This window comes from Lissotriton helveticus, chromosome 6 (assembly GCF_964261635.1).
Source record: "Lissotriton helveticus chromosome 6, aLisHel1.1, whole genome shotgun sequence".
In the NCBI taxonomy this organism is placed as follows: Eukaryota; Metazoa; Chordata; class Amphibia; order Caudata; family Salamandridae; genus Lissotriton; species Lissotriton helveticus.
In genome coordinates, this window is record NC_136067.1 from 1,011,070,459 (window position 1) to 1,011,142,547 (window position 72,089).

The window sequence follows — 72,089 nt, forward strand, 5'->3', positions numbered from 1 at the left end:
ATTAATTGAAACAGCAAAGAAATGTAAGTAACATAGAGCCATATCATCAACATAGGCAATAAAAGTTTTGCAGCTTTTATTGGCAGAAATGTGTCGCTAAAGCTGCTTTTGCGGCAGAAAACTGCCGCTAAAACCACTTTTGCACCAGTTTTCTGCCAATAAAAAGAGCAATAATTTTATTGGCTGTGTTCATAATATTCCCCTTAGTGTGCTTCAACTACACAGAGAAAGCATTATGAACAAATAGTGATAGAGTGATCAGTCAAAGACACTAAGAGTAATAGAGACGGAGTGAGTGAACAAGAGTGAGGAACTATGAGAAGAGAGGGACTGAGAAAAAGAGTGGAAGGAGTTGAGTAAGTAGGTAATAGAGAAAGGAATGAGGGAAGTAGCAAAGGCAGGAAACTGAGGGTTAAAGAAATAAAATAAGTAATCGCAAAATTTCCAAATCCTTCAGTGCAATCGCAAAATAAGGAATAGCAAATTTTGCTATTCCTTATTTTGCATCAAACTTGTTTGATACATACCATTTGTCTAATTAGCATTCGCAAAGGCCGAAATTCGCAGAATTTTGATCTTTGCGAATGCTAATTAGCTTGATACATATGGCCCCAAGTGAGGCCTGTCTTGCAACATGGTGCATCTTTTGCATCACTGCTGCATCAGTTTCTTGTGGTACGTTTTTTTTACACCATGACATATCTGCCTAAAAGCATCAATTTGTAATTTTGTCGCCTCATAGCAAATCTTTTGCACCGCCGCTGCATCATAAAAGTGACGCACAGTGGCGCAAAAGAGGCATACACCTATCATAAATCTGTCCCTAGCATTTTAAATGATTAATCCAGGATGACGATAAGGTGTGGCCTATCCAGAGGTTTGTTTAAGGTGAGGCCTACTCAGGATTGCAGATTAAAGTTACGCTTGATGAAGAATACAGAAGAGATAATACATGTAAAGGCCTACCAATGAAGTAAGTGATTTGCACTTTATTTCGCCAGTCATCATAAATGTATCCCTAAGCTTCTTATCTTGTTACAGATGAACCACCATATGTACCATCAAACTATTTTGCATTTCCTAAATAGCGAATTTTAAGGAATAAATAGCAATTCTTTACCATTCCTAATTTGCAATGAGCAATTTGCTAATTGCAAATTACCCATTCATTTCCATGGGCTAGGAGGCTCATAGGAATGAAGGTGCAATTTGCGATTAGCAATTAGCTCATCACAAAATAGGAATTTTTCCAAGGGTGCAGGGGTGTCTCAAGAACACCCTGCTGCACCCCCTGAAAAAGAAATTTGGGGGCATATGGCGCACATACATGCCCTAAGGGCATGTATGGGCGTCATATGGCACCTTTTGTTTTTTGGAAAAAAAAGCTTTTTGAAAAGAATTCACAAATTACCACCAACTAGAAGTTGGTGGTAGTTTCCAAATCCTTAATGTCATTTTTTTACATATTTTTTGTTTGATACATTGCATTTAAGTAATCGCAAAATTTGCAAATCCTTCAGTGCAATCGCAAAATAAGGAATAGCAAATTTTGCTATTCCTTATTTTGCATCAAACTTGTTTGATACATACCATTTGTCTAATTAGCATTCGCAAAGGCCGAAATTCGCAGAATTTTGATCTTTGCGAATGCTAATTAGCTTGATACATATGGCCCCAAGTGAGGCCTGTCTTGCAACATGGTGCATCTTTTGCATCACTGCTGCATCGGTTTCATGTGGTACGTTTTTTTTACACCATGACATATCTGCCTAAAAGCATCAATTTGTAATTTTGTCGCCTCATAGCAAATCTTTTGCACCGCCGCTGCATCATAAAAGTGACGCACAGTGGCGCAAAAGAGGCATACACCTATCATAAATCTGTCCCTAGCATTTTAAATGATTAATCCAGGATGACGATAAGGTGTGGCCTATCCAGAGGTTTGTTTAAGGTGAGCCCTACTCAGGATTGCAGATTAAAGTTAAGCTTGATGAAGAATACAGAAGAGATAATACATGTAAAGGCCTACCAATGAAGTAAGTGATTTGCACTTTATTTCGCCAGTCATCATAAATGTATCCCTAAGCTTCTTATCTTGTTACAGATGAACCACCATATGTACCATCAAACTATTTTGCATTTCCTAAATAGCGAATTTTAAGGAATAAATAGCAATTCTTTACCATTCCTAATTTGCAATGAGCAATTTGCTAATTGCAAATTACCCATTCATTTCCATGGGCTAGGAGGCTCATAGGAATGAAGGTGCAATTTGCGATTAGCAATTAGCTCATCACAAAATAGGAATTTTTTCAAGGGTGCAGGGGTATCTCAAGAACACCCTGCTGCACCCCTGAAAAAGAAATTTGGGGGCATATGGCGCACATACATGCCCTAAGGGCATGTATGGGCGTCATATGGCACCTTTTGTTTTTTGGAAAAAAATGCTTTTTGAAAAGAATTCGCAAATTACCACCAACTAGAAGTTGGTGGTAGTTTCCAAATCCTTAATGTCATTTTTTACATATTTTTTGTTTGATACATTGCATTTAAGGAATCGCAAAATTTGCAAATCCTTCAGTGCAATCGCAAAATAAGGAATAGCAAATTTTGAATTAAGGACATTTTAAGTCATTTCCACATGTGCAGTGTTTTCAAATTATGATTTGAAAATCGTTTTTGGGGAAAAGTAATGGTTTGCAAATTTATGACAAGGACATAATGGTGTATGCTTCTCTATAAGGCATTTCAGTGTCTCTGATGTCATTTTTTCCATATTACATTATAAGACCTTTCCCCATGGAGCACATTCCTTGTAAATATGCTCCCACCTGTGCATGGTGAATTTAGATTTTGACTGTTTGAGTCACATAGCCATGTTAAAAGTGACCCAAAAAAATTGCAAACGCTTTAAAAAAACACATTCATGTGTCTTAAGGACATTTTAAGTAATTTCCCCATGGACAGTGTTTTGTAAGTGGCGCAAAAGAGGCATACACCTATCATAAATATGTCCCTAGCATTTTAAATGATTAATTCAGGATGACGATAAGATGTGGCCTATCCAGAGGTTTGTTTAAGGTGAGGCCTACTCAGGATTGCAGATTAAAGTTACGCTTGATGAAGAATACAGAGGACATAATACATGTAAAGCTCTACCAATGAAGTAAGTGATGTCCACTTCATTGCACCAGTCATCATAAATCTATCCCTAAGCTTCTTATCTTGTTAGACATCAACCGCCATATGTATCATATAACTATTTTGCATTTCCAAAATAGCGAATTTTAAGGAATAAATAGCGATTCTTTACCATTCCAAATTTTCGATGAGCAAATTGCTAATTGCAAATTACCCATTCATTTCCATGCGCCAGGATGCCCATATGAAAGAAGGTGCAATTTGCAATTAGCAATTAGCTCATCGCAAATTAGGAATTTTTCCAAAGGTGTAGGGGTGTCTCAATAACACCCTGCCGCACCCCTGAAAAAGAAATTTGGGGGCATATGGCGCACATAAATTTTAACAACATTCCTTTACCTCAAAAACGATTTTCAATTCATAATTTGAAAACACTGCCCACAGGGAAATTACTTAAAATGTCCTTAAGACACATGAAAGTGTTTTTTTATTGCCTTTCCAGCATGGTTGGGTCACTTTTAACATGGCTATGTAACACAAACATTTAAAATCTAAATTTGCCATGCACAGGTGGGAGCATATTTACAAGCAATTTGCGCCACAGAGAAAGGTCTTACATTAAAAATGGGAAAAATAACATCAGGGACAGTCAATTGCCTTATAAAGAAGCATACACCATTATGTCCTTGTCATAAATTTAAAAACAATTCCTTTTCCCCAAAAACGATTTTCAAATCATAATTTCAAAACACTGCACATGGGAAAATTACTTAAAATGTCCTTAAGACACATAAAAGCGATTTTTAATTGCCTTTGCAGCATGTTTGTATCACTTTTAACATGGCTATGTAACACAAACATTAAAAATCTAAATTTTCCTTGCACAGGTGGGAGCATATTTACAAGCAATTTGCGCCACATAATTCATAATTTTCTCCTTAAAGCACACTATTCTCTATCTAAATTAAAGAAATATTTTCTCACCTTAGCAAATACTTTGAGTTTGAAAACAGTCTCAGAAACACACCAATTTGTCTTCAGCAGAGCAAAAGGTATGCACTCCAGAGTCTGCAGCTATCAAAAGCACAGAAATGCTGTAATTCTTCACACATATCTCTCATGTCACCCAATCAAAACTCTTCCCTCACTTTTTTTCAAATGAAAACCCTTCCCCCCTCTGCCATTTCATGCCTTTTCTGCATAGCAACCACCTCTTGGAAGACTTCTGGTGTTTGCAAGTTCACACAACAATGTTGCAATTGAACTCTGAACTCTCAGTGCACCTGCATATCCAGTGCATTCTTTCATTTAATGATTTTTTATTGACCATTCAAAATACATCTTTCAAATAACTCATCCGTGCACCCTAACTTTCTGTTTTCAGCAATCAAAATCCACCAATCACTGTTACTGCTTCATGAACTCAGAAACTCCACAGTTTTTTTCATTTTAAACTCTCATTTTTTCAACTGCCATTTCATTGCCACACTTCATCTGACTGCAGGAGAACCTTCTCTCACCATGTTTTCTGTCTGGATTGTTGGACATAGTTATATTCACTGGGCTCAAAGGTACACTGAAAACAGGAATTTACCTAACCTCAATTTACAAGATGTGGAAATTAAGTGGTTTGGCCACAGAGGATTAAAATGTCACCAATTGATACCATTGGTGAAAACCTTTATGCATTTGCCCAAACCTGACCTGTTAATTGTGCACTGTGGAGGTAATGACTTGGGCACTTTGACTGGTGTAGGTCTGGAAATGCTTTTAAAGGACACCTTTGAGCAATTAATGGCACTTTTTCCTCAGACTGCCTTGGTATATTCAAATATATGCCAAAGACAGAAATGGAGGTGGTCAAACCAATTTTGTCCACAAATTGAGAAGTCGAGGAAGCATGTAAACAAATCTGTTTCAGCTTACATGAGAGACCATGGAATGGGCTCCCTGTACAACAATAACTTGCGTTACTACATGCAAGATATCTACAGAGGAGATGGAGTTCACTTCTCAGATGAGGGCAACAGAATTTTCACTCTGAATTTAAGAATGTGCATTGGTACCTACTTATAAGTACCTAAATGTACCATAAACCCAAAAGCTCTTCTCAGAGCTACCCTACATCTGATCACTCACAATTATTATTTTACTCTAACATTTTTCACTAATTTTCAACAAAGTACGCTCCCTGGGGCGCTACCCGGTACGCGAACCGGGAGCTAACCTCGCGAAATTTTTAAAAAAAATGCTTTTTTTTCGCACATATGGGCCTCCTCAGCCACCCTCACAAAACCTAGGGGGTCAAGATAAGTCTACCGTGCCCCCTTCTACCCATTCTGAACATTATTTGCCCTCCATCTTGTATCTTAATTCGACCGAAACACAAAATGGTGGACTCCCGTTACGCTTAAGGTTCGCGAACCGGGCGCTCAACGGTTCGCGTACCGGGTCGCTCCCTGGGAAGCGCACCATCAAAAAAGGTGGGAAAGTAGTTCACAGAAAAGCCACTGGAGACAATTTCACCAAATATAGACTAGCTCATACTACATACCAATCCCTACCATTTTCACAAATTTGATTGGAATTCCATTTAGCCATTTAGCCTGTAGACCTCTCTAAATACCGTGAGGTAAATTACTTCACAAAACACATCTGAAGTGTTGGAATTGACAACCAATTAAAATGTTACTTTCATTTTCTACTTTTTTTACCTGACATTTGATTGGTTATATACCTGAATATATATAAAGGAAGAGAAGAAAACACAGCCATTTTGACTACTACTTCTTGGTGTACATTTCAATAGGATTTTCACTAATTCCTTCAACTTCTATCTAAAGGTAAGTTTTTATTTTTAAAACTGAAGTATATCGTGCACTATAAGTTAATATGGTAAACTTTTTCTGATAGTTATATACTATCCCTCTGTAGTAGTTATAGATTTAGATAGACTTCTCTGTTATAGTTATGGATGGAGTTAGGCTTCTCTTGTATAATTATGAATTTACTTACGTTAAATCACATACACTTTTTTATATTCCTACTTCCACTCTGATACTATACACTGCCCAAAATTAATCCCAACAGTGCCCTATCTCTACTAATATATATTTTTTTAATCTAAATTTCAGGCAAAATGGAAGGCGAACAGAAAGTTGAATTTCAAATTGTCCTGCAAGAGAGCAGCCAAGAAATCAATGATGAAAATGATATTGAATTTTTCGATGAAACTTTAGACAAAGAACTACTGCAATGTGTACAAGCAGTAGATAACCTCCTTGAAAATGAGGACATTTTACACCCTCAGAGACTACAATGTATATTCAATGATAATTATGAAATTTCTGACAATGAAATGTTAGAAAGTTTAATAAATTATGAAACACAATCACAATAAAAAAAAATGCTTAAAAAATAAAGAAAATAAAAAATAATCAACAAAAACAACAATCAATTAACATACAGCATTTGAAAAGTCTATCATTCATTTTTCATTGCAGTACGCTGCCCAGAACGCTTCCCGGTTCGCGGACCGGGCGCTCCCCACGCAAAAAAAAACAAAAAAAATGTTTTGTTTTTTTTGCCCCGCGGGGCCCTTTTAAAACCTCCACATTAAACCTAGGGGGTCAGGGAGGATCTAGTATGCCCCCTTATGGTCATTTTCGCCTTTGTTTTGGCCTCCTCTTGTCTCTCAATCCTACCGAGAGACAAGATGGCGGCCGCTCCGGACTGTTTAGAATGTTGACAGACACCGGAGAGCCAATCAGCTTAGCTACGCGAAGTTCCGGTACGCTTAAGGTCCGCGGACCGGAGCGCTGCCCAGAGCGCGCTTACAGATATATATCTTTTTTTAAACGTTAATTTCTCAAAATCCACTGGAGCACATATATTGAGACCTAGAAAAGGCACATCGGGCTACCAGTCCCTACAATTTTGCCAAGTTTCATGCAAATCCATTCAGCCGTTCGGGCTAAAAGTGAGGCCAACCGCCCTATGGAAAACTCAATGTTAAAAACACGTTTTGGGACCCCCCTTTTTTCTCGGCCCCCCCTTGACGAAACCCCCCCAAATTTCCAAGGGCTGCTCAGAAACAAAATGTTCCATTTTCCAGAAAATTTCAGCCAATTCCGTCCACAAACGCCAAAGTTATTAGACATAGAATTTTCAAAAATCCCATAGGGAAAAAATCCTAACTATATATACCTACTGGCGACCGCCAGTAGGTAATATATATATATATATATATATATATATATATATATATATATATATATATATATATAGCAAGGACACAGCCTCGTGTCCGAAACGCGTCTGAGGCATGCACCGTTCCACGCATATTTGAAAAATAAAAGAAATCTGATCCAGGCTTAAAAACGAGTCTGTGTTCCTGTTTCTGTGCACCAAGGCAGTGGGAAAACTTTGGAGTGGATATATATATATATATATATATATATATATATATATATATATATATATATATATATATATATTCAACACAAAGAGCACCCATGTGAGAGAAGCCACAGGAACGTAATGCAGCAATTTTATTTGGCAACAGCTAGGGCAGACAGAAGTGCAGGTAAATTCAATCTCCAGTTCTTGACTTGGAAAAGCGTGTTTCAGGAACCCAAGTTCCTTTTCTCAATGGCAGCACAGTCCCGCAATCATCATCTTGCTTAACAAACTCTGGTTATATTCCTGGGACTGCCCATGTGGGCGGAGCCAAAACCTTCGGCATACTGGTCCCAGGAGTGTAACACTCAAGTGAGCGCATTCCGGTGCAATGTGTCAGGATTCACAGAGTTGCCACAGTTAGCTCTTCACGACGACAAGTCAGTTCTATGGCAATGCCCCGTTTCACTCGGGCTAATGTCTGGTTTCCCTGTTCCTCTGAGAAGCTTCCGTAATTTTAGAGGAACCTCGGGGAATTACTGAAAAGACTTAACAGTTTGTACATAGTTTACTTCCCCTAAGATGGCCGCGTTAGGTTCCATTAGGACTAATTGAGTGGTGCGCCCTCTAGTGAACGTCAGGAAGTCGTGTGCTTCTAACTGCGCACTTCAACGAAGATTTTGGCACCAGCAGCTGTTCCTTGCCGCCGCTCCGCGTCAGAAATTTATGACGGGAGTTGTCTGGGCTAGGAATAGAAAAGATTTGTGAAACGCAATCAGTGTAGTCTGAGAGACTAATTATTTTGAGGCATTCCTTTGCGCTTAGCGCTCTCAGTGTTCGGAGAGGCGACAGTGTAAGGGAGGAGTCATAGAGCAGCAGCGCCCTCGACCGTCCTTAAGCTGAAGGGTTGAAGAATAAATTCAGCAGAGCCAGAGACTTCAGTATCCTGAGAGAAAACAGTTTCCAGTGAAGTCTTCCACAGAGACAATATGGCTTCTTTTCTGAAGAGATAGCAGTATGGACAAGTAAGGCAGTTACGCTCTATGTAATTCATGAAAACTTGCGCAGGAACTACATGATAGAACAGTTCGTCTGAGGATTTTCCCTGGACATTTCCCACTTGCGCTTTCCCTATTCTTTCCTTCCCTTACCTTCCTTCCTAGTCCCCTTTTGCGCGCTTCTGAGGAAACTATGGGAGAACAGTTCTTCGCTTTGCAACAGAGAATATAAGACCTTCTTACTGAACCCCCAAGACCATATCTGTCTAATGGCTTTACAGGTAAAAGATTAGAACAGAGGGAGATAGAAGGAAAAATCAGTGAGGAATTAAGACTAATGTTTGTGTATTCTTTCACAGCTAAAAGCTTGCCAGAAAACTACCACATATATAGAAGAGAGGCAATGACCTTGGCTAGAACTGGTAGGACAAGTTTACTTTACCTTTTTGGAAAGACAGCATAGCACAAGAAGGATTGTGGTATATTCTCTTTCTTTCCCTACTCTGTGTATTAGGCACCTCCCAGAGAAGACAGCAGGAAGTTAAACGCAGTCCTAGAAGGTCCAGGTGACAGTTGGAGCCCGGGTTTCTCTTCTCTGTCTAATTCCCCTTCCCCACCCTGCTAGTGGTCTTGCTCTCAGTAGCGGGAGTACTGGTGGAGAGGAGATTGGGACTTTCGTCATGACTGCCCCTGCGAAGAGTTGGAGCCTTCTGACAGATTGAAGTGCCCACGTACTTCCTTCGCCCGGGCAGTATGGCTGAGGGAATGAATTTAAAAGATTTAGGAGAGATATTAGTAGGAATTCAGAGAGACTTAGGAGCAGTTCGGGAGGAAAATCAGAGTTTAAAATTAGTGGCTTCCCGTCAAGAAACACGATTATTGGCACAGAAGGTAGATGGTTTTGCCATAGGAAATCCAGTACAGAGCCCCTCAGTTCCTAGTACTAGTGGGTTAAATACAGACGCTAAGGCAGTTGCACAGGTAATTCATTCAGTATCCCCTTTGATTCCTTTGGCAGCCCAGAGCGGTTTTCAGGAGATCCTCAGAAGGCACAATATTTTTTGACTCAGTGTTCCCTCCATTTCATGTGCCGTCCCACCCTGTTCCCTGATGCTTAATCTAGGGTAGCATTTATTTTATCCTATTTAAGTGGGGATGCCGCTAATTGGGCCATGCCATTGGTCAGTGAAGATGACCCTCTGCTTTGTGACTTCACTAAATTTAAGGCAGAGTTTCTTAGGATTTTTGATCGGAGAAGGATTTCACAGGCCACCGATAACGAGTTGTTGGAACTGCGACAGGGGTCTAAAGATCTAATTACTTACCTTACGCAGTTTAACAAATTGATCCTGGAGACCAGCTGGCCAGAGGAAAAAAGAGCAGCTCTGTTTTACCGTGGATTAAGGGACGAAATCAAGGATTCGTTGGCTCAAGTCCCCAATCGACCCACAGAATTGTCCGCTCTGGTGGATTTGGTGTTGGAATTGGATTTTCGCAATTCAGAACGGAAAGAAGAAAAGAAGAGGGATTGGAAGGTGAATTTCCCTCGCTTTGACAGAGCGAAGACTGAGAAAGGTTCGGGGGGAAGTAATGAATCTGAGCCTATGCAGATTGGAACAGTCCGTGGTCCCCTCAGTAAAGAAGAAAAGGAACAAAGGAGGTTGAAAAAGTTATGTTTGTATTGTGGAGCTTCAGGCCATTTTGTCAAGGAATGCATCAAACGGCCCAAGACTCCGTTTAAGGGAAACGAGGTGAACCATCAGTAGGCGGAGTCGCTCTGGTGGTGAAGGAAGACAAGTCGACTCCAGAACCTCACCTGGTTTTAAATACTCTTCAAACTATGACACCTCATGTGATCCTTCATGTGACTTTGCAATTTCGTGAACATCAGATCTCAGGAGTGGCTATCATGTTGGATTCCGGTGCCACTGGAAACTTTTGTGATATACGATATGCTAGTCAGATGGGAATTCGAGCAATCCGGAAAGATCAACCGGAACCTGTACGGGCAGTAGATGGTACCAACTTGACTTCTGGACCTATCACTAGTCATACAGAAGAATTGGAGTTAACTCATGTGGATGGTCATCGTGAGGTGTTACAATTTAATTTGATCGACGCCCCACAATTTCAACTGATCCTTGGATTGCCTTGGTTGGCTCTTCATAACCCAACTATAGACTGGGAAAATCGGACAGTCAGTTTGCAATCAAAATTTTGTTTATCTCACTGTTATGGTCCTAAGCCATTGGTTGAAGAACCCACACAATCTATGCTGTTGACTTTTGGAGGTCAATCTATTGGAGTGGTTACTACGGAAGAAATTCCTTTGGAGTACCGTTTTTAGTGAACAGGAAGCAGACCAGTTGCCACCTCATCGTGCCTATGATTGCACCATAGATTTGCAACCAGGAGCAGTTCTCCCTTGTAGCCGGATTTATGCCCTTACGGAAGCAGAAAACAAGCATCTTAACCCCTTCGGGGCTGATGACGAGCTGGGCTCGTCATGGCGTAGCCTCCTCGCACGCTCATGACGAGCCCAGCTCGTCATGAGCCCCACCCTCGGGGGAAGCGCCAGCGCTCCCCCCGAGTCAGCCCGATTTTTTTAGTTTCTGCGGGGATGGCAGGGGAAGACCTTCCCCTGCCTCCCCCCGCCCTCCCCGCCCGCGTCATCAATGACGTCAGCGCGCGAGGCGCGCTGACGTCACCGGAGGCTCCATTTGTTTACCGACGCGCAGGGAAGCCATTTGCTTCCTGCGCGTCGGATTGCAAACAGGTTAGTTTTGCGGCTGGGGCGGGGGAGATTGCAGTATTACTTCTAAGGAGGGAAAGGAAATGCTTTTCCTTTCCCTCGGTGGCATTTTAGAGGTTTCCTGCTGCACGATCGTGCGATCGTGCAGCAGGAATGTTAGGGATTTTGTTTTTTTTTTGATTGATGATCAATTTCGTAGTTCGGGGTGCGGCCCCTTGGGGAAGGGTCGCTCCCCTTGTTGGGGGAACATTATCTATGAAGTCTTCTCTTGGCTGCAATGTTGTTGAAAGGCCGTTTTTTCTACAAAAATGCTGATGGGGGTCATTTATAAAGTAAAATAATAGTGCTCATTGTAATGAAGGATGCAAGTGCCTCTGTCCTTCATTACTTATACTGATGTGTGTTTCTGAAGTGGCTAAAAAACACACCTGTGCTGCCTAGGCAAAGCTCACTAGTGTTTTTGGCCTGATGAATGTTTTTTTTTGTGTGCTGCTTTTCAAACACATGCTTTGTCTCCAGTGACCATGTGTGTGTTACTATGCCATGTGCGAAGGGGTCCCTTGAGTGAGCTGTCCATCATAGTGGGAAGCTCACAAATGTTTTTGGGCTGTTGATTGTTACCTGAATTTGTGCTGCAACTCTAGCGCCATCTTTGTCTCCATTGACCATGGGTGTGTTACTATGCAACTGCACAAATGTGCGCAGGGGTCCCTTGAGTGAGCTGTCCATCATAGTGGGAAGCTCACAATTTTTTTTGTGTTGATGATTGTTTTCCTGAGTTTGTGCTGCAACTCGAGCGCCATCTTTGTCTCCAGTGTCCATGTGTGCGTTACTATGCAATTGCACAGATGTGCGCAGGGGTCCCTTGTGTGAGCTGTCCATCATAGTGTTTGGGGTATGCACGAAACATGTCGACGATAGGAGTTGATAGGTACATCTGGACACATTACGTTTAGGGCAGCCTATCTTTGCACCCCGTTTATTACCACCTAGAGGCAAGAATAAAGTTTATTGTAAACCTACTGGGCAGGTATTTCACACATCACATAGTCCACTCCTCAAATACACATGCACCACACATAGTCTAATAAAGTGCTCCTACGTAACTTTCGCAAGTCGCAGCACGCCCCAGCCCGTAGAGGACTGGGATGGCCCCAATGATGAAGCATGTCACCGTGGGGCAACCCTGGTGAGTGAGGGGACACCTAAAAGAGGAGCATTTCTCCCCTTTTTTGTACACAATACCATATTTTCACAATCGACCCCAGTGTGTGTTGGTTGTTATCTGAATAAACTAGCAAGGCTCTTAGGTATCTGGAAGCAGAGACCATTTGTTCATCATAGTGGGAAGTTCACAAATGTTTTTGGGCTGATGATTGCTTTCCTGAGTTTGTGCTGCAACTCGAGCCCCATCTTTGTCTCCAGTGTCCATGTGTGCGTTACTATGCAATTGCACAGATGTGCGCAGGGGTCCCTTGTGTGAGCTGTGAATCATAGTGGGAAGGTCACAAATGTTTTTGGGCTGATGAATGTTTTCCTGAATTTGTGCTGCAACTTGAGCGCTTGCTTTGTCTCCAGTGTCCGTGTGTGTTACTATGCCATCGCACCAATGTGTGCACAGGTCCCTTGAGTGAGCTGTCCATCATAGTGGGTACATTTAGGAAAGATGGTGCACTCCGCTAGTTGGTGGGCGTTGCCAAACGGGGATCTTCTGTGTGAGTTCACATGCCTCTTATGTGTATAAATGGTCAGAGACTGTTGAGAGCAGCAGATGGGGAGAAAGAAGCTCCTGGTTATAGGAACTGTTTTAGGATTGCGCTTGTGAAAATCAAGGATGCAAGTGCCTCTGTCCAGCATCGCAGTGAACCACAGTAATTATGTTGTCCCCCTCCCCCTGAGAATCCCTGATGATGTCAGCGCGCACAGCACGCGCCAACATCTTCAGGGATTCCCAGGCGGTCGGGAAGCCATTTGCTTCCTGCGCCTGGAGGTGTTAGATTGGTTTTGAGATATTTGGGGGGGTTTGCAAAGAGGCATCAGGGGAGAGGTAAGTGATTTTCCTCTCTTCTGATGTCTCTTTGCAGGGCATTTCTGGCTCACGGTCGCGCACAGCATTGCGATTGTGCGGTGGAAATGCCCCCACTAGCACCAGGGATTTTATTTTAGATTGTAGGAAGTGACCCATTGTGCAAGGGTCGCTTTCAGGTGGGTCGGATTTTAAATTTAGATTTTCTGGCCTCCCCCCCCGGTGGGCAAATCAACCCGTACTTTTGTCCGTTTTGCCCTTTTTGATGGCCCATCTGTGTGGATGTGATTTTGGGGGTAAATTTGCGTATTGTTTATTCATTTGTTATGTTGTTTGTGAAATGTAGTATTAAATTATTTTTTTTCTTCTTTGTTTTTGATCCAGGCTTTTGCTGTTTGTATTGGTGTAGGTTGTGGTTCGGTTAATGCTGGTTTTGCAGCTTGTGTAGTTGCATGTGCTTGGTAAGTAAATGTTTTTTGTACTATTTTTCCTAGATAAATGTGTTGTTATGAAAAGTGAAGTTATTGCTGTGTGTGTGGCTTTGTGTTTCTTGATTGTTGACTTTTTTTTTTGTATTGCTGCTTGATGTGTACTTTGTCTAATCTATACTTTTTTTTTTCTTTCCAGTGGGATTTCCTTTCTTTTTGCTGTGTTTCAGCAGAGTAGGTGCTGGTGAGTCTTCTTATATTTGGTTAGATTTGAATTGTTTTTGAGTGTATTGATTTTTGTGTGAAGACTATACCTTGTTTACTTCTTCCTTTGCACAGTGTAGGTTGTTGTTCACTTGTGTGTGTAGTCTTCTTGATTTGTAAGGATAATGGCTGCTCGCAGGATTACTGCTAAGCAGGTTGTTAGTTTGCTTTTTGAGTCTTCCTCTGACCATGGTCCAGACACTGACTCCGATTCGGAGCATGAGGTAGGTGCAGAAGATTCAGGCAGTGAGTTTTCTCTTCGCATGGTATCATCGGATGATGATTCTTCTTCTAGTGCTGATGAAGTGCCTGTGGTAGAGAGGGACATTGATGTGCCGGTAGAGAGGCAAGAGCCATGTGAGCGGCAGCCTAGGTCCTCAAGGTTTCCCTTTTTTTCACGTCAGGAACAGGCAAGTGTGGTAAAGGCTGCGCCCAAAAGGTTTCACATTGCTGTGGTGCGCCAAAGGTTATCTGGTGCTGCTAGTCTTCCTGTTGTAGAGCAGCATGAGGCATCTGGTGCTGCTAGTCTTTCTGTTGTTGTTGAGCAGCAAGTGGCATCTGGGGATGCGAGTTCTTCTGTTGATGTTGAGATGCAAGAGGCAGCTGGGGATGTGAGTTCTCCTGTTGGTGAAGAGATGCAAAATGTATCTGGGGATGCTAGTATTCCTGTTGGTGTAGTGAGGCAAGAGGCATCTGGGGATGCTAGTGTTCCCGTTGATGTAGTGCAGCAAGAGGCATCTGGCCTGCAGGCTAGGGTGGCTTCTTCTCCTCATGTTAGTGATGACGTCTGGGTTGCCCCTGGCATGGTGCAGCCGGAATTGCCAGACTTCACTGGTGTTCCAGGGTGTAGAGTGGATACTGACAATTTTTTGCCAATTCAATATTTTCAGTTGTTTTTTGACGATGAGTTTTTGCAGGAGATTGTGGAGCAAACTAATTTGTATGCAGAGCAGTATTTGAGGGACCACAGTGCCAGCCTTAAGCCCCATTCCAGAGCTACCCATTGGTCTCCCACATATGTTGAAGAGATGAAGAAGTTTTTGGGATTAACTTTTTTGATGGGCTTGCTAAGGAAGCCATCAATGTCTTCTTATTGGTCCACTAGTCCCTTGATGGCAACATCTATATTTCCAGCAGTTATGACTCGTGATCGATATATGCTTCTTCTTCGCATGATGCATTTTGTTGATAATGATTTAGCGTTGCCACGCGATCACCCTGATTGTGACCGTCTTTTTAAGATTCGGCCTGTCCTTGATCACTTTGTTGATCGTTTTCCTGAGATGTTTGCACCTGGAAGAGAAATAGCTGTGGACGAGTCTTTGGTATTGTTCAAGGGCCGCTTGGTTTTTAGGCAATACATTCCTAGTAAGAGGGCACGCTATGGCATCAAACTGTATATGCTGTGTGACAGTGAGACTGGATATGTTTATAATTTCAGGGTGTACACCGGTAAGGATTCCAGCATTAACACTTCTGCTTGTCCGTCCACTTTTGGAGTGACTGAGAAAATTGTGTGGGAACTAGGTAGACGATTATTTAACAAAGGCCACCATTTATATGTAGATAACTTCTACACTAGTGTGCGTTTGTTCAAGGAGTTGGCCAAAGTGGGCACTGTTGCATGTGGCACGATGCGCAGTAACCGGAAAGGTTTTCCAATAGAACTTGTTTGCAAAAGGCTTGTGCGGGAACAGTCTACTGCATTGCGATGTGGGAAGCTTCTAGCTGTGAAGTTTTAAGACAGGAGAGATGTTTACATGCTGACTACTATCCATGACGAAAGCACTGAAGCTCTGCCAGTTCGGGGTGAGACTGCTGAAGTGCGTAAACCTGTGTGCATTTTAGACTATAATAGGCACATGGGTGGTGTTGACAGAGTAGATCAGAGGTTGGAACCTTATGCTGCTCTTCGAAAGGCTTACGTTTGGTACAAGAAGTTGGCTATCCATCTTTTCCACTTGGCATCCTTTAATGCTTTTGTTGTTTTCCAGAAATCTTGTCCTGAGTCAAAGATGCCTTTTGTTAACTTTCAGGAGACTATAATAGGCAGCCTTGTACTAGTGGAACAGGCAAGTGTGCCAAGATTTGGAGTGGTGGAGGAAGTGGCTAGACTGAAAGATCGCCACTTTCCAGAATACATTCCTCCCACAACTGCAAAAGACAATCCCACTAAAAGATGTAGAGTCTGTTGGCGAAGAGAAGTGCGGAGGGAGTCTCGTATGCACTGTCCTGACTGTCCTTCAAATCCTGGATTGTGTGTGCCAGCTTGTTTTAAATCGTACCACACACAAAAGAAGTTTTGGGAGTTTCATTGAGCTTGTAAGGGTACTGTCTGGTCTGTTTTCTGTAATATTTTTTTGTTTGCTTTTAGGTTTCCATTAGTGCAAAGCATTTAGGTTTTGAATTTGTGTTAGCAGATTTGTAGGTTTCTACATTTGATTTGCGGTATTTCTTTAAAAAATTCTAATTTCGATGGTGGTGTGTGCAGGATTGCGCTTGGATTGTTGGTGTGCGTGGACTGGCGCTTGGCTGGTGGTATGCGTGGTCTGGTGCTTGGCTGGCATAGTGCATGGATTGGAGTTGTGCTGGGGGGGTGAGTGGATTTTTGCTTGGCTGGCTGAGTGCATGGTTAGGTGCTTGGCTGGTGGTGTGAGTGGATGGCGCTTGGCTGGTGGTGTGCGTGGTCTGGTGCTTGGCTGGCATAGTGCATGGATTGGAGTTGTGCTGGGGGGGTGCGTGGATTTTTGCTTGGCTGGCGGAGTGCATGGTTAGGTGCTTGGCTGGTGGTGTGAGTGGATGGCGCTTGGCTGGTGGTGTGCGTGGTCTGGTGCTTGGCTGGCATAGTGCATGGATTGGAGTTGTGCTGGGGGGGTGCGTGGATTTTTGCTTGGCTGGCGGAGTGTATGGTTAGGTGCTTGGCTGGCGGTGTGAGTGGAGTGGTGCTTGGCTGGCGGTGTGCGCTGAGTGGTGTTTGGCTGGCAGTGTGCATGGTCTGGTGCTTGGATGGTGGTGTGGGTGGACTGGCGCTCGGCAGGCGGTGTGTGAGTAGTTACTTTCTGTTGGTCAATACACACACTGCTAGTTGAGTGACACTCCACACAGTCCATCATTTTGTGTAGTTGCAGTGTCAGAAATGTGGGCGTGTGAAAGTGATGGGCCCTTGAATGGCGCTGTTTGCTGGTGTGAGTGTTGAAATGTGATGGCTCCGCGGCTGGCGGTGTGAATGTTTTGTATGTGTCACGCGTACGAAAGGTGTATGAATGGCCTGTAAAGAGGTTGGTGCCTTGACGTGGCTTTACAGCTCACGAGCTGCGAGTCAGTGGTTCAGTTTATCATACTTTCAACTATACGCAGTGTATTTCATTTTTGATGAAATTACTTGCGTATCCAATTGTATGTACTGAATCATCACTCACCCTCGTGCCAAATCCAACCAGTATGTGTGTGTGCGTGCGGATTAGATGGGTGTGCAGTAATAATTGTTTTTTTTCTCTTTCTGCAGTAGGGTGTACCTTGCCCCTTATTGTGATTGTTGTTATGTGTTGCTTTTCCATAAGGATGGTGTCAATGGTCTGGTTTGTATCAGGTATGAAAGGTGCGTGAATGGCCTGTAAAACGGTTGGTGCCTTGTCGTGGCTTTACAGCTCACGAGTTGCGAGTCACTGGTTCAGTTTTTATGCATTTATTTATTGACAGAGTATTTCATTTTTTTGAAATATCTTGTTAATAAAATTTTATGTACTGAACCATCACTCGCCCTCGTGCCAAATCCAACCTGTATGTCTGTGTCTTTGAGGAATAGATAGCCGTGCTTGAATGTTTGACTTTTGAGTAACTCTGTTAAGGTGTGGTATCCTTTTACTCGGGAGAACAAGGGGAGCGCAGGGTGGTAGGACTTTTTTGCCGGCACGGCGATCCCACGCCAAAATGTTTGGAAAATTGCTATTTTTACCTATTTTTAAGGTTTGCAAGGAGTTCTGGGTAGGAAAACATTGGTGGACCCACACATGCCATACCTCCCTGGACTCTCCCGGGTGTCTAGTTTTCAGAACTGTTTGGGTTTGCTACTTTCCAAAGAATACCACCCACCCCGGCCCAAAAACTCAGGTGCCTCCCCCCCAAAAAATCAAAGTTATATTGCTTCAGGGTATTTTATATTCACCACTGTTAGATTTGGACCTTTTCCTGTTGCAGCCACTATGGCTACCCACGCAAGTGAGGTACCGTTTTTATCGGGAGACCTGGGGGAATGCTGGGTGGGAGGTAATTTGTGTGAGCCCAGTGATGCCACGCTTTCCCAGACTACAACGTGTGAAAAAATTGATTTTTTTCTGCTAAAATTGAGGTTTGCAAGTGATTCTGGGTAAAGGAACGTTGGCGGATCCACGCGTGGGTCCCCCAATGTTTTCCTACCCAGAAACCCCTGCAAACCTGAAATTTTGGTCAAAAAACCCACTTTTCCATACTTTTTTGGGTGGGATCTCGCTGCCGGAACAAATGTCCTACCACCCAGTGTTTCCCTTGTTCTCCCGAGTAAAATGATACCTCACTTGTGTGGGTGGGCCAAAGGCATGTGACTTAGGCTGGGGTGCTTAATTTGTAAAACGTAAATATGAGTAAAAACTACTTTTTTCAAAATTCATTTTTGGCGTATTCTGCTTTGGGGCACCCACACAAGTGAGGTATCCTTTTACTCGGGAGAACAAGGGGAACGCAGGGTGGTATGACTTTTTTGCCGGCCCGGCGATCCCACGCCAAAAAGTTTGGAAAAGTGCAATTTTTACCTAATTTTAAGGTTTGCAGAGAGTTCTGGGTAGGAAAACATTGGGGGACCCATGCATGACATACCTCCCTGGACTCCCCCGGGTGTCTAGTTTTCAGAACTGTTTGGGTTTGCTACTTTGCAAAGAATACCATCGAGCCCCGGGCCACAAACTCAGATGCCCCCCCCCCAAAATCAAGGTAGTTTTGCAATAAGGTAATGTAAATTCACCACCGTACGATTTGAACCGTTTCCTGTTGCAGCCACTATGTCTACCCACGCAAACAAAACCTGGGGGTAGGCAGGCGAGTCACCCCATCCTGAATTCCCCTGGGTGTCTAGTTTTCAAAAATGTATAGGTTTGCTAGGTTTCCCTAGGTGCTGGCAGAGCTACGGCGCAAAAACAAAAGGTAGTCTTTTTGTCCGAATCGTGCTAAATTTCACTGGGAAATTGAGGTGCGACCATGCTGCGTTTTGCGCTGTTTCATGTCGCAGCCACTATGCCTACCCACGCAAGTGAGGTACCATTTTTTTCGGGAGACCTGGGGGCACGCTGGGTGGGTGGAAATTTGTTGATCCACGCAGATTCCAGAACTTTCCACCACAGAAATGTGAGGAAAATGTGTTTTTTTGGTCAAATCTTTATGTTTTCAAGGGATTCTGGGTAACAAAACCTGGGGGTAGGCAGGCGAGTCACCCCATCCTGAATTCCCCTGGGTGTCTAGTTTTCAAAAATGTATAGGTTTGCTAGGTTTCCCTAGGTGCTGGCAGAGCTACGGCGCAAAAACAAAAGGTAGTCTTTTTGTCCGAATCGTGCTAAATTTCACTGGGAAATTGAGGTGCGACCATGCTGCGTTTTGCGCTGTTTCATGTCGCAGCCACTATGCCTACCCACGCAAGTGAGGTACCATTTTTTTCGGGAGACCTGGGGGCACGCTGGGTGGGTGGAAATTTGTTGATCCACGCAGATTCCAGAACTTTCCACCACAGAAATGTGAGGAAAATGTGTTTTTTTGGTCAAATTTTTATGTTTTCAAGGGATTCTGGGTAACAAAACCTGGGGGTAGGCAGGCGAGTCACCCCATCCTGAATTTCCCTGGGTGTCTAGTTTTCAAAAATGTATAGGTTTGCTAGGTTTCCCTAGGTGCTGGCAGAGCTACGGCGCAAAAACAAAAGGTAGTCTTTTTGTCCGAATCGTGCTAAATTTCACTGGGAAATTGAGGTGCGACCATGCTGCGTTTTGCGCTGTTTCATGTCGCAGCCACTATGCCTACCCACGCAAGTGAGGTACCATTTTTTTCGGGAGACCTGGGGGCACGCTGGGTGGGTGGAAATTTGTTGATCCACGCAGATTCCAGAACTTTCCACCACAGAAATGTGAGGAAAATGTGTTTTTTTGGTCAAATTTTTATGTTTTCAAGGGATTCTGGGTAACAAAACCTGGGGGTAGGCAGGCGAGTCACCCCATCCTGAATTTCCCTGGGTGTCTAGTTTTCAAAAATGTATAGGTTTGCTAGGTTTCCCTAGGTGCTGGCAGAGCTACGGCGCAAAAACAAAAGGTAGTCTTTTTGTCCGAATCGTGCTAAATTTCACTGGGAAATTGAGGTGCGACCATGCTGCGTTTTGCGCTGTTTCATGTCGCAGCCACTATGCCTACCCACGCAAGTGAGGTACCATTTTTTTTGGGAGACCTGGGGGCACGCTGGGTGGGTGGAAATTTGTTGATCCACGCAGATTCCAGAACTTTCCACCACAGAAATGTGAGGAAAATGTGTTTTTTTGGTCAAATTTTTATGTTTGCAAGGGATTCTGGGTAACAGAACCTGGGGGTGGGCAGGCGAGTCACCCCATCCTAAATTGCCCTGGGTGTCTAGTTTTCAAAAATGTATAGGTTTGCTAGGTTTCCCTAGGTGCTGGCAGAGCTACGGCGCAAAAACAAAAGGTAGTCTTTTTGTCCAAATCGTGCTAAATTTCACTGGGAAATTGAGGTGCGACCATGCTGCGTTTTGCGCTGTTTCATGTCGCAGCCACTATGCCTACCCACGCAAGTGAGGTACCATTTTTTTCGGGAGACCTGGGGGCACGCTGGGTGGGTGGAAATTTGTTGATCCACGCAGATTCCAGAACTTTCCACCACAGAAATGTGAGGAAAATGTGTTTTTTTGGTCAAATTTTTATGTTTGCAAGGGATTCTGGGTAACAAAACCTGGGGGTGGGCAGGCGAGTCACCCCATCCTGAATTGCCCTGGGTGTCTAGTTTTCAAAAATGTATAGGTTTGCTAGGTTTCCCTAGGTGCTGGCAGAGCTACGGCGCAAAAACAAAAGGTAGTCTTTTTGTCCGAATCGTGCTAAATTTCACTGGGAAATTGAGGTGCGACCATGCTGCGTTTTGCACTGTTTCATGTCGCAGCCACTATGCCTACCCACGCAAGTGAGGTACCATTTTTTTTGGGAGACCTGGGGGCACGCTGGGTGGGTGGAAATTTGTTGATCCACGCAGATTCCAGAACTTTCCACCACAGAAATGTCAGGAAAATGTGTTTTTTGGTCAAATTTTTATGTTTGCAAGGGATTCTGGGTAACAAAACCTGGGGGTGGGCAGGCGAGTCACCCCATCCTGAATTGCCCTGGGTGTCTAGTTTTCAAAAATGTATAGGTTTGCTAGGTTTCCCTAGGTGCTGGCAGAGCTACGGCGCAAAAACAAAAGGTAGTCTTTTTGTCCGAATCGTGCTAAATTTCACTGGGAAATTGAGGTGCGGCCATGCTGCGTTTTGCGCTGTTTCATGTCGCAGCCACTATGCCTACCCACGCAAGTGAGGTACCATTTTTTTTGGGAGACCTGGGGGCACGCTGGGTTGGTGGAAATTTGTTGATCCACGCAGATTCCAGAACTTTCCACCACAGAAATGTGAGGAAAATGTGTTTTTTTGGTCAACTTTTTATGTTTTCAAGGGATTCTGGGTAACAAAACCTGGGGGTGGGCAGGCGAGTCACCCCATCCTGAATTGCCCTGGGTGTCTAGTTTTCAAAAATGTATAGGTTTGCTAGGTTTCCCTAGGTGCTGGCAGAGCTACGGCGCAAAAACAAAAGGTAGTCTTTTTGTCCGAATCGTGCTAAATTTCACTGGGAAATTGAGGTGCGACCATGCTGCGTTTTGCGCTGTTTCATGTCGCAGCCACTATGCCTACCCACGCAAGTGAGGTACCATTTTTTTCAGGAGACCTGGGGGCACGCTGGGTGGGTGGAAATTTGTTGATCCACGCAGATTCCAGAACTTTCCACCACAGAAATGTCAGGAAAATGTGTTTTTTTGGTCAAATTTTTATGTTTGCAAGGGATTCTGGATAACAAAACCTAGGGGTGGGCAGGCGAGTCACCCCATCCTGAATTGCCCTGGGTGTCTAGTTTTCAAAAATGTATAGGTTTGCTAGGTTTCCCTAGGTGCTGGCAGAGCTACGGCGCAAAAACAAAAGGTAGTCTTTTTGTCCAAATCGTGCTAAATTTCACTGGGAAATTGAGGTGCGACCATGCTGCGTTTTGCGCTGTTTCATGTCGCAGCCACTATGCCTACCCACGCAAGTGAGGTACCATTTTTTACGGGAGACCTGGGGCCACGCTGGGTGAGTGGAAATTTGTTGATCCACGCAGATTCCAGAACTTTCCACCACAGAAATGTGAGGAAAATGTGTTTTTTTGGTCAAATTTTTATGTTTTCAAGGGATTCTGGGTAACAAAACCTGGGGGTAGGCAGGCGAGTCACCCCATCCTGAATTCCCCTGGTTGTCTAGTTTTCAAAAATGTATAGGTTTGCTAGGTTTCCCTAGGTGCTGGCAGAGCTACGGCACAAAAACAAAAGGTAGTCTTTTTGTCCGAATCGTGCTAAATTTCACTGGGAAATTGAGGTGCGACCATGCTGCGTTTTGCGCTGTTTCATGTCGCAGCCACTATGCCTACCCACGCAAGTGAGGTACCATTTTTTTTGGGAGACCTGGGGCCACGCTGGGTGAGTGAAAATTTGTTGATCCACGCAGATTCCAGAACTTTCCACCACAGAAATGTGAGGAAAATGTGTTTTTTTATCAAATTTTTATGTTTTCAAGGGATTCTGGGTAACAAACCCTGGGGGTAGGCAGGCGAGTCACCCCATCCTGAATTCCCCTGGGTGTCTAGTTTTCAAAAATGTATAGGTTTCCTAGGTTTCCCTAGGTGCCGGCAGAGCTAGGGTGCAAAAACTACAGGTAGGCACTTTGCCAAAAAAGGGTCAATTTGTAACTGCTAAATTTAGGTGTGACCACGTTGCATTTTGCGCCGTTTCCTGTCGCAGGCACAAGGCCGACCCACACAAGTGAGGTACCGTTTTTATCGGGACACTTGGGGTAATTCAGATTTGTAAATCAACTGTTATTACCAATTGAGCTTTCATGGATTTCTCCCTTTGAATGAAAGACATTGTGTAAAAAAAAAATCTTTATGAAAAATGACCAATAATTCTCATGCTAGTATGAGTATTCCCAACTTTGAAAATGTGCAATTATATACTGTTTCTGAACTCTATAATTTGTACCCAATTCAGAAATACATAGGTGTCTTTCATACAGATTATTCCATGTATACATTTTCCAAGACAAAGTGCACTATACCCAGTAAATGAAAAAATACCATTGCAAGTTGCTGCTCAGTTTTTGGATCTGGGTTCGTCGGGTTCTTGGTGAAACTACAAGTCCTATATATCCCCACAACCAGGAAGGTCTAACGGATGTAACGGTATATTGCTTTCCAAGAGCTGTCAAAATTAGAAAAAGTTATAGGTGAAAACGTTGAGACAAAAGGCTGTTTTTTTCAACAAAATTTCAAATATTCCAATATCTAACTGTTAGTTTCTATAACGAAACCTTCATGGATTTAGACAAATGACCCCTTTCTGAATTCAGAATTTTGTCTACTTTTCGAAAATGTAAAGCTTTCCAGGATCCATTATTGCTTTCAAACTCATTTCTACCATTAACTGGAAGGAGGTGGAAAGCTCTAAAAATAGCAAAAATAGGCTATGTCCCAGAAAAATGCCAAAACTGAGTGAAACATTTCGGTTCTCTGACAAAAGTCTGTCATTCCCTGAAAGCTGAGAAAATGGAGATTTCAGCCCCACAAACCCTTTTGTGATACCATTTTCAGGGAAACACCCAGAGGCTTTCATTTGCAGCCCGTTTTTCCCATTTTTCTGAAAAAAACAAAAAAATCACTATATTTTGGTTAATTTCTGGGCCCCCTCCAAGGGAATCCACAAACCCTGGGCGCCTTTAGAATCCACATGATGTTGGAAGAAAAGGACGCAAATTTGGCGTGGATACCTTATGTGGTCAAAAAGTTACAAGGGCCTAAGCGCGCACTACTCCAAAACGCCAAAAAAAGCCTCAGCACAGGAGGGGAAAAGGCCTAGCAGCGAAGGGGTTAAGGAATACCTGGAAAGATATCTGGCTAATGGATTTATTAGACCTTCTCAGTCACCGGTATCATCGCCACTGTTCTTTATTCCGAAGAAGCAAGAAGGAAGTTTGAGAACTTGCATAGATTATCGCGCTCTAAATCAGATCACCATCAAGAATAGATATCCGTTGCCGCTGATTTCTGTCCTGTTGGATCAAATAAAAGAAGCTCAAATCTTCACTAAACTGGATTTGCGTGGAGCTTATCATTTGGTCCGAATGAAGCAAGGGCATGAATGGAAGACCGCTTTTCGAACCAAGTTTGGTCTCTTCGAATATTGTGTTATGCCATTTGGCCTTTGCAACGCACCCGCAGTGTTCCAGCATTTCATCAATGACATCATGAGTGATTTGATTGATAAGATTGCGATAATCTATCTGGATGACATTTTAATTTATTCCCAGAACACCCAGGAACATTCTCGGCATGTGCGGATGGTCCTGGAGCGATTACAGTCTAACCATCTGTTTGTCAAACTAGAAAAATGTGTGTTTCATGCTTCTAAGGTGGAGTTCCTGGGATTTGTTATCTCCTCTCAGGGGGTTACTATGGATCCAGGAAAAGTGAAAGCTGTAGAGGATTGGCCTGCTCCGAAAACTGTTAAAGAAATTCAAAGATTTTTGGGCTTTGCTAATTTTTATCGGCGATTTATTCAGGGATTCTCTCAGCTGATTGCCCCCATCACAGGTCTTCTGAAGAAAGGAGTCAAATTTGAGTGGACTACCGAGACCAATACAGCCTTTTTAGTTTTGAAGAAAGAATTTGTTTCGGCTCCCATTCTCTTGCATGCGAATCATGCTGAACCTTTTTACGTGGAAGCTATTGCTTCGGACCAAGCGATTGGGGGAGTTCTTTCTCAGTGCCACTCTGCGACGGGACAACTTCATCCGGTAGCTTACCGTTCGAGAAAACTGAGTTACGCTGAGTTGAACTACACCATCACGGAAAAAGAGTTATTAGCAGTGAAAGATGCCTTCGAAGACTGGAGACATTATTTGTTAGGAGCACGGCATACAGTTACAGTCTTTTCGGATCACAAGAATTTACAGTTCTTAAAGACAGCCAAGACTCTAACGCCACCGCAGCTTCGTTGGTCTCTTTATTTCGCAGATTTTGATTTTGTGATTACCTATCGACCAGGTCCTAAAAATGGGAAAGCAGATGCATTGTCCCGATTGCATACTGAAGAAGCTGAACATGCAGTGGAAGCTAGACCAATAATCCCTGAAGCCAAGATTGTATGTGCTCTTTCCTTAGATAATTTTCAGGAAGAGGTTCGTAAGAGCTTATCTGCAGAGGACATTCAGCAGTGGGTCCAGCAGGGAGAAGAGAGACATTGTCGCCAACAGCTACCCTATTTTAAAGAAGCCTTATATCTTCCTACAACCATCTTACAAGAAAAGGCGTTACAGAGTTGCCACGATCATCTGCTGGCTGGTCACAAAGGAATTGCAAAGACCCAGGAGTTGGTACAACGTTATTTCTGGTGGCCTGTGATGTCCGTTCACATCAAAAGATATGTACTATCTTGTGAGTCTCGTGCTCGGAGTAAACCTAGTAGACAGGCTCCACAGGGCTTGTTGCAGCCCCTGCCCACCCCAACATATCCATGGCATACTATTTCCTTGGACCTCATAGTAGATTTGCCGTTAAGTAAGGGGTTTGACACTATATTGGTGATTGTAGATACCTTCACTAAAATGAGTCATTTTATTCCAATGTCAGGCACTCCAACGGCAGCTGAGTTGGCTCACGCCTTTAGTGAAAATATTGTGAAGATTCATGGAGTTCCCAAGATTGTGGTTTCTGATCGCGGCCCTCAATTTGTTTCCCACTTCTGGCGGGCGTATCTGAAAGGGTTGGGAATTGAGAGTAGGTTGTCCACTAGCTTTCACCCCGAATCAGATGGGCAGACGGAAAGAATTAATCAAGAATTAGAACAGTACCTGAGGCTGTTTTTGATGGATCAGGGTGGGGAGTGGTCAGATAAATTGTGGATGGCTGAGTTTACTTGTAATAATGCGAAGAGTGCTTCTACAGGGTACTCTCCGTTTTATTTAAACTTCAGTCGGCATCCACATTTCTTAGTCACACAAGAGGAGTTAGGGGTTCCTGCAGCTAAGAGAGCACTTTTAGATCTGAGCTCTTTACATAAGTCTGCGGGGCAAAATTTGGTCAAGGCTAAATCCACCTATAAAAGATTTGCAGATACACATAGGCAAATTTCCCCACAATATCAGGTAGGAGATCAGGTGTGGTTGTCCACTAAGAACTTCCATTTGAAGGGTAACAGGAAGTTCCAACCGAGATTTGTGGGTCCTTATCAAGTAGACAAAGTGTTAGGACCAGTGACAGTGCGCTTAAAACTACCGACTAAGATTGGAATTCATCCAGTGTTCCATGTGTCCTTACTGAAAAAGATCAAAGCACCCATGCGGCTAAGTAAACCTCCAGACCCACTAAACATTCAAGGACATGCTGAATATGAGGTAAAGGACATACTAGACTCCAAGTACCAGAAAGGGAAATTAAGGTATTTAGTGGATTGGAAGGGGTATGGTCCAGAGGAGAGGTCCTGGGAACCAGTTGCTAATATCCATGCCCCTCAACTGCTAAAACGTTTTCATTCTAGATTCCCACTCAAACCAGGACCGATGAATCGGTCTTTGAGAGGGGGTACTGTCAGGATTCACAGAGTTGCCACAGTTAGCTCTTCACGACGACAAGTCAGTTCTATGGCAATGCCCCGTTTCACTCGGGCTAATGTCTGGTTTCCCTGTTCCTCTGAGAAGCTTCCGTAATTTTAGAGGAACCTCGGGGAATTACTGAAAAGACTTAACAGTTTGTACATAGTTTACTTCCCCTAAGATGGCCGCGTTAGGTTCCATTAGAACTAATTGAGTGGTGCGCCCTCTAGTGAACGTCAGGAAGTCGTGTGCTTCTAACTGCGCACTTCAACGAAGATTTTGGCACCAGCAGCTGTTCCTTGCCGCTGCTCCGCGTCAGAAATTTATGACGGGAGTTGTCTGGGCTAGGAATAGAAAACATTTGTGAAACCCAATCAGTGTAGTCTGAGAGACTAATTATTTTGAGGCATTCCTTTGCGCTTAGCGCTCTCAGTGTGCGGAGAGGCGACAGTGTAAGGGAGGAGTCATAGAGCAGCAGCGCCCTCGACCGTCCTTAAGCTGAAGGGTTGAAGAATAAATTCAGCAGAGCCAGAGACTTCAGTATCCTGAGAGAAAACAGTTTCCAGTGAAGTCTTCCACAGAGACAATATTGCTTCTTTTCTGAAGAGATAGCAGTATTGACAAGTAAGGCAGTTACGCTCTATGTAATTCATGAAAACTTGCGCAGGAACTACATGATAGAACAGTTAGTCTGAGGATTTTTCCTGGACATTTCCCACTTGCGCTTTCCCTATTCTTTCCTTCCCTTACCTTCCTTCCTAGTCCCCTTTTGCGCGCTTCTGAGGAAACTATGGGAGAACAGTTCTTCGCTTTGCAACAGAGAATATAAGACCTTCTTACTGAACCCCCAAGACCATATCTGGCTAAAGGCTTTACAGGTAAAAGATTAGAACAGAGGGAGATAGAAGGAAAAATCAGTGAGGAATTAAGACTAATGTTTGTGTATTCTTTCACAGCTAAAAGCTTGCCAGAAAACTACCACATATATAGAAGAGAGGCAATTACCTTGGCTAGAACTGGTAGGACAAGTTTACTTTACCTTTTTGGAAAGACAGCATAGCGCAAGAAGGATTGTGGTATTATCTCTTTCTTTCCCTACTCTGTGTATTAGGCACCTCCCAGAGAAGACAGCAGGAAGTTAAACGCAGTCCTAGAAGGTCCAGGTGACAGTTGGAGCCAGGGTTTCTCTTCTCTGTCCAATTCCCCTTCCCCACCCTGCTAGTGGTCTTGCTCTTAGTAGCGGGAGTACTGGTGGAGAGGAGATTGGGACTTTCGTCAAGACTGCCCCTGCGAAGAGTTGGAGCCTTCTGACACAATGCAGTTATTAACAATTATGAATCCCCAAGTGGGTCGAAGAACCACCATATATATATATATGAGTAAAAAATATATTAGATTTCTTTCATGTTATAAAGCAGGCAGAATGTTCTATGTGTCGTTTTCTAGGTTTAGGTATTCACAAAGGTAAACTTAGATCAAAAGTCTAAGTTTACGACTTTTGGTATTCACAAAATGCATTTACGAATAGTATCTTTACGTCTGCACTTGGGTGGAATCTCCATCCCGAGTGCGGAGACTCCACTCCAGGGTGAAAAGTACACTCCTCACCTGCAGTGTACTCTCAGCACCCACCTTTTCTGAATACTAAAAAGTCATACATTTAGACTTTTGGTCTAAACTTACTTTTGTGAAAACCTGAAAGTGGTACTCTTACACAAAAGTGTAAGTTTACCTTTGTGAATCAGGCCCATGGTGTTTCTAATTTGTGTAAATAAAGGTTTTAAACCTGATGTTTTTCTCGCAAGGCTTTCTATCTGCTTGCCCTCGTCCAGTATGAATGCACAGTTTATGAGTTAAATCCAGCATGTGATAGACTCCTCCCGTTACAGCTAGTAATATGTCTAAAGCAAGTTGGTCCTGCTAAACCATAGACCTTATAGCAATTAATTCAGTATTAATTAAAAGTAAAGCTCTAGAACTGCTTGTCGACATTTTATCAGCTATGGTAGATAGCTTTGAGATCTTTTTATCAATTAGTATAATACCTACTGGTGGTATCACTGCTCCAAATATATTTCCAACAAATGTAGCTCCTGTCTCTGTGTTGCATTTTTGCCTGTGTGCTGGTGCTAATGTTTATGCTTCTGTGCTTGTAACATGGTACAGCTTTGGTATTAGTTTGCCTGAATAATAGGTTTCTTCCCAATCAGCAGGGAATAAGAAGTAAGCATTCTTTCCACAAATGTAGTAAACCCCCGGAATTGAATTTCCGTATCCCTGTAAAATTTGCCATGATCCTTCCATTAATTCAAATGTGTGTTCACAACTACTAATCGCTGCATGGCTGGTCCTCTTTAGTGTTCTTTTTTTATAAAAGCAAATCTTTCCCTTGTGTTGGCTTTCTAGTCTGAGTTTTGGATCATCCATTTTCTCTCTGAATTCATTTTCTTCTTTCTTCCATGCATTCTCCAAAATGTCTCCTTTTCTGTCAGTTGCTTTTGTCATGTGACTTTACTCTAGCTTTCTCTGCGGGTCGCATTAAGCATGTTAGATTGTTTTTATAAGCCTTCACACTATCTGCAAGTAAATGTGGAAAAGAATAATACCAAGCTGGATCCATTGTTCTTGCTTGTGGGAGTAAATTCATGCTCTCTATTAAAGGCACTCTTAATAGCAGTAGATCAATGTTTGTATAGAAATAGTCAATGTGTCCTTTCCTATAAACTAATGAATGAGAATAATGCAAGAGACTCTTCAAGACAAAATGATGTGACAATACGTGACTTCTTCAGTAACGGAAGTCGGCAAGTGTGCACAAACATAGCATACTTTAACATCCATGGCATTAGTGTATTATTGTACTAATCTAGAGTACGCATCAGTAGAGTAATCGTCTTTTTTGTAACTCACAAATGTTTTAGTAAGAATATTTTCCTTAAAATTTTGTGTATGTGTATTAGTGACATTGATACTATATATGGGGCTGAGGTTTGGGGTATGGGAAATAGTCTTAGCATCCAACGAGAAGAAAATCACTTCTGCAGAAAGATCTTGGGTGCCCCAATCTCTTCTTCTGAGTTCATCTGTCATAATGAACTAAATCTGCCCTATGTATGTGATTTTATCAGGTCTAGACCAGCATTGTTCTGGCTCAGAATCTGGAAGAATAGCTCAGCTGCCCTAACACAGGACATCATAAATGATTGCCTTAACTGTGAAAAGGGTTTAGCAATTCCCTGGCTCGCGGGAGTTTCTAAGACCCTGCGAGCTGTGGGCAGGGGAGATATTTTTTCTGACGCATCCAAAATAGAGCTTATAGACAAGAACGAGTTAAAACAGACACTATATGCACTTTATAATTCTGAAAGAATGGTAAAGGAACTACTCAAATCATCTGTTGTGACTTACATGGGGAATGACTTGATTAGGCAACCACTCCCATTATATCTTACTCTCCCCATGACCAACTGGGAAAGATCGTTGCTGTTCCGTCCAAGGGCTGGTACTGAAAATGTTTTATTGTGTTTCCCCTTGGGTTACTATCAGACATCACATATTAAACCTTGCCCTTGTGACGGGATAAGTATACAAAATGATTTGCATTTCTTATTTTGCTGCAAATTTTATTTAAAGTATATTAAATGGTTTTTATCATCATATTTTAGAAAACGTAGACCCCTTTCTCTAAGGGATTCTTACCTAATGTTGATTTCTCTTGATACTCATGAATTGGTTTTTCGCACCAGCACTTTTTTGAAATTGATAACTCGTGTACGTAAAATGATGGAAAGCCCGCCTATATTTGATACATGAGAGCTGTGATAAATTCTAACTATTGTAAATAGATTTGTAAAAGAGATTATGGGACTGTTTTATCGTATGTGCTTTTATAAATTTTATGTAATTTGAATAAAGGTCTTTTGAATTTAATTGAATTGACTTTAATACTAGGAGGCTCTAAATTAGGGATTAGGTAATATCTTAAAGTACTATTGTGATTATTATTACTGTTATGGAAGCTCACCCATGATGCATTTGCACGTATTCCTTTTGCAGCACATCGTTCGGAGTCAGTTATTAGTTTGATTTGTGGTAGAGGACGAGCAGACAATCTTCTTCAAAGCTGTTAACCATAGGTTTTTTTTAGATCTTCTTTCTCAGTTTTGTTTCTTCTTAGTGCAGTTCCCTAGTAGACAATCTTTAACCCTACTTCGTTTTGTTCCAAATTGTTATCCCTATCCTTCTGTACTTTTTTTCTCGTGCCAAGGATAGCCTTCTGTAAAGCAAATAATTAAAACGATAAATATCTAATAGGAAGTTTATAGTTGTTCCACTTTTTGCATTAAGGTACTGTTTTGCTTTTCAATTGATTATTCCAAACAACAATGTCTCTGAATTTTAAAGGGGTTCCAACAGTTCCAGGTTCACGTTGCATAAATCTTCCAGAATAACATTTAGTGCTGCATGCACGTAGTAAGACCATTGGGGGGCAGAATATCTTCAAAAAGGTAATCATGTTCTCCCGGATCTCCTTAGAACTTGATGATTTGGATCAAGATCGATTTTATCATCCATCTGACTCTCTTCTTGTATTGTCTCTTTTCAGCCTTTCTTTTATGTGATTTCTTGGCCACTCTGCTTGACAACGGATTTGTTTGATCCCAGAGCTTGATCATTCTCCAGGATCCTTTTCTTCTCCTTCTTCGAACTCATGGATGGTTACAACATGTACTTCAGTATCTGCTATATCTCCATCTGATACCCTGATGCCACTTTGCGTTATTTCAGGCACTTGACTTTCAACTTGCTGATCATCACCCCTTTCTTCTCCTTGTGCTTTTCTCTGCACAGTAAGTGCTGATTCTGCAGGTCTAAGTGATCTTTCAACTGGTGGTGCAACCACTAATTCTCTCCTCTCCAGATCATAGATCAAGGATGCTTCCTCTGGTATACTCACTTGCTTGGTGCACGACACATGTATCCATTTTGAAATTCCAGAACATTTAACAGCAGAGTTTGTGGTCAGTATGGCTTGGAAGGGGCCTTTCCTTCTGGGTTGAAGGTAAGTCTTCCGAACTTGCTTCTTGAATACGACCCAATCACCAGGATTGTGGTTGTGGCACTGTTCTTGATGAGGGTCTCATGTAGCAGCTGATACCTGATGAGGGACAGAACGAATCACATCAGTGAGTGTCTTGCAGTAACCAAAATCATATCATCTGTGATGTTCACAAAGGCATTTCTGGGCACAGCTGGTAGTTGTATTGCTCTTCCCATTAGACTCTCATGCAGGGATAATCCTGTTTCCTATCTGGAATACTTCAGAATCTCATCAGTACCAATGGTAAATCATCTGGCCATTTCAGTGAAGTTGAAGCATTTGCCAATCTGGATTTTATTGTTCCATCCATCTGCTCAACTATGCTTGATGTTTCTGGTCTATAACTGCAATACTGCTTCTGTTCAATCTGTAGAGCAGCACATAGCATGTTCATCTCTTCATTATTGAAGTCCATTCAATCTGACTTAAGAAGGCCCGGCATAACAGTTTTGCTACAGTGAGACTGTCATTTTCTCCTCGTTGGGTATGCTTCCACCCATCTCTAGAATACACAAATGATCACTACGATATATCTCAACCCGTTGTACACAGGCATCTTCATAAAATCCATCTGTAGTCTGCTAAAAGGGCAATTTGATCTCCCTATGTGTGTTCTTCTGACATGTGTTTACTTCCCTTCATTTAGCTGTTGACATGTGACACACTTTCTGCAAATTTCAGTTGCAATCATTCGGAACATAGGATTAAACCAGCTTTGGTGGAAAAGTTACACCATGGAATCTCTCCCTAAATTTGTGTACCCATGGTAATAACGGGTCATTGGAAACAACAAACTATCAGGCAACACTGGTCTTCCAACGGCTAACATCCAAATGTTGTTTGCATTCTATGTACAACCTGACCTAATCCACCCATTGTTTTCTTCCTCAGACACATTTTTCTGTACCCTTTACAGTTCCTCCCAGGTATCAATTATTTCCATCATCATTGTAAAAACCCTTTCCTCCTCAGATTCGCATGTGAAGCCTCCATTAAATGTGCATGCTAGCAATGCACCGTACCTGGATACGGGGTCAGCATATCTGTTGCCAATAGCAACTTACTGCCTGCTTGATGTCCTGGACATTTAACAAAAGCAATTTCAGTAGGTAACGGTAGAGCCTCAAGCAAATATTTTACATGCTGTCTATTTCGAATAGCTGTTGCTGTGGAAGTAAGGAAATGGTGTTGTAACCATAATTGCCCAAAATCATGAACTATGCCAATATTGGCTATCTGTAAAGATGGTGACTCTCCTTTGTGCAGTCAAACTGCAAGCTCATGTTAGGGAAATTAACTCAGCAACTTGTGCGGAGAAAACCGGCTGATGCCAGGAAGCTTCATTCACAACATTTATGGAGCGCAATGCATATGCTGTTCTTAGTGTGCCTTCATTTCCTTTTAGTGGAATGCTGAATGATTCAAACATTCTCCCCTAGTCAAGAGATCTGGATTAAATCCATCGTTCGTTTGCCCACTACGCTACCCAGTTTAGACCCAGCCATATGCAAATCAGTCTTCACCCTGTGCCTCATGGGAACAGTCTAGACTGAACTGTCTAGCCAGGTGTTCCTGGAATGGAAACAAGCATCCTTGGACCGGTTTCAGGGTATATCACCCTTCATCAGCCAGGCTAGCTTGAATCCAGTGGCACAGTGAGTAAGGGACCTACGTCTGGACATACCCTACCACTCAGGGCGAAAAGTGTAACTGCACCAAATGATGGACAGAATGCTGAATGAATCAAACATTCTCCCCCAGTCAAGAGATCTGGGTTAAATCCATTGTTCTTTTGCCCACTACGCCACCCCGGTTTGGACCAAGGCATATGCAAATCAGTCTTGACCCTGTGCTTCATGGGAACAGTCCAGACCGAACTGCCAAGCCAGATCCTCCCTGGACCGGAAACAATCATCCTGGGGCCGGTTTCAGGGGATGTCACCCTTCATCAGCCAGGCTAGCTTGAATACAGTGGTACAGTGAGCAAGGGACCCACGTCTGGGCACACCCGCCCCACTAAGGGCGGAAGATGCAAAAAAATAATTGATGGACGGAATGCTGGACAATACAAACATTCACCCATAGCCATAAGGATCTGGGTTAAATTCATCATACCTTTACCCACCACACCAGGGGCTTTTGCTCTTTTTCAACGTAGCACTCACCACGGCAACTGTCTTCAAGAAGATGGTGAGTCCTGCCACTACAGGGTCAAGTGTGGTAAAAAACAATAGGCCACAGGTATTCAGTCCCCTCCATGTGTCTGTGCAAAAACTGATAATGCGAACCCATCTCTTTCACTGCAAAATAGGGTAAACTCGTTTGTATAATCAGGCATCCCCTTAGCTGGAGCACAAGGGAATTTATCTTGCAGTTCTAAGGGGTACATTTGTTTTCTAAAGGAAGCAGATCGGAAACATCTCAATGTGGCAACCTCAGTAAAGGCTTTGCTATTAGGGAAAAGTGTGGTATCCACTGTCTATAGTAGCCAACCATTCCCAAAAACATCCTGATTTCTTTCTGTGTTTGAGGTGGATTCATCTGCAAGATGGCTTCCACTCTCTCTGGTGACACTTTTCTGAACTCCTTTCATGATGATGTGTCTCAAGTATTGAACTTCCTTCTAACAGTACTGCAGTTTACCAAATGTTGAACCTTTGAGGCCCTCAACATAGAAAAGGGCTCATGAGGATAAGCAGGGGAGCCGAGGTAGTGCTTACGATAATAACTCACCAAACAAATGCAGCACTATCCTGAGCCCATGCAGTGGCCATGGCCAGTACACCAACAAAGAGCACCAACACCAGCACAGTTGTCTTCCAGTGGTCTTGGGTGCCAGCCTCATAGTTTAGCCCCGACCCTGTTAGGTATTACTTTGTCACAGTTTTAATTACTAACCCGCCTCCATAGTTAAGGGACAAAATGTACCTAGTACATGCATAAGCTAATCGTACAACATGGCACGCTGAATCAAAATCAACAGTAGCATCATAGACAGATATCCAAGGCAAAGTGCATGACGTCCGGGGTGGATGAATTGCCAAACAATACGTGCAGCGAGCCAGGAAAAGCCAGGCACTTGGCTGGGTGCAGCTATTTACAAATGACATACTTGCAGATTAGCTCCCTGCCGTTGTTAGAATTCATACTATGCCACAATATCACGAACTAACACAAGTCATGGTATGTACCTAGCATGTAAACATTTTCTAATGTATGTAATGATGGCTAGGGTAGTATGTCTAGATCGGACAGTTTTAAAGAGGAGTTGGCCTAACGGCTAGGGCGCTCGACCTCAGACCTGGGGATCTGGGTTCGAGTCTCGGTAACGACCCCAAAAACCTCCTGTGATTCTGGGCAAATCACTTAATCTCCCCGTGCCTAAAATGAATGCGTGTCCTCATGTAACGTAACTGGTGCTATGTAAAGCCTCTGATACCTGATTCGGTTCGGGCCTAGTTCGCGCTATATAAAACTCTGCAAAAAAAAAAAAAACAACCCGCTAGTCGCGAAAGTCGGACTGCCTCCATTGATATAGAATGGACATCACCACTTGCAACTGTCATAAAAAAATGATGTTAAGTACCAATTGAAACTATGAATATCAATGCTCAATCTTTGTTTACATGTACCATAATATAAGAAAAACTAATAAAAAAAGATTTAGAAAAAAAAGAACAGTACTGCAGTTTAACTAGAGACACTTTGTGCCTGTTCTCTGCCAGGTGACTCAAATGTGCAATGGTGTTGTATGTACACGCATTACTTGTTTCCGATGCTATCAATAAGTCATCCATATGGTTCCATGTTTAAATATTGATGTGAAAAATATAGTTTACAAAAATATCGATGTAAAAATATGGAATACAAAAATATCGACTCCTATACAGGTAAGTACAATAATATTGAATCAAAAATATCAAAGTAAAAAATATATATGTAAAAAATATCAACTTAAAAAATATATATAACTTAAACAAAATATATTAAATAATGTTAATATTTTTAACAAAATAAATTACATTTAATATATATTTTAACTAAATATAACAAATAAACGTAATTAAAAAACATATAAACACAGAAAAATGTGTACATATACATATATTTACTTAAATACATTTTATTAACTATTATCTTTATTTAATTTATACATTTTCTAAATTATAGAAAAATAACATATATCAATAATTTAAAATAAAACATCCTATAATTAATTAACACATTAAACTATAAAAAAAACATACATTTCCCAACACAATAATTACAATAGCAGGGAAAATGTTGGATAGCGGAGGGGTAAAAATTACTATTCCCACTCCAGTGAGTGCAACAGCAGGGAAAGTGCTGGATAGCGGAGAGGTAAAAATGACTATTCCCACTCCAGTGAGTGCAACAGTAGGGAAAGTGTTGGATAGCGGAGGGGTGAAAATGACTATTCCCACTCCAGTGAGTGCAACAGTAGGGAAAGTGTTGGATAGCGGAGGGTAAAAATAACTATTTCCACTCCAGTGAGTGCAACAGTAGGGAAAGTGTTGGATAGCGGAGGGATAAAAATTACTATTCCAATTACAGTGAGTGGTAAGCAGGGAAAGTGTTAGATAGCGGAGGGGTAAAAATTACTATTCCCACTCCAGTGAGTGCAACAGTAGGGAAAGTGCTGGATACCACACCAATAAAAAAAATCAACATTTTTATTGAATTTAATTTCCATTATTAACATAAATAATATTGAAATTAAAATATATTATTATTAAAAAAGATAATAAATGTTCATTAATTACACATTGTTTAACACTATAATATCCACAACACACAACTAAAATAAATCACACAATTACAATTAATAATTACTAATTAATTATTGCAAATTAATTAACAAATAATTAATAATTCATCAATAAAAAATAAATTACTTCCCACCAGTTACACCTTTAAACACCACAACACACACATAAAATTAATTAACCAATTACCATAATTAATTAATAAGTAATTAATTTAAATTAATTAACAATTAAGTGTCAAACAATTATTAATAAATAAATGTACACATTTATCTCAACATCACAATTATACAATGATGAATAAATATAAATCACTGAATACATTTTGTATAATTAAATTACTTCCTACCCTATTCCCCTATAAACTCACAACCCGCGACAGAACTAGAAACGCAAAATTCAATTAAAAAACATGTATTAACTACTATAAATAATAAATAAAATCTATCAAATTAAATTACATCCCACCCTATTCTCCTATAAACCCACATCCCACTACGGAACTAAAAACGCAAAATTGTATTAAAAAAAAATATTAACTACTAACATTTTAACACGTACTAAAATTACAAACAATTCTCATTCAAAATACTGAAATACATAGCATTAATAGTAAATCGATATTTTTAACAACTATATTTTTGTACACAATATTTAAGACTTCAATAATTTTGCAATCAATATTACTTACCTAACAATCGATATTCTTGACCACGATATTTCTTCCATCGATATTTCTATAACCCGATATTTTTATCTCAATATTTCTGTACATATTTATACATCAATATTCTAGCTCTGTACCATCCATATATTGTACAATGGTAAACTCACAAGGCATCTGCAGGAACTAAAGATTTTTCTTTAAGACCTGATTTAAAGTGGAGGGACAGTCTGTACACCCTTGAGGAATGCAACACCACTTGGTTGTCTTTTGCTGGAAGGCAAAAGAGAATAAGTACTGGCTATCTTAGTGCAATGGCACTGAATAGAAAGCCTGGTACAAAACAATGCCTGGAAACCATTCTGCAGTACAGGGATTTGAAAAAGTACAGTAGCAGGATTTAGCACTATGGGACAACAAAGTGCCATTATTTCAATGATCTGCCTCAGGTACTGAACAATTCTATATTTGCTTTTGTAAACCCATTAAAGGTGAATTACATGGGCTTCCAATCAACTCTCTTAACATGTTTTTCTAAAGCATGTCTTCAATCACTGGTTGTTTTCCTGCAATAGTCTCTGGGGACAAATGATAAGAGAAAAATAGCATTTGGTTTTAGTTTGACTAGGACTGATTCTACACCTTTTCTAAGTCCAATGTATCTTCCTGTGGAATCCGGAACTTCAGCATTTAGAGTATCTCTGAGATCTTCTGGCAATTCAGAAATAGTCAATTTATGTATCTATTGAGTTAACCTATGATTGATTCTTTAAGACTTTTATATCTCTTATATATGTTACCTGCATTATTTAAATATTTAAAGTTTCTAACACTATATTTATTCAACTGTATACCTTACTATTTATCATTATAGTTGTAAGTGTTATTTATTGGTGCATAGTATTTATCATATATACATTTTCTCTTTTTCTTTTCCATATATTCCGTATATTTATTCATATCAGTCAAATAGTAAGTTATTATTAACTTTATTGTACTTATGATGACATCTTCTCAAAATGTCAATAAACAATTATAACACAAAAAAAGAAACAGTCAGTAGAGGAAACATTCCTACATCGGCATTTTGTCTCATCAGCTTAAAATCAACATCGTCATCATGGGTCTGGAATGCAACACCATCCGGTGAGCAGTATATTGCGCAATTTAACTTACATAACAAATCTCTTCCTTACAGATTTACTGGGATAGTATCACAAAGTACAAATTGGTGCTTCTCTTCAAAAGTTCCTATTTTTAGTGGCACTTCTTACGAAATAGGATTTAGCATTTGTTTTTTTGTAACCCCAACTACTTGGATTGTTTTCTCCAAGAGAGGTAAATCTGGTACTTCAACTGTTCTAACTGTGGAATGGGTGGCTCCTGTGACAATCAGGAAAGACACATCATGACCATAAATGTTTGTGTCTACGTATGGGCTACTTTGATTTGCCTACAAGACTGCGCCACGTACGCAATCTTCTTTCTCGCTCAGGCACCGTCATTGGGAATTATAAGATTTGCACTCATCTATCTCAAAAAATAAAGGACATTGTCCTACAATGGCCAGATTTTGGTTCTGGAATTGCGAGATTGCTTTCTGGAATTGATTTGCAGTAAACTTTGGCATTAGATTTAAATTCAATGTGGGATTCCCCATTGCGTAGGAGCAATGGGCATTTGCTAGGCTTGAGTTTGCATCGGAGTCTGCATTTGTTGTACAGGCATCCTCTGACCTGTCATACATTGTAAATTTTGCATTAATCCTCCAGCATTTTCAGGATTAAATCAACGTTCTAATTTCCAATGCCCCACCCAATTACAAACGTGACAAGCAGTAACCTTTTTCAGAGCAGCAATATCTGTCCCAGATCCCATACATGCGGGAACACCTCTACCGCTTCCATGGCGCATTGGAATTCGATTTTGATATTCTGCAAATTCAGCCTGCGGAGAAACTACTCCTTAGATCATTCCCTGATTTCCAAAGCAGGTTTCTGCAAAGCTTTCAGAGACAATCTTGCCTGAGCCAACATGAATTTCTACTTTATTTTTCCCTGTTTCATATCCAATTCATCACTGCAATACTTTGCATAACACACGATCTCATCTAGTGTCTGTCTGCCAGGAGATAACAAATCCCCATATCCTTTTCCTCAGGATATTCACACCCACTGTGCTGTTTAAACACCTGCAAAAACCTTTCAATATATTCATGACCTGTCTCCTTCAGCTCATGTGTAGTTTAGTTTATTCTTTAACCTTTCGAAATGTCATAACTGCTTCATATTTTTCCATCACCAGTGTTGAAGGTGCACTGCTTCCTCTCTCCCTCTGGTTTTGCTTTTGGCCATTGCATTGCTACCTGACATTCTGCCCATAAATCAGCTGTCAACACAATGGCGAGAAATTTATCTAAGTCTCTCCACAAAACCTTTGAAATCTTTATAAACCTGCCACTTGTGAATACCACTGCACTGGCTTGTCTCTCAATTTTAGAAAATTGATAGTAAATGCTGTTAACACACCTCTATTCCATGGTATGTAGGTACCTCCAACTAGTTCACTCAATGGGTATGCAGCTGCCTCATCCAACTCATCCTGTTTTTCCTCTACTTCTCTCCCTATCTTTTCATGTTTCTTTGCCCTCCTAAGTTCCAATTTCTACACATCTTTTCATCTGCATATGGATTTGACTAATTCAGTAATGTGCAAACGCATTCCTGTAATCCTCATCTTTCTACTTCTTGATCATACAATTCGACCCTAAGCTACGATGAAATTTTACTTTATTAGAAAGGTCCACATTGTACTTCTTTGCTCTCCCTGCCAATCTGTCATGTATCATAGCAGATCTCTGAGGGATCTCCTCACACAGGTAGGTTAACTCATGTGTCTGGTACTGATCTAGATGATCAAACTCCAGGCAACCCTTGATCAATTCTTCCATTTCTATTTATAATCCAGGAATATCCAATGTATATACGAAAAAGTAGCAAATACAAATTCTATAAAACCTACAAAGTCATGCAAAATCATTATGGACCATACAAAATCAATACAGAGGTCCCAATATGCAGTAAAATCAATGCAAATTTAAAAACTCTTAAAAAAGATCAAAAATTATATAGCATAACATTTCATTAGGGGGGTCGTGAAGTGAAAGACCAACTTCCAAGGAGGTTCGTATAGACAACTGCAAGAACATTGGCCTCATCCATTTTCAATAGTACTATAAAAGAGCCAGGCAGACAAATAAAATGTGATTCAAGTCTTGAGTCCAATTCGGGGCTGCTAGAGGGTGGGCTAGCATGACGGCCGCACTTGTGTGAGGCTCCTGATATCCAGGACTCCAAAGCATCACATTCCTACCCCAAACAGTCTCATCACTCATTTAATTGTGGCACAGCATTGTGGTCAGGCACCGCAGCGCTTCTGTGCCAGTCATTTTCGGGCTGAGCCTCCTACAGAATAAGGATCCCAAGAGGATCCTCGGGCATGCATAGCGGTCCAGACTCCAACAGTGAGGGACACTAGACCATGGTGGAGCGGGCCTATGTCCGACCTCGGCCCAGAAACTCGGCCGCTGCGCAGAAACTGCTAGGAGCAGGCAGGAGGACACTGTGTGGGCCCTGGAAAAGGCTAATAGAGGTCAGACATGGCGTCTACCTGAAGGAGAAGGCCCGCTGATCTAAGGCCCAACCACGATGAGGGGACACAGCAGCTGCCACAGGCCAGCGGTGTGTGTCGGGCATGGTGGCCGGCATGTAACAGGGGCTTAGGGATTTGCAGGCCCGTAGGAGGAATAATCGCATGGCTTCACAATTTGTGGAGTGACCCAATGGTCAGTGCTCTGACATCCCAATTAATGTCCTGTTCTGGGGTGGGGGAGCTTATTTCAACAGAGAATTGCGTGCACTTCTCCCCCGATCTCCCTGATTTTTGCAGACATTGGCCATTGTGGGTTGCCTGGGCATCCTTTTATACACAGGGATTGTGCTGTGAGTGTGTCTGCTTGTGCCCCTTCTCATGGATCCCAGGATGGTGAGGTAGGACTGGGTGCATACCCAATGGAGGCCACGGAAACTGTCATGGAAACAAGGTCTTGGTCAATCGGCCCAGCCTCCTGATGACCTCCCTGGTGCTGCCTGATCAATCTGGCTTTATATCAAAAAGTGTGACCTCACACAATCTGTGCACTCTTTTTTCATGATTGTAAAACATCAACTCCAATCTGGCGTGATGGATGTGTTTTTAGATGCCACAAATGCATTATTTTCTCTGGAGTGGGACTATCTACTGACAGTCTTGAGGCGCATGGGTTTCCCCTTGTTGTTTCTTTCCTGGATAGTTCTCTTATGCAATCAGTCACAAGCGAGGGTACAAATAAAAGGTGAGTGATCTCCTTACTTCCCTTTCTCCACTGTACTAGGCAGAAATGTTCACTATTCCCCGTGCTATTTGCTTTGGCTGTGGAGCCACGAGCAGCCAAGCTCTGACAGCATCATTGGGAGTATGCAATACGGTACCCTGCTAGACATCTTTTGGCATCCCTTTACGCCAACAATATCACCTTCTACGTGCAAGACACACAGGTGAGCCTCAACACAGTTCTCCGGGAATCCATCAGCTATGGAGGGTGTTCTGGGGTCACTATTAATTCAGAGAAATCTCAGATATATCCGCTTACCCCGAGCACCCCGCACTACACTCCAGACTACCCTCTGAAATGGTGCGATTCAGAGTTCAAATATCTGAGGATAGTCATATCCAGAGACAGAAAGGAATTCATTTGTACTAGTTATGGCACAACACTGACTACCCTTATAGACTCTGTAAAGTGCTGGATTGTCATGCCTCTATCACTAGCACGCCGTATATCATTAACCAAGATAGTTATATTACCCAAACTACTTTAGTTAGTTTTTAATATCCCATATAAGCCCGGCCGTCAATTTTTTAGATCGCGCCAGTTACAACTCATTTGGCTTGCTTAGGCAAACAGCCCAGATTTTGTTGGGATGTATTAGTGCATCCTTTCTCGATGGGGGGATTTGAACCCCCATAATTTGAGTTATATTTTGCTGCATTTTGGTTCTATCCTCCCACTACATGACACACCTGGCAATAGAGTGGGGGGGGTACATGGTGCCAATCCCAATAACTGCTTTTTTGGGGGACATGCCCTCAGGAAACAGGAACAGATACCACAGCGCTAACCAGTAACTCCACAGCCTGGCAGACACTGGCTAAATGGATCAACTGACTCAAACTATATTCACCATATCATACCACAGCCAGTTTTCGGTAACAACTGAAGCAAGTTGCAAGATAGTTGCTTCTGATGGTTGGATTTCACACATGGGGGGACTTATACAAGGAGGAAAACGTCTTGAGCAGAGAGGTTTTTTTCGGAGACACTGCCTCAACTTCGGTGGACATATTCTTGTATATTCGGCTGAGGCCTAATGTCAAGGCAGCTACTCCTTATTTCCCAAGAGACTCTCACACTTACCTCTTTGCATATGCTACTGCAAACACCTGACCTCACAAACATAGTCTGACTGTTATACCAAAGAGTTCAAGCAGTCCAAACAGAGATGGATGTTGGAGCATGACCCGGGTGGGAGGCCGAGGTAGGAGTTACCCTCAGTGACAAGCAATGGTAATACTGCTTTCAACAGATGGGAAAGATAACGGTCAGTAGCCGATTATTCATAATACACTATACATTCTTACATCGTATTTCCTAGACCCTAGCTAGGCTACCCACTACACACCAACAACAAGTGTGATAGATGCAGAGCTGACTTCCTTTATCTGGTGTGGCCATGCCACTCAGTTAATAGCTATTGGACACAGGTAGTTGATGCCCTGTCACAAATGACAAATTCACAGCAGCAACTCACTCCACTTGTGGAATTACTGGGGATACACTGCGGATGTTGAGGTGATGGTTAGCCGCTATGTATCACTTGGATCGTTACTGGCTAAGCAAAGGGTAGCCTGCAGATGGGGGCGGAGAATGGCTCCTAAATTCACCGATTGGATTAAAGATTTACTGTTTTGCCGGAAAAATTGTCTATCTATTCCAAACTGTTGGCACTGTCCTCTTAGCCAAGAGATAAATGGGACCCCTTAAAATCATACATGTTACTACACCCTCTGGAACAGGGGGATGCCGATAATACTGACCACTTTTGAGGCTGAGAGACCAGGGTAGCACCAAGCAGGAGTGGGCAGATGGGGGCAGGGTCAGACACTCACTGGAGGTTGCCAGAATGACCATCGGGGGCTGGCTACGTACTTTTCTGCTTCCTCTAACTTGCGAGAAGGCCTTACAATAATGCAGGTTGGCGAAAATGGCCATATACGGGTAAGACATGTAACCAATGGAAATGCACACATGTTATTCTTTACTAATGTTCCTTAGCTGTGTTAGTGAGATTGTATTTTGTTGAATATGCAAATAAATAAATAAATAAATACATACATTGAGTTTCATTCTGACAAAACTTACATTTTACGAAAATACTGTACAATGTTGCTGTGAGAAAATTAAGTGGAAGCATATCTAACTGCAACAGGATCCAAAACCTTCTCACTCCTTGGGGCAAATTCCATTTCATATAAGGTTGTACTCTATTCATAAAAATGTAAGCTTTTATATTTTGGTATCCCTCTTTTTAAGACAAGTCTCACAATCCAGGCGAAAAACTAAGGCCCATGAGACCTGTTTTAGGCTAGCCTTCTGTGGTGACGCAGGCAGTAAAAGGACCAAATTTGGATCTAGTCCTAGCTGCATTACAGCATAAAAAAAAATTGTATACCAATCACTTTTCCTTTTTGTCTACCATAGTGGTCTTCAAACTTTGTAATGCAGCGCGACCCTAGTGAAAAATCTTAATTATCTGGGTCTCCCTCAGAATTTTTTTTACAAATATTCTATTAAATTGGCAATGTTTAAATATGTCTCGACATATTTAAACACAAAACATATTTAAACATTGCTGGTAAATGCTGTACCGTTTTAAAAATGCATCCAAATACATGATTGCCAAACATACTATTATGGTCAGGCAGGCTTTGCTAGCGTGTATAAGTATTCAGAGTGTGTCTATTAGAAATGGGGGTGGAGTTTTTGAAGAATATTTGGAGACCCTTCTTTACATACTCCCTGCTAGGATATCAATGACAAAAGATGTTTGTGATGGCCCATTACAGAGTGATTACTGCAGCTCATTTATTTCCTACCTAAAACAAAGCACTGCTATCAGCATAATGCTTCTTTTGGCCAGAGTCCCCCCCCCCAGAATTACTTGAGGTCTACAATAATTTATTTTCTCATAAATTACCTTAATGTGCCCTCTTCACTCCTCTACAGGATAGCCACCCAAGATACAACCCCTGCCAGACCCTGAGCAAAAACACTTTTTATACCCATTTCCAGCCTAAATCCTGCCACTAAAATCGAGGTATTGAAAGAGGTAAGGTTTCTTAACACCTTTCCTTCTATTTTATTTTTTTTTAAAACATTTAGCCACTAGAATAAGCTCCAATGCATAAAGCAGCGAGTGGGTAATGTTAGCTCGATAGACCTCTTAAAGATAGGAGAAATGTCTTCTTCCTTATGCCCTATAAAGAGCTGGCAAACCCTTTGCCTGAGACTGTGCTTTACACATGTTATTCTCAACATGAGGCTTATCGCTCAGACTATTACACATTATTTTCCCCAAGAGAATGTAGGACTTCACTGCTTCTGATTTTTGAATGTTTACATTTCTTCTAGAAGTGAAAGCACAGCATTTTACTTTTAGAAATATTGATCTTCTAATGATGAATCAATCAATCATGACACTTATAAAGCGCAATACATACCTGTGAGGGTCTCAAGGCGCTGGTGGGTGCTGCTAGTGATCGATGAACCAGGTCTTGAGGAGTCTTCTGAAGGCCAGTAGGTCTTGGGTCTATCGTAGGTTGGTGGGGAGGGTATTCCAGGTCTTGGCGGCGAGGTGGGAGAAGGATCTGCCACCGGTGGTCATTCTTCGGATGTGGGGGACTGTGGTGACGAGGGCGAGGCTGGCGTAGCAGAGCTGTCGGGTGGGGATGTAGAAATTGAGTCGAGTGTTGAGGTACTGTTGGGCCGGTCTTGTAGAGAGCTTTGTGTGCGTGGATGAGGAGCTTGAAGGTTATCCTCTTGTTGACGGGGAGCCAGTGCAGGTCTCTCAGGTGGGGTGTGATATGGCTGCGGCGGGGGATGTCGAGGATCAGACTCGTTGACGTGTTCTGGATGGGTTGCAATCGCCTCAGTAGCTTGCCCGACGTTCCTGCGTAGAGTGCGTTTCCGTAGTCCAGCCTGCTGGTGACGAGGGCCTGGGAGACTGTTCTTCTTTTCTCGGTGGGGATCCACTTGAAGATCCTGCCGAGCATGCGGAGGGCTTTGAAGCAGGATGAGGATACAGCGTTGACCTGCTTAGTCATGGAGAGGGTGGAGTCAATGATGACCCCTAGGTTGCGTGCGTGGTCGGTGGGTGTCGGGGCTGTTCCTAGGGTTGCAGGCCACCAGGAGTCATCCCAGGCTGACAGGGTGGAGCCGAGGATAAGGACCCCCGTCTTGTCCGAGATCAGCTTCAGACAGCTGTTCCTCATCCGCTTGGCGATGGCCTTCATTCCTTCGTGGAGGTTGGTCTTGGCGGTGTGAGGGTCTTTGGTGAGGGGTATGATCAGCTGGGTGTCGTTGACGTAGGAGATGATGTTGAGGTCGGGCGACGTGGTGAGGGGAGCCATGTAGATGTTGAACAGTGTCGGGCTGAGGGAAGTACGCCACAGATGATTTCGGTGGCAGTGGAGAGGAAGGGGGGAGAGGCGGATGCTCTCAGTTCTGTCAGAGTGTGGTATATAAATAAATAATACCGGATCTAGGTTTTACTAGGCATAGCAATAACAGATAGCTCAATAAATAAGAGTCAAGATTCGAGGTAGTAGGAGTTTTGCAGGTTTATTACAGCATAAAGGACAGGAACAGGACAACCTGCATAGGAATAGAATGGCAGGGCCCAGCAGCTGCTGGGGCTGGATCTGGAATGAGCGCGCTAAGGAAGGGGAAGGGTAACTTTTTAATAACAGTACATGAGCATATATACATAACGCAAACACATAGCATTACATCGTAATAGGCGTAGCAGTGGGAGGAGCAATAGGCATGACGCGTAGCAGTCGCGAAAGATAAGGGTGAAAAGGGGTGTAACAGGGCGTATACATAGACATGTGATGCAGACGTAACAGAATATGTCATGAATGGGGCGGAAACATGGAGGGGGCTACCTAAGGAGCCGGGACCTCTGACCTAATGGTGCGCGCAAACTGGCAATGACGTGTTACTAGGAGAAGCTGGGGGCTTCGAACTCTGTGCTAGGAGCAGAGACTGAAGTCTGGAGAGTCAGGGCGACATGTACCTAAGCAGTATCTAGTATCTGATGTTTAGGGAACATGTTGATATAAACTAGAAGTCAGGAGAGGAAAGGCTAACAGACACTAAGACTGGACCATGCATTATTCTACATGTAGTGCGTGATGAAGAATATTAAATGACCATTAAATGCAGTATTTCTCTTACATGGAGACGTAAAGGCTAGACAATGACGGAAACTATTGATGCGATTCAGTAGCTTTAGGAATGCAGAGAAGGAGGACTGAACTGATAATCTGGAATCATAACATACTCTTGGCAGACTCAGAGGCAGAGCCAGGCTGAACCGGGCACTGCGAGGCAGGGAGTAAGCGAAGGGTCGAGGACACAGGTGGGGGCTGTATCGCTCCTCAGCGAGGCTTCAGGAGACAGGAGCTGAAATCTGGTGTCCGGGCCCTTTTGAGGCCTAGAAACGGGGACTTTACAATGGAATAACGTGCACACTGAGAAACGTGGCAACGTAGCTTTACATAGGCCTGATATTCGTAGTATTCACGAGAACTGGAAACTGGCATACTAGAGGTGGACACAACTGTAATTGCGTCTTTAATCAAACATAGGGAATACATATGCATATTTAATCATGCACATATAACATATGATGGATGACACGTAGGGACACAGAACATGACAAAATTTACTTTTCCACATTCCCTCCTTGTCACTACGTTTCCATCAGGAAACATCAATATTCATGATACCATCTATCATTTCATACAGTATCATTTGCTTGTCTCGAATTATCCTGGAACGGGATTTAGAGCGGGGCTTGGGACTAGGAATACAAGAGGTAGCACAAATGCCGCAAATCGCAGGGCCACATTGTATACAGAGGCAGCAGCTGAATATGATCGCTACTGCAATACCTAGAAAGGACAAGACTTTCCATCCCCAAGCGGAAATTATATTCCAGAACCAACCGGACCATGTCCAGGTGCCAGGATTTTGGTGTAACAGATGGGCAATTTTATGGAGTCTGGTTATAGCTGAATAAACAGACGGCGCGTTATTTGGAATGAAAATGCAGCAACTAGATCCGATGACTCTACAGGCCCCGCCCCTATCGGCCAGTATGACGTCAAGGACGAGACGATTCTGTAAAACGACAAATCTCATAGCAGATTGCTCTTCAGTTAAGTTACCTAGAGCAGAGGCAGTCTCATTGACTACTGCTTCAAGGGTTCTGGTTAACCTACGGATCAGCTTACTATTCTGGATAGGTCCTATAAAGAAAAAGAAACCTCTGTTGAAATCTGTATACTGTTCTAGAGCAGTTTCAGTATAATCGACAATGGGGGACTCGATCTCCCTTCTATGTCTAATGTGTACTAGATGTGTGTTTCTATGATAATCAGGTGGGGCTAGGAAAACTGGTGGCAGTAGGAAGGCAATGTAACAGGTTCCCTCCCAATCGAGGGGCAGACGAACATATGCGGTCTGACCACAAATAAAATAAGAATGACGTGAAGCTTTGAAAATAGATTTCCCACTGTCACTATACTTGACAATAGTAGTACAATCACTATGTCCTACATGTACGGAACCATTATTTCGGACACATAATTCGCCTTTGACTGGTAGTACTGAAATAGCAGGTAAGTCTGGAGTGGAATCAGACTGAACATTCAGGACCATGAAATTCGAAGAATAATTACCTAAATTGTACACTTCATTTTCTAGATCTAACCCGGTTCTGTGGGGAAGACCTTGCTTGTCTGGAAAACATGTACTGTTAAGAAAAGACATATCTGTTGAGGATGACGTTAACGTGGACCATGCTCCACACGAACCATTATGTGAAAATGGATAAGGAAAAAGTGGCAGAACTCCCTTCGGTGTCTGGAAAGGGGGGAGTCGACCACATACCCAACAATTAGTGGCATTGCTGGTCTGGTGTGAATAATGTAACATGCGGATGAAAGAATTATTTCGCATAGCGAGGCGGTAAGAGAGTTCATGAGGAGGCAGATCACTAAACGTGTGTTCTACCGTAACATTAGAAGACGTATTTACATGAGAAACTGGGAAATACAGGTAAAATGCATAACTGGTGCAGGAAATCATAATACTGAGAAATAATATGAAACATAGGAAAACGATACATCGGATTGAGTTTTGACTAACTCTCTCACTATGGGGGTCTATTTTATACATGTCAGAAACAGTCTAACCGTTTCACCTAGGGGAGGACTTAGACAATCAAACTGGCTGACTTATTTTACTAGACCGGAGTTTGAGTTTATACTCCTGTTGCGGAGTTTTCTCTAACTGGGAAGGGTTCGTAGCAATGTCTTTTGCGGGACAGTCCTTAGAAATAATACTTTGGCAGTCCTTTGAATCCTGGGAAATGTTCTTTGAGACTGGTTTCAGTCCATAAAACTTCTTTATATGTGAAAGGTGCACCCAGCCTTTGCGACCCTCCAACTTCACGGCTGTACGGGTGGCGAGGAGGACCTGTCGGGGCTCCTTCCAGCGTGGCTCCAACGGACTTGAGCGGTCAAAATTCCGGACAAGGACCATGGATCCTGGAACGATTTCATGCGGTGCCACCTCGGTGTTGTCTGGAAATGCGGCGGCAACCTGTGAACGACAAGAGTTGAGGGCAGACATCAAGGAAGCTAGGTAATCTGTCAACATATTACTTGAAACATCGGTAATACTTCGGGGTCTGGGTGTACCCCACATGTTAGGGGGGCGGCCGAAAACGACCTCATACGGGGACAGACCTGATCTGGAATGTGCGACCATGCGCATATAGAACAAAGCGACTGGCAGAGCTACTAGCCAGTCCACACCTTTCTCTTTACATACTTTGGCGATGCGGATTTTCAGGGTCTGGTTATGTCTCTCTACGAGACCTGCTGCTTCAGGGTGGCGTACACAATGAAACTTCCACTGGTACCCTAACAAAAGGGAAACATGCTTCATTAACTCTGAGGAGAATGGCTGGCCGTTGTCAGAATATACGACCCTAGGGAGTCCATAACGGGGGAAGAACTCACGAACCAACTGCTTGGCAGTGGTCGCGGCTGTGTAATCTGGAACTGGATATGCTTCTGTCCACCTGGACAAAGCGCATACAACTACAAGGACATACTTGAAACCTCGACATCGCTCCATCTGAATATAATCCATCTGGAGGACTTCAAAAGGGTGGTCAGGGGGCTGGAATCCACCTTGTTCCACCGGGACACTTTTACCTGGATTAAACTGGCAACATATCATACAGGTACGGACTTTCTGCTTGGCGGCAGCTCGTAAATGCTTGTTGAACCAAATATTCTGGATATTGTCTAACATAGCTTTTTCTCCTAAATGTGCTGGACTATGTGCGGTATTGATAATGACTTGAACCATAGAGTCGGGGAGAAACCAAGTGGCTTTTCCTTTCGTTAACCATCCCTGATCTGTCTGGACCCCTCCTTGTTCGGACCATTTCTTGATTTCCTCGGGAGTAGCATGTAACTGGATATCTATGACATCTTGAGTAGGGTCCTTAACTGTCATACATGTAGTCGGATCTGGAGTGTGTGTCATGTTAACTGGAAAGTCTGGAGTCTGTGCTGTAAGCTTGGCTGTGCGATCTGCTAGATCGTTACCCTGGGAAATAATGTCAGTAACTTTAGTGTGTGCTTTGCATTTCATGATAGCAATGGATGTCGGTAAATGTATGGCATCTAACAGAGCTTGAATAAGGAGACCATGCTGAATCTTGGTTCCATGAGAAGTCATGAAACCTCTCTCCTGCCAGAGCACTCCGAAGTCGTGTACGACTCCAAATGCGTAGCGTGAATCTGTGTAAACATTAACTTTCAAGTTCTTGGCGTGTATGCAGGCTTGAGTCAGAGCAACTAGCTCTGCTGCTTGAGCGGACAGGGTGTCAATACGGTGTGTTTCAATAACTTCGGTGTCGGTAGTCACTGCATACGCGGCGACTAGTTCTCCTGTATTTGTTCTCATACATGAACCATCCACATAAAGTGTCAGGTCGGGATCTGGTAACGGAATATCTGTCAGATCTTGTCTTGGCTTTGTCGTAATGTTAACTACTTCCACGCAATCATGTGTGTCAGAATTCGAAGTAACTGATGGTAACAATGTAGCAGGATTTAAAACGTTGCAGCGTCTGATTTCTATGTGTGGCTGGAACAGTGTCAATTCATAACCTGTTAAACGTGCAATTGTCAAGTGCTGAGTTTGTGTTCGGTTTAAAAGAACTTCCACGGAGTGTGGAACTTGTACTGTCAGGGAGTGTCCTAATACTATGGAATCACTTTGTCTGATAGCTAGTGCTGTGGCTGCAACTGACTTGAGGCACACAGGCAGAGCCTGGGCTACCGGATCTAATGTGCTCGAAAAATAAGCACAAGGCTTGTATTGTCCTGCTTGATCTTGTGTGAGAACAGATAATGCTGTACCTTCGCGTTCTGTGACGAAAAGTGTAAAAGACTTACTGTAGTTCGGTGTTGCTAGAACTGGAGCTTGGCATAAAGCTTTCTTTAACTCATTGAAGCTAAGTGTATGTTCAGATGTCCAAGGGAGTACAGTCGATACGGCTGCCTCCTGTGTCGTTAACTGTATCAGTGGCTTGGCTAGAAATGCATACTGAGGAATCCATTGTCGGCAGTAAGAAGTGAGGCCGATAAAAGCACGTACCTCCTTCTGGGTCTTGGGCTGAGGAAGACTCGCTATTAACTGGATACGGTCTGGTGTCAACTGCCTACCCCTCTTGGACAGTAAGTGTCCTAAGTAGACCACTTGCTGGACACAGAATTGAAGCTTAGAAGGGGACACCTTGTGCCCCATCTCGGCTAGGAAATACAAGACTGTAAGGGATGCTCGCTCGCAAGCACGTTCAGAACGGGCTGTGACCAGTAGATCATCGACGTACTGGAGCAGGGCAGTGTCAGTTGGCATGTGAATGTTGTCTAGTTGTCTCTTGAGTGCTTGACTGTAAATATTAGGGCTTTCTGTGAAACCTTGAGGAGCTCGTGTGAACATATAGCTCCTTCCATTTAAACAAAATCCGAAAAGGAACTGGCTGTCTGGATGAATAGGGACACTAAAAAACGCGTTCTTGAGGTCGATTACAGTAAAGAACATGGCTTCGGAATCAATGGCTGTCAATAGGGAAGAAATATCTGGGACAACTGGATACTGAGGAATAATACATTTATTAAGTTCTCGTAGGTCAATCACTAATCGATATACTGGGGGTGCATTTGGATCAGTACGTTTCATGACTGGAATGATCGGAGAATTGCATACATTGGAGTCAGTTTCTACAACTACTCCTTGGGCCATGAGCTCGTCAATAATTTTGGATAAGGCTGCTACAGCCTCAGGTGGCAATCTGTACTGTCTGATTCGTGGTAACACTACACCTGGCTTGAGAGTCACACGATGGGGTGTGATTTGCATATAACCAACATCAGTTGGACCTTGCGCCCATAAATGCTGCGGAACATTAGACAATCTGGGATCAAAATCTCGTAATACATAGTGACCCTTAAAGTCACGTAGGAACAGACGTATTCCCTCTGGGGAACAGCATATAACTGCACCTAATTCTTTCAGTGTTTTAATGCCTAACAGATTTTCTGGACATGACTTAGTAAGTAACAAATCAGTAGTACGGGACAATGGACCTACTTCTAGAGTAACTGGCTTTGATATTTCATTTACAATGGGTTTTCCTGAAAATCCAAGGGAAACATTTCTTGAGCCTGAGAGCGGAGCCCCTGGAACTTCGGCGTGACTTATAGTGGTCCTACTTGCCCCTGTATCGATCAAAAACTTTCTGTCTTTCCCTAATACTTGACTGTGAACATAGGGACCTTCTTGATCTACAGGTATCTCGATGAGAGGCAAGCCTACCTCCCTCTCTAGGCTGTTCATGAATACTGCTGGTACTCTGGATACTCAGACTGTGCATATTGGTACATCTGCTGTGTAACGTGCTGTGTTGCAGCGATAGGCTGCGGAGCTGTAACTGTCCGTTGTGTATTCTGTGGCTGAGGAGTCTGTGAAACTTGTTCTTGTCTAGGCGGACGTGGTCTTTCTTTAGTCTTACCAGTGGCTATGTTGTGTTTCAGAACTGCACACTCGTTTATAAAATGACCTGGATGTTTACAATAATTGCAGTTCCCTTTAACGGGAGCTGCAGGATGACTGGCTTGATTCGGACCCCTCTTCTGACTGTCTTGAGGAACAGATTGTGCAACTAGTACTTTCATTTTCGTGTCTTTCATACGTTTTCTCTCGTGTTCTTGCTCTTCCCTGATTCTATTCTGGTGGTATTGGAGCATCTGCAACATCTGGGACGGGGTATTAGCTTGCCAGGTGCTTTCGACTTTCAAAACTCGATTCTTAATTTGTGGACTTGAATTCTCGACTAATTTAGTAACAAAAAGGTGAGGGTATGACTCACTACTTGTCTTGAGGCCACTGTTGATGCTAAAATATTTCTCAAATCTAGAATAAAAATCACTAATGTCTTCGTCTTGTTTCTGTTTACAGGCTGAGATTGCATCCCAGTCTTCTTTTCTAGTTGTCAATAATCTGGGTAAAACTTGTATTAATAATTCTGGTAATTCTTTACATTTCGCTCCAAGACCGGTACCTGGTACTCGTGCCTTGTCTTCGGCTTCTAGAACTGCCCAATCGATCTTTTTCTCTCCCACCTCCCATTCTTTTTCCTTGAGCTTTTCATACACCCCTGCGGGCAGCAGAACCTTTAACATTTTAATTATATCTGGATACGTGTATTCTCCCATACGGAGCATGTCTTTTAATTCTCGATGGAACCCTGCTGGATCTTTATCATGACAGGGAATTAATTTCTTCATCTCTAGGAGTTCCATCTTTGTAATCGGAGTGTAAACAAACACTCGTTCTAGTTCGCCACCCGTTCCTCTAACTGGGTGGACTTCTCGTAACAGATTCTGTCTCTCCATGTAAAATGGTTTACTTTCTGGGGGTGAGACATGAACAAAATGCGGGTTCAGAAACGTTCTATATTTGTGACGCTGTTCTAGAATGACACTAATTAAATCGGTACCTAAACCTTTCCATCTATACTGGAGTAACTCGTTCAGGACATCGTGTAACGGGCCTGGATCAGAGTGTTGACCCTCATACAATGTAATGAGGTGCTGAATCATATACATACCCACCAGTCGTTGCTCGGCTGGGGGCATTTTCAGAAACATTTGTGCCACTATTTCGTCTGGAAAAGTGGTAGAATCAGTAATCCATCGGACTGCTGATCGGACTAGTTCTTGTTCATGCATGGTACTTAACTCACTGTAACCGATTCGTGATTTCAGAATGTGATCGGTAGCTTGAAACACTTGTTCTAGAGAACCTTGTTCTGGTGCTGGATGATGAAAAATAGACTTGTGTTCTAGACGTAAATGGCGATCTGGAAATCTAGATTTTCCTACATACGCTATTCTGTCGGGATTCTCGTCGTCTAACTCTTCAGGATCAGAGTTACTTTCTTTCTCGCTTACTTGTGCTGCTTTACGCTGTTCGTGTAACTTTATTATTTCTTTACGGATTTTCTTGTACATACTTTCCATAGCACTGATGGTCCTGTGCTTACCCTCGGCTATATTATCACTCCACTTTGTCAGGGTTCTCATTTCGGCTTGATCTTTGGTCGGATAATCTTGTTCTCGTATTAGACAATTAATCAGAAACTTTAATAGCATGAGCTGGACTTCAGCTTTTCTTTGAGACATGACTTCGCCAATACTTTCTGGATCATCCCCTGTACGGATGAAACGATATATTCTGTCTAGATCTTCTTTCATATTCGGTAGGGTGACTAGATACTCGGCCACCCTTCTTACACGTAATGAATATAAAACCATATTATCCTCTCCTGGGACTGGATCATAGCCACATTCATTAAGGGCTTTTCTTATTTCTGCTACAGACTGATGTCTGGGCGTACGCTGTGACGCTTGCATATGTAATTCGGCTGTCGTTAAACGCTTGTGTGGCGGCGGGGTTTGAGGAGTACCTCCCCCTGCGGCCCCTAAACTAGAGTCGTCGACTGATCCTCTTCGTACTAGTGTGGCAGGAAATTGAAATGCGGGCTGAACTGGTATGGCGGGCTGGACCGGGGGGACCGTAACAGGTACTGCAAGGGGTACCCCGGTGTCTGGGGAAGCAGGGAGTGCCTGATTTACAGGGACTGGTGGAGCGGGGACAGGATTTGCATATTCTGGGACTGTGTCGTCCAAATAGGACGAAATAAAAATATCAGCTGCGGTCTGTTTGTGACGTAGCTTGGTCGGAACTAATGGTGGCGGGAAATTACTGGATGCCTCTGGGGTCGCTTTTGGCAAGCCCTCGGCAAGGAGAGGATACATACCCTTAATAAGGGCATGCCTCTGTCTGTCTGACTGTTCGGCTTTAACTTGTTCACCTATCTCGATTAGTTCTTTTTCTTGTGCTCGTTCTAAGGATTCTCTACTTAATTCTGACTTTCTGATTTCTTTTTCGGTTCTTTTATGAGCTTCTTTGCGCCATAACTCGATGGCATCTTTCTGTGACTGTCTGGCTTTCTTTTTCCATAATGCCTCTTCTACTCGCATGATGCACTCGGCATCCCATGTACCTGATACAGGCCATCTATACTTTTCCTCTAACTGTCTGGTATACTCGACCCATAAGTCAAGATACAATATGGCGCTTATGCCATGCTTCTGATACATAAAATGACCTGGACTGTCCCTAGGCGGGACAGGAACTGCTTCTTCTAACAAACCCTTTCTAGTTTTTAACTGACGTAATCTCGAAAAGAGAGACATTGTAAACTTGAATCGGAACACAATACAATAGACGAGGAACAATAACAATTGGGAGAACAATTCAGGCATACCACGACATTGGAAATACATTGAACAACCTCATAACATAACAGTTCGGACAGAATATTACCTGGAATACTGAGAACAGAAACACAAAAATTTCTCGAGAACGGAACAGACTAGAGTTACTGGATGCACTGCTGAAACAGTACGGAACATACCGGTCCCATAAAGGGACGCATCAAGACCCGTATCCACCTAGGTGAACACTTCGTTTGTGGGTCTGTGTACCACCAACCCACAGACCAGAGTCAATTTAGATTGACCCTGTCTAGATACTACCCCAGCGACGGTACTCACCGGGCAGCAAGAACGGAAGGTCTCGGACTGGACTGGACTGCTACGACGACGGACGACGAACTTCGGACTTCAGTTACGGGTGGGCCTCCGGATACCTCGGACCTTGGACTCTTGGCTTGGGCTCTGGTCGGGACTCGCCGCGTTCCTCCACCGTCTCGTCTGGATGCTGGACCGCCTCCTCCGTCTCCTCCGTGGGCCTGAGGGATACTTGAAGCAGAAATATCTGCACGTGCACGGTATGGTTCCGTCACGGCTGCAGAGGGTCAGGGGGCCGGCGTGGCTTCACCGACGCGTGGGGAAAGGGCAAGTCCCTATTCGGGCGCCATTATGTGGTATATAAATAAATAATACCGGATCTAGGTTTTACTAGGCATAGCAATAACAGATAGCTCAATAAATAAGAGTCAAGATTCGAGGTAGTAGGAGTTTTGCAGGTTTATTACAGCATAAAGGACAGGAACAGGACAACCTGCATAGGAATAGAATGGCAGGGCCCAGCAGCTGCTGGGGCTGGATCTGGAATGAGCGCGCTAAGGAAGGGGAAGGGTAACTTTTTAATAACAGTACATGAGCATATATACATAACGCAAACACATAGCATTACATCGTAATAGGCGTAGCAGTGGGAGGAGCAATAGGCATGACGCGTAGCAGTCGCGAAAGATAAGGGTGAAAAGGGGTGTAACAGGGCGTATACATAGACATGTGATGCAAACGTAACAGAATATGTCATGAATGGGGCGGAAACATGGAGGGGGCTACCTAAGGAGCCGGGACCTCTGACCTAATGGTGCGCGCAAACTGGCAATGACGTGTTACTAGGAGAAGCTGGGGGCTTCGAACTCTGTGCTAGGAGCAGAGACTGAAGTCTGGAGAGTCAGGGCGACATGTACCTAAGCAGTATCTAGTATCTGATGTTTAGGGAACATGTTGATATAAACTAGAAGTCAGGAGGGGAAAGGCTAACAGACACTAAGACTGGACCATGCATTATTCTACATGTAGTGCGTGATGAAGAATATTAAATGACCATTAAACGCAGTATTTCTCTTACATGGAGACGTAAAGGCTAGACAATGACGGAAACTATTGATGCGATTCAGTAGCTTTAGGAATGCAGAGAAGGAGGACTGAACTGATAATCTGGAATCATAACATACTCTTGGCAGACTCAGAGGCAGAGCCAGGCTGAACCGGGCACTGCGAGGCAGGGAGTAAGCGAAGGGTCGAGGACACAGGTGGGGGCTGTATCGCTCCTCAGCGAGGCTTCAGGAGACAGGAGCTGAAATCTGGTGTCCGGGCCCTTTTGAGGCCTAGAAACGGGGACTTTACAATGGAATAACGTGCACACTGAGAAACGTGGCAACGTAGCTTTACATAGGCCTGATATTCGTAGTATTCACGAGAACTGGAAACTGGCATACTAGAGGTGGACACAACTGTAATTGCGTCTTTAATCAAACATAGGGAATACATATGCATATTTAATCATGCACATATAACATATGATGGATGACACGTAGGGACACAGAACATGACAAAATTTACTTTTCCACAAGAGAGGAAGGATGTGGTCCATTCCAGGGCCTTCTCTTGGATCCCGGCGTCATGTAGGCGTGTACGTAGTGTGCGGTGGCAGACCATGTCGAAGGCGGCTGACAGGTCCAGAAGGATGAGGGCTGCTGTTTCTCCGTTGTCAAGCAGGGTCCTGATGTCATCGGTGGCAGCGATGAGGGTGGTCTCGGTGCTGTGGTTGCTGCAGAACCCGGACTGGGATGGGTCCAGGATGCTGTTCTCCTCAAGGAAGCGGGTCAGTTGTTTGTTGACGGTGACCTTCACCAGGAACGGGAGCAGGGAGATGGGTCGGAAGTTCTTGAAGTCCTTGGGGTCAACGTTGGGTTTCTTGAGTAAGGCGTTTATCTATTCATGCTTCAAGCTCTCTGGGAAGGTTGCTGTCTCAAAAGAGATGTTTATTACTTTCCGGAGAAGGAGTGCGATGGCTGTGCTGGGGTTTGTTGAAGATGTGGTGAAGGCATGGGTCCAGCGGTGATCCGGAGTGGATGGTGTTCATGGTTTTGCTGGTTTCCTCGTCATTGATGCTGGTCCAGGAGAGCAGGCGGGTGATGCAGGTGGTGGTCTTGGGGGCGGTGGTTGTCGTGGTGGTCGTGGCGTTGAAGCTGTCATGGATGTCGGCGATCTTGCGGTGGAAGAAGGTGGCCAGTGATTCGCACAGGTCTTGTGAAGGCGGTATATCGTTGGTGTTGGAGCTGGGATTGGAGAGTTCCTTCACAATGTTGAAGAGCTCTTTGCTGTTGTGTGCGTTGTTATCCAAGCGGTCTTTGAAGGAGGCTCTCTGATGAGTTGATGGTGTCTGCGTGTGGCATTCTTGTGGGCTGCGTAGCTGTCTGGTGTTCGTTCATGGAGCCAGTTCTCCAGTTTTCAGCATGTTCATTTGGAGGCCTGGAGGTCTTCGGTAAACCAGGTGGCTTTCTTGCTGGTTTGGCTGTTGGAGGGTTTCTTGAGCGGGACGAGGATGTTGGCGCAGTCACCGATCCACTGTCTGAGGTTGCGGGTGGCAGTGTTGGGGTCGGTGTGGTCGGCAGGTGGGCTCTAGGCAAGGGTGTTGGTTAGCTGGTCTTCTGTGACCTTGCTCCATCAGCGTTGAGGAATCTGTTGGGTGTTGTGGTGCGTGGTGGGCTTCCTGAAGGTAAAGTGGATGCAATGGTGGTCGGTCCAGTGGGGTTCAGTGGTGTGGTTGAAGGAGACGTGGGGACATGCGCTGAAGATGGGATTGAGCATGTGGCCGGTGGCGTGGATTGGTGTTGTCACGAGCTGTCTATGTCCGAGGTTGGAGCGGTTGTCGATCAGGGTGGTGGAGTCGGTGTTGTTGTTGTTCTTGAGGTTCAGGTCCCCGAGGAGGATGTAGTCCGAGGAGGTGAGGGCGTTTATGCTGATGAAGTCGGCGATGGAGTCGCTGAACTGTGGTCGGGGTCCGGGGGGTCTGTAGACGAGTGTTGCTCTGAGGGTGGTGTTGGGGTCGGTGTGGATCTGCAAGTGCTTGTGTTCGGCGGTGCTGAGGGTGTCGTCATTGTTGGTCGAGACTCTGAGGGTGTTTTTGTGGGCGATGGCGATTCCTCCTCCAACACCATTGGTACGGTCCCTGCGGGTGATCTTGTAGTTTTCCGGGATGGCTATGGCGATGTCAGGGGCTGAGGTGGGGTTCAGCCAGGTCTCCGTCAGGAAGGCGACGTTTGGGGAGGTAGAGTCGAGAAGGTCCCAGAGCTCAACGGCGTGTTTGCGGGTGGAGCGGGTGTTGAGGAGGATGCATCTGAGGTAGTTGGGTTCTTTTGTTGGAGGTTTGGTGGGCTTCGGGGTGGCTCGGTAGCAGGTGTGTTTTCATCAGAGGTTGTGTGCGTGGAGGGTGTTGGCATCGTAGCGGAGTCGGGTGTCATGGCGTTCGCTGGGGCCAGTGGTTCTGGCACTGGGCATGGTCCAGGCACGGACGGGCACAGACAGGCTTGCCTTAGGTGAGCCTAAGGCGCGCCTAAAGCGTGCCCGCTGTGCGCAGCGGCCGCCATAAATGGAGAGGTGGGAGGGAGGTGCAGCTGGGAGGTGGGAGCAGGGAGGCCAATTGGGGAAGAGGTAACGGGGCAGCAGGGGATGCAGCGGTGGGAACCAGGGATGGGTGGTGGCGGCAAGGGAGAGCAGAAGGCAAGCAAGGGGGGACAGTGGGGGAACAAAATCACACTACAACGTGGATGAACTAAACACCCACATAGTACAATTATGCAGGACAATTATACAATACAGTACGAATCACCAACACCAAAACGACGAGCAGAGTCTAAGCGGGCTTCGAACCCTGGACACAGTGGCAGGAGCTGGCTGGCAGCACTGGCACAGACAGGTAGAGTTGCATGGTGGGTGGAGCAACATGCATGGAGGCAGGGTTATGGTCGCTCTCACTGCGGCGCAGCGGCCGCCATAAATGGAGAGGTGGGGGGGAGGTGCAGCTGGGAGGCGGGAGCGGGGAGGCCAATGGGGGACGAGGGGGCAGGGCCACAGGGGACGCAGCGGCGGGAACCGGGGATGGTGGGGGCGGCGAGGAAGAGCAGAAGGCAAAAAAGGGGGGACAGTGGGGGAACAAAAACACGCTACAACGTGGATGAACTAAACACCCACACAGTACAATTATACAGGACAATTATACAGTACGGTACAAATCACCAATACCAAAATGATGAGCAGAGCCTAAGCGGGTTTCGAACCCTGTACACAGCGGCAGGAGCTGGCTGGGAGCACTGGTGCAGACACGTGGAGCTCCACGGTGCGTGGAGCGACCTGCCTGGAGGACATCAGCAACTTGTTGCAATGCCTTTAATCAACTATTAAGACCTTTGGGAGTGAGGTCCAGAATGACTATGTCATCCGCATATAATAGGATGACTGGTAAATCTGAAATGTAAAAAGAAAAGAGTAGCGGGGCTAAGAAGCACCCTTGTTTCAGGCCATTTTGCATCCTTATTTCATTTGTGATGCCCTAATCCCAACCTAATAGTACTCTACACCAGCCAATGTCCATGCAGGTAACAAGGTTAGGGCAGTGGGGCAGGGTGGGGGGGATTTCGACGGAAGATGAGGAGGGAAAATGTAATCTTTATTTAATTTTCCCCCTGCATCATCCTTCGAAATCCCCCCACCCGGCCCTACAACCCCACCGCTGCTACCTGCATCGGCCATGGCTGCTCTACACCAAGTAAAGGAGTGGAGGACAATTACTAAATTTAAAAGGGCACCTGGCAGGCCTAATCCTGACAGATTTCTCCACAGTATTGAACGGTCCACTTTATCGAATGCCATGGAGAAATCTATAGAGGCTGCATAGTTCACTTCCCCTCTAGCAGTTACATATTTCTCATTAATCAATTTTTAGGCATCTATATAATCAATGGTACCTTAATTTTTCCAGAAGCCTGTTTGCTCAAGCTGTATGATATTATTATCTTCTGCTCACTTGCTTGTGTCAGTAAGGACTTTGTAAATTTTTAACACACTGCATCTAAAAGTGTGTCTGATAATAATTTCCTGGCTGTTTTGAGTCTCCTTTTTTAAATAGGGAATTATGGTGTCTTCAGTAAAAGAAGAGGAGACTCTCATATTCTCATAAAAGCTTTTAAGGACCAGAAACAATATTTTACTCCTAAAGGTAACTTCTTGTTTTATTATTGAAGTTGGGACTTCATCTGGGCCCATCATGGCAGAGGAACGCATTCCGACAATGGCCTTCTCAATTTCCTTTAACAATGAGGAGTGTATATATATACTCCCTTTCAGCACAGGGAATATATCTAACTCTCCATTTGCCACATATAAAGTGGAAATTAAGTGCATCCAGCTGTCTTCCTCAATTGTAGAGGGGATGGATCGAATCCTTAACCACAAACTTCTGCTACTACAGCCCTGAAGGTTCTCGTCTGTCCCTTAACAACGGCCTCTCTTATATCAACCCAAAGCCAACTGCTCACCTAATTTTTTAGGTGAGCCTTTGAACGGCTCCTTTGCATCTTCAATAGAAACACATGGGTGTTCCTTTCAGTTGAGTAGAGTATGATTTATTTTCAATTAAGATGTTTACTTCTCCATTTAATAGGAGGATCACAAAAGGAATAGGCTTTGAATTACCCTTGGACAATGCTCAAGTGGAGTGTGTTACGATCTGCTTCATAAACGTGCATAAACCACACAATGCATCACCCACCTAAGCATCTAGATTATTTATAGCATTTTCTAGTTTACCCTTTAGGATATAGATCACTCTGGGGTCCCACAGGGTTCTCCCTGTTTTTTTGTCAAATTCAAAGTAGGCCCAATCAATCTTCCAAGAACTAAAGGGAGACAAACAAACAATGGTCGCTAAGGATGAAGTCCACTACTTTTAGATCACCCAACAAAAAGAACGAGGAGCAACCAACAACCACGTAATCCAGAATAGCCATCCCCCTTGGAGATTTATGCATATTCTGTGCTGGAGAGCCTGATTCTAGTCTTCTGTTAACGATTAAGCAGTCATTGCTTCTCAACAGGTCTAGAAAAAACTTATAAAACTCTTATAAGTTCTTACATTAGTCGGGAATACAATGGGGAAGATACGCAATGCCTCCTCTTTTTCAATATCGCACAACTGATTTAGAGCATGATTAGAAATTTTGCAATTTAAATCTCCTACCAATATTACATGTGAGGCCTGCGCCTTATCTAAACAATTTTTAATATATGAAAAAACCTTATTCACAAGTGAGTCATATGGAGCATCAGGAGGATTATATAGACATTTACCAGACGACGGGGTATTGATCCTTCACCACCTAAATGGGACTGTATTGCTGCCAGTAAGAGATTAGGGGGATCTCTATGGCATGTATAATCCACTTGATCTTATTAGTCAAAAGAATTGCTATCGCCCCCATTTGCTCGACCCTTCCTAGATGGCCTAGCTTTACAGTTTAAGAAGAAAAAATCTTCACACTGGAGCTCCCCATCACACCAAGCTCCTGAAGGCAAATCACGTCCGCATTTAATGAACTTAGAAATTATAGCTTCTTTCTACTATTCTTTATTCCTGCTACATTCCGAGAGACAACTTTTAGATAATTGCTAATTATGGTGCAACAGAGAAGAACTAGACGTGCATTCACCATTTAGAACAGCCGGCAACAAGTTTTTTATAATTTAGTATTTTATATAATCATCATGAATATGCGCCAATTCCCTGAATGACACCAGTCTACCATCGTTTCCAAAGTAGACTCTCAGCCCTTTGTGGTCTACCATGTGTTTACTGTTATCAGAACAAAATTGATTAAACCCCTTCCCTCACCCTATTTCTTTGTCATTAAACCAAACATTCATCCTGCCCACCAACTTCAAACACTGGAAAAAAAAATTGCAATATCGTATTTGCAATTATCTTAGAATAAAAAGTAACTTGTGATAAGTCCCTAACCCAGTGTAAAATAAAATAACCAATGAAGTGTCACTACTATAGCTTTATAGTCCGCCGTAGCAGGCTATACCAGCTAAAGTTAAAGGCCCAAGCCGAAGGTAAGGGACTTAAACAAGGCAATGGGACTTTAATAGCCGGTATAGCTCTGCTACAAAGGGCTATAAGGCTATCAGAACATTCTGCCACTAGAGGCCAGAATGTTCTAACAAATAAAACAAAGCCTTCAGGGAGCGCGAGGGGATTGAAATCTCCTCAAGCTCCCTGAAGCCTTTGTTCACAGCCAGAGATGTGACCAAAGAAACATTGGAATGTTGGAGCTCCGGGCTTATACCAGCCATTATAAGCCCAGACCACTCCATTGTTTTCAATTGAGCTTCCAACATTCCAATGTCCTAATTTGAATTAAATTCATTGTCTTTATGTCCATAAAACATGCAAGTGAGGTTGCATGATTCAAAGTGAAATCAAGGGTTGGAACAAAATCTAACATGAAAATATCAGCATTGCAAGAGAGCAAATGTTTGACGTATGGGTCAGATAATGACGGGAGACACTTCATCTCAATTGAGTCCACAAATGGAGCAGCCACTGGAATGAGAGACCAAGGGCAATGAATTAATTGCCTGACAGGATGTCCTACTGCTGACTCCACAGTGTTCCTCTCAAATAGGGGCTTGTAGTTGATGATTGTGGGCCCACCGCCTGAGTTTCTAGATGATGATCTCGAATCAAGCCCTCTAGCCGTTGGGGGTATCCACCACATCTCTGAAACTACGTCTTTAATGACCATTTTTAGAAATGTGTCGATTAGGTCTTTACTTCTGTATCTATTTTTTGTCTTACTTTTGGACTCAAAATTAAAGGAGCGTAGGACATCCACACTTGAATCCTGCGTAGATTTTATTGTAAAGATGGAAAACACTTCAAGTTGCAAATTCGAGGCCTTTGCAGACTTTGCCACTACTTCCGGCTCAGCAGAGCCAGAGTCAAACTTATATCTTATATAGTGAGTGGGGCTTTGTACTGGCGGGATTTCTTTAGAAATATCTTTAAGTTGCAGCTTTCCTGCTTGAGAGCCAAAGTCAGAGCTTGTAGTTCGTATTATCACATCACTGAGGTCATCCTCTATGTTTACTTGAGGAGCCACACCAGTAGAGGCCATTTGGCCACGTGCATAGAGACTGCCTTGTGCTACCTTTATATTGTCCTATTTTCCATTAATCAATACCTTCAATATCACAGTAACACTATCATGGATAGAATCTGACCCCTCTACATATTTTTCTAGCAAGATTAAAATAGAACATAAGACTCTCTCTAAACAGAAAGATGAAGCAGAAACCTTCACCTCCTCGTCAGAAGAATTACATAACTGGTTGCTAATTAATACCCGATCTTGTGTAGCTGACATTTAGGATATTAGTGAGAAATGTTCTGAGGGCGTACTGCTAAAACATTGCACCCCAGTGGGCAGTGTCGGCATGACCAGGGTTTGTGGTTTATTGTCTTTAGCTTGTGTCCTACACTTCCCACATATTTCAAAATCTATATCTGGAAGGGTAAAGTCCAATATACAAGATGCTTCTCTTTAAGAAAATTCCTCTTGAGGCGCTAGTGGTCACTTATCCTCAGCAGGGGAGATTACTTTGCCATGTCCTTACTTAGTTCAATGCACCAACACTGATTGTGAAAGATAGGATTATGTAGCCCGGCCAGACGCCACCCAATACATAGTTGAAGTGAAGTCAAGGCTTTTGGGTTACTAACAGGTTCAAGGACACAGTGGTGATCCGAAACAAATCTTTTTCATTTTCTTCAATCATCCACATTCACAAGAGGCATTAAGAAAAAGAAAATTTACCTAGAAAGTGCATTTATTTCAACTGGTGAACCCTGTTGTTCAACACACCTACAATAACCCCACAAAATACAATAAAAACAGCACAAATGTTGCAAACAATGACAATAAAATCAACATTTCTAAAATGGTTTCAAATGTAATCTGAAAAACCTAACGCCCTGAAACCTACATCTATGTGTTACGATAGGAGAGCCTCTCCTGACCTCTTTTGACAGGTGGCCTAAAGGCAGAACTTATATATTGTACGTTATCTGAGATGGAATTTGCATTGTTACCTTTGTAATGTTTGATACAACCAATAAGCATCAAGATGCTAATTTAATGTGCTTTACATTTTACATACAAGGTGAAAATATGACAATTCAGACTACCCTGTTTTATCTATAATCTTTGTTTGACCTTGAAATTAAAATAACAAGGCACTTGTTCCAGACTGATGTTGCATCAGGTGTTTTTTTATGTCTATATTTAAGTGACTTAACACCATCACAGTTTCTTGGCAAGATGAGTACAGAGGACGACTGTGTCAAAGGCAAACATGTGGATGATTTTGCAAAAATACAGAAACTGGAGTCGAGGCCTATTTAAAAATAGAGTAGCTTTCTACTTGGTATGGAGTCAGGCCATATTCCTTTAGGTCAATGCTTGCAGTTTTTAAATTCATTTTAAGTCCTTCTAATGACACTAGCTGTTCACTTTTGTCCTGTTTTATGTGACTTGCTTTTATTGTAATTAATTTCAATGCACACAATAAAGTCTTAGACACGCAACCAAAATAATGTCACAGCTTCTCATTCAAAAGTGTTGGTGATATATTTAATTCCTTTGTTCATTCATGTTCAGAACCAGGGGGCTCAGATAGAGCTTGGCAGGTTTTGCAGATGTATCGCCCTCTAACATGTCAGCAGGGTATTACTCAGCCGTATTTAGCCATCGGCACTTTATTGGTGGGGATTGTTTTGAGAAGGCTCGTTCCCGGCAACATGGCAGGAGCACTTTCGTCATAGCTTGAATATATGTCAGCCACCATATTGTGGCAGTTGATAAGCATTATTAAGATTAGTTTTGCAGTACACAATTCTCCAAAATAGTGGTTTATTTTTGCAAAACAAAATAATGACCCTAACACATAAGGGCTTTCCTTCAAGCACATTGGGAACTATTTTAACTGCCTTGGACTACCATGACTTAAATCCAGGTCCAGGCCAAGAAAAATATGTATAGGAAGCCCCACCCTAACAAGAATAGGCATTTCAACCCATTTACCCTATCAGCTATGTGATAAATGGACTGCTGGGTCAGAGGTTTACAACACAGTGACAGTTGAGACTACACCATTGGAAATCGGATGGTTCCCCACTCCTAAATGCAATTAGGAACCACCAGTTTAGAGTAATTGGAACCCTGCCAATTTGCAGCTGGATCCCACTCAGCTAGACTGACAGGCACATGCATCAATGTTGGCTTTTGCGATTTCTTGATTGCGATTTTTAAGGAATTGAAATTAAGGAATCGCAAAAGCCTATGCATGTGGAAATCGCTTAAAAAATAATGATTTCTAAACATTCCTTAATTGCGAGTCACAAATTTCGAGTAGCAATTAAGGAATACCTCCCCATTCATTCCTATGGGCCTAGAGGCCCATAGGAATGAATGGGAAGACATTCTCAATTTGCGATTCTCAATTAGAGAATCGCAAATTGAGAATGCAGTTTCAAGGGTGCCAGGGTGTCAAAAGGATACCCTGTTGCACCCCTGAAATTGATCTGTGCACATATGTTGCACACACACCATGTGTGTGCGCAACATGAAACTTTGAAAAATGCACAAAAGTGCATTTTTCAAAATTTTTGCAAATTACCATGAAGTTCCACTTCATGGTAATTTGCGCCCCTTATTAGCGAAATCGCTGATGTTTTTACTTTAATGAATTGCATTTAAGGAATCTCAATTTGCAATTCCTTAAATGCAATTCATTAAAGTAAAAACATCAGCGATTTCGCTAATAGGGGGCGCAAATTACCATGAAGTGGAACTTCATGGTAATTTGCAAAAACTTTGAAAAATGCACTTTTGTGCATTTTTCAAAGTTTCATGTTGCGCACACACATGGTGTGTGTGCAATCGCAATTTAAGTAATCGCAATTTAGAGATTACTTAAATTACAATTTTTGCATTTGGGATGATGCATCCAAATGCAAAAATACCGGTTGCAAAGGGGCAGATTCTGAAAATCTGCCCGTTTGTGACCGGTTTTTCTTTTAATGCATGTGGCTGTTAGAGCTCTTCCACTTCATTTACATCTGAAATTGTTCCCATACATGTAATGATAATAGATTCTTTTGTGTACATACATGCAAGCAACTTATATAAAAAGAATTGTCAATGGCATACTTCTTAAAACAGTAATGTGATGTAGCATGTAATACATCAAACTAAAAAAGTTTGATCTGTGTGCCTTTTCTCCTAAAAGAGTACAATTGAGACACAACCATCATAGAACAGACAGTTCTTTTAGTGGGGTAACGTACCTCCACACACAAGTAGTGTAGTACAGGTACGCCTTACAGGGCACTATCACTTTGCCAAGACACTTCATACAAAAACATCCAACAATCAGTTTAAATTCAACAGTCTGCATACATTTAAAGCACCTTATGTATGCTATACAGGCCAGATTATGAGTTGCACCAATTGGCTAAGTGCACACCCACATACAAAATTAATGGCACACTGTTGTAACACCCAGCCAGTACCATGTACTGCGAGTTAACTCCCAGGAATTGGGAGTAACTGTGCAGACCTGGTTTTACCGGGTGGAAATCTGCACGGATGAACTGTACTTTATACCACCTACTCTGAGCAGGTGGTAAATGTGAGCCGGGTAGCAGGTACTGCAGGGGTTGAGGGCATCCAGGGGCCGTGCAGGTAAGAGCGGTGAGGCGGTTGTGCCGGGTGGGCGGGGCGGGGATTTCGACAGATGACCATGAGGAAAAATTAAGTATTTGTCTAATTTTCCATTATGTTTGTCTGTCGCATCCCCCCAACCCGGCCACACTGCTCTTACCTGCACGGGCCACGGCTTTTTGAGGGTGGGGGGAAGTAGAATAAGGTGTCTGGTAGGTGGGAGCATGTAATGATCCTCCCCACTTGTTGCAGTGAAAACCTCAAGTGCTTTCATCAGCTTGTTTTCTCAACTTGCAACATTTGGTCCAGGGTTCCCGAACCCAGTAAAGCTAAGTGTGGCAACATGGGTGCACCACATAGAAATTCTGCTCGATCTGACTGTAATGGGTGCACGATTGGCTATCAAGGGGCTTCCAACAGTTCTATCTAGTAAGCATCAAAACACTTCACACAAAAGCATATGCAGAGTACTTGAGGAAGCAGCTCAAATACATCCAACACAGCCCTGATAAGCCACCTCTTGGCTATCATGAATTACAGAGCTGGTGCTTAATTCAGACAGTAATTCCCAGCTCACAATATCTCTAAGTGTTGGTCAACGGGCATACTGCAGAGCTGAAATTTGTACAAACAATATATAAATAATCTGGCACTTTTCTCCTATACTAGTACCGTACACCCATAGCCAGGGCCACTAGAATTATAAGGTGGGGAATGTCCACATTATGTGGCAAGAAAATCCATATAATATGGTGAGCAGAAGATGATTGCCTATGTGGAAAGCGTGGAAATTTCAAAATTATGCAGAAAAGACCACAGTCACAAAATTGCATAATTCCAGTGGTGTTGGCCATAGTCTTGACTTTCAGATCACCCGCAAAGTGCCAACAGAATGGTGGATGGTACTGTAAATATCAAAATGGAGGCTGGTACTGTACATATCAATTCATTGATCAACGTCACCCCAAGTACGTCATGTCACACAGTTCTGTACATGGAGCAGTAGACTTTACATATATCATGAAGAGTACTTCTTTGGATGGGTTCATTGGAATATGATGGGCAGTCTAAGAGGCCGAAATAATGACTTTAGAGATGCTAATAACATGACATAAAGTCACCCAGTTATCATTAAGATAGCTCTGTGAGTTACGTTCTTGCGGGTGATATCCTGATATCTGTAGGTACCAGGTTTGCATTCTGACAGCACAAATTCGACCTTTCATGCTGGCAAGGTTGATTAACTGAGTATATTAAATGAGGTGATAGAAGAACTTTTAATTTAGAACAGCACATATGGCACAGAAACCATGTACAAAGCACATTATTATTGCACCAGATAAAAGGAGCATGTAATGTACATATGGAACATACACTAAACAGCCATATACACACCTCCTGGAAAACGTGTAATTTGTACGGTGAGATAATTAAGAGAAGCTGATGAAATGCCTCGAGACTGAGAGGTGTGAGCATGCTTTAACGCTGAACCAGAAAGGCCAGCTACAGCTAAATGCTGAGTCAATTATTCCACAACTAATTAACACGGAGGTAATCAAATGAGCACTTTCTTACCCCTTAAGGCATGGGTTGGTGACTTTGTCAGTATCAATAGCTTCATACTGATCCTTTAATTCACGTTTAACAACTGTCTGCCTCAAGGCACACACAGGAAACAATCCAAGAGTGAATATATAGAAAGATGCTGAAACCACAACCCTCGCAAGGCACAGTGTCAAAAAAGGTACAGTCTTTTTAGCAGATCATATGGACTTCCTCCCAGATCCTACTGGACTGGGCATCAATCTAATGCAGGGTGGCAGGTCGGGGGCGGGGGCGGCGGATCTGGATCAGCACCCTGACAATTGAAGCCCATACCACCAGGCGCGGATAACCACAAGATGACAGCAAAGCGGCGCCTTGAATGCCTGTCACTTTCAGACTCACTAGGCATCGAACATGGGTCATTTTTAAGCCACTGGCTAGATGCCATGCACTCTGCTAACAGTCTCAGCTTGTAGCTCAGGCTAAAAAATTGGAAAGTGCAGGTAGCTGAATTTAAAAGGCTACAATATGACAAAGTCTGTAGATGTCTAATAGCTCTAAGTGTGAATGTTGCAGCACCCTTGCATGGATTAAGAGTAAGGAGTCACAATACCCTGGATTTCAGGTGTGGGAGTCGATTCACAAAAATTGTGTAGTAGCGAAAGTCACATCATATACCCTTTGACTCCAAAAACATCACAACTTTAGCTACTAAATCTGATGCTAGCACCTTAACAGTCTCCTAAATACACCTGGGGCCACATTACACAAAATGGTGAGCCCGGCATAAACAATGAAAATGTGCCCTATTACGATGAATGCGCTGCACCCAGGGCATTCAGGTGAAAAACTGAACGGCTGCTTTACAGTCACTCTGTCTTTTTATAGTGCAGGCAGCAACCCACCTGCACTTTTGAAGGGGATGTCTGGGAGGTCCATGGGACCCCCTTTACCCCGCAAGAGGGCTGCCATCAGGGGGCACACTGACAGTGCAGCTACTTTTGGGTGGCACACTGTCAGTACACCTCCTGAGAGTTTCTTTGCCTCTGTGCCTGTAATACAGCGTGGGTGCAGAGGCAAAGGGATGCCATCATTTGCATGGGGCATGCCCCATGCAATTGAGGGAACGCCCACTGCAAATAGCACTGACACTTTAAGTGCACCAGTGTTATCGATTTTTCAGAAAGGACCACACAGATGTCTGCGGCCCCTTCTGTAATATCAAAGTACCCTAGGGGAACGCAGAGCAGCCGCAAACTCCCATTGCCCCCCACACACTCTCTGTAATACGGCCCCTGAGGATTGAAAGAAGGGTGCGGAGCGGAAACTACAGAAACTATTTATGGCTAATGGCGCCCTAGTCACTTTTCGTTCCTGCTGCTGCCTTCATGACCCCCAAGAGAAAGAGTTGCAAAGGAATGTCAGAGGTACCAAAGAACAAGAACATGCCAGAGGTAGCAGTTGCACAAACCTTCAAGGATATCTTCTACCTCCACCAATAGAAACATCCTCAACAACTGCTTGTCTTCACACAACTTGCATTCCACCCACAAAAAATCCAAATCCTATCGCTTATGAAGGAACATAACCTCAAACCAACAGATCCAGCCAATTACAAACACATTTCCACTTGCCCTTTCATGGGCAAACTAACTGAAGAGCTGCCTCAAAAAAGGTATATTCATATTTATATGGTTACCGCAGAATAGGATTCGCACAAATAAAGTTCAACATCATTTATAAACAGGCTGCATAGAAATGAAATGGAGCTTAGCATAAAGACTTCACAGGCTGGATACCAAGTCTTATGCTACATTACCAGGCAGGGCTGGAGCACTCTCAGACACTTTTGTCAGCCTGTAACAGTGCTTTACTAAATTTCCATATTGTTTAATGCTTTCCATAAGTTGGGTCTGTTGACCAGATCAAACACAACTATTAGATATCTAAAAGTTAAATATGGCTGGACTTTTTTTGATTTGGGTGTATTTTATGAAAGCTCTGTACAGCCTTGCTGCTTGATCAACAGTCATTTGTCCCTTCTTGTGTATCAACAAGAATCAACCCAGCTTTGCAATTGGTTGAGCAGAACTATGTTGCTGACTCTACCCACGAGGGAGATTGGCTAATAGTTTGCTGGGTTCCCAAAGCTTCATTTTTATCTATCAAAATTAAACTTGGTAATTGCTGAAAGCCATGAGCCAGTGTCAAACTGCTTGCCAATTCTGCATTGAATACTCTTGTTATTATTTGACCACACAATCTGGGATTGGCACAAAAAAGGACCACAGGCAGTGTCGTCTTAACGCATTGGCACGCAACTGCCCAGGGGCCCCACTGGCATAGGGGCCCCACGCAGATAAGAATTTAAGGCTAATTTTCCGTTAAACATTTTTTTTTCTGTGGATGGTTGTGCAGGCAATGGTCCAGTGCACTGCTTTGCCCGGGGGCCTCTAATGCTGTTAAGACGGCCCTGACCACAGAGACTAAAGCAGGACCAGGAGCCTTTTATCTTTTCCGACAAGTGATGATGCTCTTGGGCATGGAATTACAAGTGAAGTGTTAAGGGTTGTATCGATGATCTTCCCTTCAACAGGAGAGGTTGTATTTCAAAGCGGCTTAACTGC